We start from the raw sequence: 72,089 nt of genomic DNA on the forward strand, positions 1-72,089 counted from the left end.
CTCTTAATGAGTGAATGATTTTTTTAACAAAAAATTAGAACAAACGTAGCGGCATTATCATAAGGGTATTGCTTCCCATAAGGAATGTGTAATGATTTCCAAAATTGCTGTTACAAATTTTATGACCCAGATAAGGCTGAAACTTTTTGTGGTCGTATTTTAAATAGGTAGACGCAGAATTTTGGGAAAACGATATTTAATGCATTTATTTTTTTCAAATCCTAAGAAAAATAATAAGTATTTTTGAAAAAATTTCACCACAGAATGAAAGATTATATTATTACCGAGAACCAAGCGTCCCTGAAGTCTTCTAGAAAGCTTATTTTAATAAGTTACAGGGGCGAAAAAAACGAGAAAATTTAGTGCGAATTTTAATGTAAAATATATCATTAAAAAGAAACACTTTTTATTCTAAGGGACTTTCGACCCTCGGTAATAATGTAGTCTTTTATTCTGTGTTTAAACTTTTCAAAAATATTTATTAGTTTTCACAGGAATCGAAAAAAAATGAATGCATCTAAAAAGCAATGGTCCAAAGTTTTGCGCGTATGCTCTTAAGTGATATGCAAATTTTGTTGTCCTATTTTCAGTGCTTACACAGTAATAAGTAATTTACCACAAATGACAAATCCTTACAAATCTTACTTATCCAATGTAAATTAAAAAAATTAAATTATACTTTGAAAAGAAGGAACAAATGTAACAGAAAAATAGTTCGTAGATTTTACCGCACTATTATCGAAACTGTTAAACCTAAAAAAACAAATATCTTCCGAGTCGTAAACTAGAGAAGCGGGCAATTTGGAGACGAGGTTTTTATCAGAACGCTAATCAATAGCAGCAGCTATATATCACCCATCTCTTGATATGCTGCTTTCTAATTTATGGTTAAAAAAGGAAAACTATAGTTCCGCAAAGAGGTTTACAGCAATTTTATTAGTTTCGTGTTGTAAAAAACTGAATTTTATATAAACTTTCTCGGCGAAACATAAATTTTTATGAGGAGTCGAAGATCGTTTCAAACTCTATTGACGCCAAATCGTTGCTTTTTTCTTATATAGTATGAATTAAGTAGGAAAACTGATTTAGTTATATTAACCCAAATTTGTCTAAAACTTTTTATATCTCTAAATACTTTTGTCTATACAGAGTGGGCCGAACAAAAGAGTCCACCTCGATATTTTGCAGTATTTATTAGATATTAAGGAAATATTAAATTAGCTCAATTTTTGATCTAAGGGGGACACATTTCTACGGTACACACATCTGTCATTTGTCAACCCCTTCCCTTCCACTTCTCCCACCCTTTATTCTTAAATAGGGAATATAGGTCGTGTGCTAGCTCATTTGAAAGGTTATTCAATTATCTATTCAGTGATATCAACATTAACATAATTATTTATATAGGGTGTCCAAGAAAAAATATTTTAATTACATTACTTGACACAAAAAGAAGAATATGTGTAATTTAATAGACATTGCTTTTCACTTAATTCCAAAATTCAAGCTGCTACCCATCTTCCACTCATAAAAATTGACCTGTTTTTATTTCCTTAAAATCTGATCAATACTGACAAATATCGAGGTGGACTCTTTTCTTTGGCCCACTGTATATTTACGTTAAATATATATTTTTTTTATTTAATAAACACCAATAAGATGCTTTAATGACATTACAGTCTGATCAAATAATAAATATGATCAATTACCTTTTTTCTTACCAAAATTACTACATACTAAAATCGTAATACCAAAGAAATAAGGACAAACTCAATATATTTATATTACTTATACAAAATTTACAACCAAGATGCAGTAGAAATAAACAAACCAAGACACGTTAAATACTACTACGTGGAGCAATACTAATAAATACCACTAGGAGCACTCCCGAATTATAATTTACAATGTACATATACATTGTAAATCCCAAATCATGATTTTCAAAGTTTATACATTGTAAATTATGATACGGGAGTGCTCCTAGTAGCATTTAACGTGTCTTGTTTTATTTATTTCTACTGCATCTTGAATGTAAATTTAGTATAGGTTCTGTTAATTTATGTATATCACAAATATTAACATGTTCCATCAATTAATACTGTGATTTTCAGCTAACTAACTCGAAGCATTTTTTCCTCTTGTGTTCTAGCCAGATACTTATTGACGAGGAGCTGGATGCCCTTAATATTGACGTGTTAAAAAAGTGGTTTTTCGTGACTCTTGGCAGATTTTTCAATGGTCTTGTTAACTATATCCATTTCTAGGTCCCTATCAAGGTCACTGTTCCCCTAGTACCAAGGCGAGTTGCTAAGGCTTATTAAAAGCATCTTTTCTAGGGAGTTGTTTGAAGATTTCACCAGCAATTAAATCAAACCCAGGTGCTTTCCTGAGATCGGTGTTTACTTTAATTTTGTTGATTACTTCTTTTTGGAGTGACCTATTTAATTTCACCTTTATGTGTAACGTTTTCCCATTAAAGTGTGTTATCACCTTCATTTGGTTGAAATTTTTCCTAGAGATATTCTCAATTGAAAATTGTTTATTTGAAGAGGAAGAGTGAAACAACCAATCAAAGGAAGACCGAAAATTGGTTACTTTAACAACTTATGAGACATTAAATTTGACCTTAAGGATGAAAGGAAAGAATAGAGGATTATTCTTATGAAAGGTGTAGGTCATAATGAACTGTAAGTATATTGATAAAGTTGATTAGTTATAGATATAAGACTGTTAGTACTCGAATACGTTACATAGATAATACTTTACATACGATATACAGACAATAGCCAATATTGCTACATTTACTTTTTTACTTTGAATTTTTCATTATTTTTAAATGTTTATTAAAAATAAATCCGAAAATATTAATCGATTGCTGACATTGCTCTGTTTTTGCCACAAGTTTAGGTTATTAATAATATAGCATAGATAAAATACTGAACGATCGTCGTTGTCTTAGATACTCAAATAATTTTTTTCTGTTTTCATGATATTTAATTTTTATAAAAATCTTAATTAATCTAAGCTAAAAAAAATTAAAGCTATCGATTTATCTGCCGTGTTCATCGCGAGTTTCACCCACACACAAAATACAAATATTTGTTATTTCATGAACCGTTAATAAAACTTTTTGACAAAAAATATACATTTCAAAGAGAATTTCTCTTTTACGTTTAACACTTTTTCTTTCCAAACATTTCATCAAAGCTTCTAATATTTGCTTGATTGGCTGTGACTACAGTTAAAGTAAATTAGCAAATACGAAGGAGGCCAATAATATTCTGGCCAAATCTCTAATTGGTCAATACTAATATTAACTCAATTTGTTTATATTGGCATACAGGTCATAGGTTTGACAGTATAATTATGCCAGTTGTTAGGTAAAAATGATAATGGTTTAATAAAATTCGGGAACTAACTGTACTACAATCACAATAAAGATGCACTAGAAATCAACAGATTAAGACACGTTGAATTTTACGAGGAGCACTCAGGAATGTATATATTGTAAATTCCAAATAATGATTTACAAAGCTTATACATTGTAAAACATGATTCGGGAGTGCTCCTCGGAACATTCAAGGTGTCTTTGTTTGTTTATTTCTAGTGCATCTTTATTGCGATTTTAGGATAGTGCTAATTTCAGGAACAGATAAAAAACATAAAAAAATGGTGTTTATCCAGAATGTAAACATGACATTATAATGCGGACATTATAATAAGAAATCCTCGAAATTCCAGATGACGTTGGAATATGATATTTTAAGTTTAATTCTAATAAGATGTTATTAACATTTAACCTTTAACTACCCGCGCATCAAGTTATAACATAATTACACGCGTGGCATACTTTGTACGCCACAAGAAAATACACTTAAAAACAGCGGATTTGTTTAATTTTTTTTTTGAAAAAATACACTTAGTTGTTTGTTATAAACCTTATTCGGCATCAGTGAATACTTGGAGTTCCTTTTCAGTAAGCCAATTGGGATTTATAACTGGAATCATGGAATAACTGGATTCCATGATAAATAAAATTACTAATAAAAAATTTTTTTAAATGTGATTTTTTACAGGAGAAAAAGTATTGTTTTCAAAGAAAAATATATTTTTTGCCATAATGACTAAAAAACAATTAAAATGTACTTATATTACGACTTACAGTAATATAATCCTGGGGTATATTGTCCACCACCGGAAACAACAAATAATAAAATGTTAATTATGATCTTTCCAGAACGCCGATTATAACGAAAATAAAACCAAATTGTAAAGCACATTCCAGTAATAGGTTAGAAAAATAAGCAAGGTCAAAAATTAAATTTTAAAATATATTTCCAGTAGAATTCTTATATCTTGGCGTACAAAGTACGCCAGCGCGTGTAGTTAAAGGTTAAGGCATTGAACAGAAAATCTAACGATATAAAAACAATATCAGTTTATAGTTTTGCATCACATGTTTAATATGCGTTGAACTTGAACTCCAGTTGTTATTATTTAGATTGGTATAAAATATGCCGAGGAATCAGTATTATGATATAGATAGATAGTAACTATGTATGTATAGGTTGATGCATTATGAATCATTGTTGTTATTATTTACATTTGTCCGTTAGCCCTTCAATAAATTATAATGTATTGAAGACGTATTAATTTTATTTAATTGATTTGGACCAAAAAGGCAATAAAACACAGTCATTTATCTCAATGTGCCGTGGCAGTAACTTCAATTATTTATGTTCAGGGACTCCAAAAATTCCCGAGTAACAAAATCTGGCCTTTAATATACTGATTTTGACGTGTTTATGTACTTTTAGATGCACTTTATGCACGGTAAATATATATATCCGGGGTGTCATATCGGCTGACGCCGCATCCCCACACCTAACCGCCATCTATTTCTATCCTGGGCATCTTCCTCTTCCAAATCTCGGTGTTCCATGGCCTTCCTTATCGTGTCATTCCAGGATAGTCTTGGTCTTCCCCTTTTCTTCCTACATGGGGGTTTCCATTTCAGGAGTTTCTTTGGCCATCGTTGGTCGTCCATTCTAAGTAAGTGACCGACACGGTAAATGCAATTACGTATTTGCACCCATTTTTCTATTATAGACTTTTTTCCTCACGTCGCGCGTCGTACTGTGTTTCCAAATGCCGAAACGGTGGTCATGAACCTTTAAAAGCGTATATTGTTCATACACTTCGGAATTACTTTCGTCCTTGAGAGTTTTTGGCATAACTGATTACGAATCTGACATTGTTTTGAGAAACAAAATGGCGGATCCAACAGGGCGGAAAGAAATTGAAAATTTCAATCAATACTAAAAATTTTTTGTCAAATTTAGTATTTTAAAGTCGCTGATTAAAAATCTAACATTAAATTTTTGAAATACAAAATGGCGGATCCAATTTGGCCGAAATAAATAAGAAAATTTTAACGCATATTTGTTTGAAAATTTATAGTATAAGGGGCTTTTAAAATTGATGACTACCAATACATTTTCTTTTTCAAGTACAATATTCAGAATCTATTATTTATGTACAACCGGCCATACATTGTAACGGGTAGTTCTTTTAAGGACGACAGACTCAGTAAAACACAAGTTAAAAATGAAGCAAATATATTAAAGATAATTATATACAGTTTAAAACAAATAAAATAAAATATAATTCCATCTTATGCAAAGGAAAAACAATATTAAACTTTATTACAGCCATCCGATCATATCAGCAACATTAAAATAATACGATAAACCATATATACAATAACAATATTGCTACGTTAAATCAACATAGCCTGAAGACCGAATTTCACTACAATGCAGTCACTCGCTCCTTGCTACTACCGCCTACTGCGATAACAATTGCGACAAGACTCCACGTCACTACGGTGGCGTCTACCTAGGCATAGTCCCATCTCACAAACGGTGCATCTTTGCCAAGCCAGCCAAAGCTCGTTCAATACGCGAGCATCAGCTGTTGAGCCATAGTTAGTTGAATACGCTAACCATGACTGATTTTCTCATTCTCCTAGCTCGTCTTAAATATGCTCTCGATGCCCTCTCCTTCAGTTTCCCCCAGCGGTGCTATGAAGAAGGAATGCGCAAACACGGACACTCCATCGATCGTCTCTGGTAATAGCAGCTCATCGCTTGCCGAGGTATCATATCGTTACAACATGCGCAAAAATCGCCAGAATCATATAATAGGCATAATTTTACATTTTTTATTCAAACAACTGCCAGCAATGCAAAGGCAGTTCAAGGCAGTTAAACCAATGTGATTCTGTATCTTCTGACTGTACAATTTACGTATTATATAGGAAGATTCTGCATCTTCTGACTGTACATTTTGAGATTAGTAAACATATTCGCAGAATTATGTACATTTTGGATTTGTTTTTACGAAATTTTGATTATTTTAAGTATATTTTTATTGTTTATTCATTAACAAATATTAGAGTTAACTTTCATCATACATTAATACGCACTTAAAAAAGAAGAATCTCCTTTACAGCAATAAAATTGCTGAAGTACAAAACGTTTTACAGCATTTTGAATATACGCGATCTTTTTTACTTTCACTGCCGACCAAAATAAGGTCGTACATGGCTTATATCACTTGTCCCGGAGTTATGAATAAGAATGGATCAGGTCTGAACACAAAGCAAAAAGTTGTAAGTTGATAGGTGCAATACTTGATTTATTCCAGTGTTTTTTGTTCTAAATATCCTGGTCTAATAGATAAACACAGAACATGTTTTAGTTACAGAATTTCAATTGACTTCAATAATCTAAGCAATTCAGTTCAATTAAATAGCAGTAATAGCTTATTATATTGATTCCAAATCCAGTCTTATGTAGACTTACAAGAAAATATCCCAACACTTATGTTTCCGTAAAATCCAACAGGTATAACACTTGATGTGGAAAGTTTCGAACAGTATTCTAAACACGCTCTAGAGCCACTTACGATTATAAAACAATTATAACTCAAATTTGATACAGTTTCACGAACCGAACGACGCCGTTAGAGCCGAGCATGGCTACAGAAGTTTAAGTGTTTAGTCCTAAATTAAATAGTTAAGTAGTGTTTAGTTTCCTTTTGACTTGTTTACTACTATAAGTCTAACAACATACGAAATTTAGTCCACTAAAATTAAAAGAAAAAATTAAAAATAAGGAATTAAAATTATTGTCGTGTAATATTGTGTTGGTAGAGAGTAGAAGTTTATATGGATAGTCTTTTTCGTCGTTAACGATATAAGCTTGTTCAATTAAATAACGCAAGGAAATCATAACGTTATACAATTAGTAGCGTAGTCATCATGCTGAATGACGGGATATTTGAACCGATGAAAATGAAAGTCAACTTAATGCATATCTGAGGAATACAGTGGTTTATTATAGAAATTGTTTAAAAACATTTAATAAAACCATATGTCAATGAAAATAACCAAGAAATGTCAACAGTTAAGTTGCCAATCTACTCTAGCAATATAAATTCTAAATTTTTCATATAAAATACAAATAACTGGACTAGAGTAACATAACCTACTTTCACTTAAACATAATATTGCATATTATGCAAGGTAAACGCAACAACAAGGACTTGAATCTGGAAAATAAATGAAATTCTATTGAACATTTAATGTAAATAGAAATATAACGAGAGATCCACAATTATTGGGATCAAAGCTAGCCGTGCAATAAATTACGTATGTTTTGTTTTAATCTGAATTTGTAATATCATTGGTTTATCAATTAATATTGATTAACATTATAAAACGTAAAAATCAGTCAAAACCTTTAACACAGAACTTTAATCAAAAATAAAAAGAATTTACAAAATTATAAGTAACAATAATAAATAAAATCACCAACATCTCTACATAACCTAACTTTTTTTGTTAAGTTGACGTACACTGCAAAGTTTACGTAAACTGGAAAGTATATCTGAATAATTAAGAATAGACATGCACTGTATAGGTATCTCTGTCGTTCAGAGCCACCTATCGTAACGATAATTTTGGATCACACGTTATTATTATGAACCCGTTGAGTACCTTACATTCATTTTTTGTCTTCTAAAAGTTTTCTGCTAATGGCTTGGTACACTTACGTAGTTCTTTATTGTCTTCGTTTACTCCTTCATTATTTTAATCAATCATTTTCTATCCATGGTATGGCAATGGTCCAGTTTTATCTTAATCATCATCTGCAGTATTTAGATCCAAGTAAAAAGTATGATTGTACGGAAAGGATAAACGGTAGCAGAGCAGATCGATCATGTCTTGTTTTTTTAGGTCCTCAAGAGATCTCTTTGATGGATAACGTATTTTAGCACATTTTTTAATGCTGCTGAAATTATTTTTCTTTCAGTCAGATTTAAATTTAGAACACGATTTCACCATAGTCTGCAATATAGTCTGATCTGTTCAATTATCAAGCAGTTCACAGGATTGTTCTCAGTGATTTTCTTCAATCTTGCTCATATACCTCTATAAATTATTAATTGAAAAAACTCTTCATTTTTCATTTTATTTACAATGAGATTCTTTTTATTTTTACAACTTACCACGCCAGTCTTCAGGAACTAGACGCATCTGTAAAAATATTAGTACATTTGGACGTTAAGAGGTGACTCAAATTTTTTTGCAGAAATTGCTAGAAAATAATTCAAATAATAATATTTGAGTTATCCTCCCTCTCAAAAAGGTCCGGAACATTGTTTAAATAATCAAAATATCAAAAAATAAAGGAAAAATTCGATTTTTTTCTTCGTTTTTTGATTATAACTTTAAAAGTATTTATTTTCGAGGAAAGTTGTACTGACATAAAAGTTGCGTAAATAAATTTTCTATAATACAGAATTGGTTAAAAATTTACAAAACAGTCACCCTTGTTGCAAAATAACAATAATTGCGAAAAAACCATACAAAAACAAGTATTCGTATTTTACGTTTTTCAACCATTTATGCTACACTTAGGACCTTCATATTTCACCCAGGAAAACACTATGATACAGTAAAATAATACTGTAAATTTCATTAAGATCGTTTCAATAGATTTTGCAAACTAAATTTTGCAATCCAGTTTTCTCAAAAAAAAATCATTTTTTCAAAATGTTACAGGACTGGAAATAAAGCAGATAGCAAGTTAATTTTTTTTTTGCTTATAGAAGTGTACTGTACCTTTTATTTGAAATTGGTCAAATTAAAATCGATTAACTACTACGGCGTTAGGAAGTTTTTTAAATAAACATTCATTTTTGGTGTTACGCGCAGGACAGCGGATAGTTTGCTCTGATTGGGCATTCCAATGACCTTTGATAATGATTGATACATTTTAATTTTTATTACATTTCGATATAAATAAATAAATTTGTTTATTCCAAAATAAAAACACATACTATATCCTTTGAAATAACACTTTTTTTAGCAAAAACTTTCTTTGTTCATATATTTTAACTTAGAGAATAAAAGTTTATTATTTTTAAACATATGCAATTGTTTAAACAATATTTCACAAACAATAATAAAATTAGTTTGATTATTGTGGAATTAAAATATTAAAATACAACAAAATATAGAGTAAGAAAATAATATATTAGATAAAGATTGGAAGAAATTTTTGTGGAAATTAACTTGTGTGAATCGAACACCGCTGTCCTGCGCGTAGCACCAAAAATTAATGTTTTTAAAAAATTTCCTGACGCCGTTGTAATTAATCGATTTTAATTTTGAAAATTACAAATGAAAGGTACAGTACACTTCGATAAGCAAAAAAAAATAACTTGCTATCTGCTTTATTTTCAGTCCTGCAACATTTAAAAAAAAAATGAATTTTTTTTGCGAAAGATAGATTGCAAAAATTTATTTTGCAAAATCTATTAAACCGATCTCATTGAAATTTACAGTGTTATTTTAATATATTATAAAGCTTTTTTGTGTAAAATATGAAGGTCCTAAGTGTAGTATAAATGGTTGAAAAACGTTAAATGCGAATACTTGTTTTTGTATGGTTTTTTTCGCAATTATTGCTATTTTGCAACAAGTGTAGGAAATTTAATTACGCAACTTTTATGTTGGTACAACTTTTCTCAGAAATGAAAAGTTTTAAAGTTATAATCAAAAAACCAATAAAAAAATCGAATTTTTCCTTCATTTTTTTACATTTTGATTATTTAAACAATGTTCCTGACCATTTTGAGTGGGAGGATAACTCAAATATTATTATTTGAGTTATTTTCAAGCAATTTCTGCAAAAAAATTTGAGTCACCTCTCAACGTCCATCTCAAAACAGATGCGCCCTGGACAAAACAGATGCGCTCGTTGTTATGCTGCTGATTTTATATTACCAAAATCAGTGTCGCTTGGTAAATATGAATTGCCTGGAACTAAAAACTTGTAATCTGTGGTATTAATGTTAGTCACATTACTCCAAACAAACCTCATTCTAATGACAAACACATCCGTTTGTGGAGGTCGCGATTTCGACCTCCACAAGTATCCCTTTTAATAATTACATGCTTTTTTAATTTGCTTTTACTTTATTAAACATGAAAAAATTTCCTTTGGCCTCTTTCGGCTGTGTTTTCATTCCATACAAGAAAATATCCAGAATCTTTCTCAAAATCATTTACTTCAAAGTTGAAGCAGTGGAGGTTTCGTTTGTAGTAGTTAACTGTTAACACTGGGTAGGGTAATGATTTTGTAATTTTATTCATCATATCTCATGCAATCTCTACCTAATTAAGTCTTCCTTAGGTAAACATCATGATCAAGTAGTATCTTATGTTGCTGGCTCAAATCAGGTTAGATATTTTAATTTTGTATTTATCGCACACTTGCATTTGTCTTTCTTAGGAATGTAAGATATGCAAGCTTGAATTTCTTTGTTGCAATATTTTACCTTTATTTGGCATATAGCGCTGTCCAGAATTTCAGGCTGCTTCGCTATGACTTGCTTATGTTTTAAAGGGAGTCAAAATGGCTACTACATAATTTTATACTTGTTAGAGGGTCCCATTTCTGTTGGTTTATTATTAGAAAATGAATTCAGATTTCCATCTTCATTTGATAAACTATAAGAATGCGTTAAAAGCCTACTTACTGCATAAAGTATTTCTTTTTCTAGTGCCGACTCCACTAATAAAGGTTGGCTATAACCACTGCAAATTCGTCTCTATCTCCTGTTTTTATAAAAAGCGTCTGTGTATTTTACCCAGTCCAGTCGCGAATGTTCTTCTTCTTCTTCTTCTTTTTTATAGGCAGTACTACCTGTTTTTCTTCAACGGTGCGTTTCATTCTGCCCCTAAGTTGTCTTTCCATCTTTTCCTTGGGCGTCCTATACTTCTCCTGTCTAAGGGTGACTTGTCCCTGGCTATTCTTACTATCCTTGATTCAGACATCCTGCTCATGTGCTCATTCCACTCTTCTTTTCTGTTCTTTACTCAGGTATTTATATTGTCTACCCCACATATGCGTCTGATTTCCTCACTTCTTACCCTATCCTGTAGTCCTTTTCCAGCAATCCTTCTTAAGATCTTCATTTCGTTGGTTTCCAGATGTCTTCGTGTTTTGCTTGTATCTGGTCTTGTTTCGGCCGTGTAAATCATAACTGACCTAATAACTGACATATATTCGGGCCTTTGTTTCCAATGTTAGGTGTTTGTTTTTCCAAATTGTGTCGTTTTAGGCATCCGGCCGTTCTACTGGCTTTAATTATTTGGTCTTTTACCTCTTCGATATTGTTGTCGGCTGCTAGATTAGTTCCCAGATATTTGAAAGCTATTACTTGTTGTATAATTTGATTGTCTAACTCCAATTTGCATCTTATTGGTTCTTTGGCAATTACTAAGCTTTTTGTTTTTTGGGCTGATATTTTCATATTTATTTCTGTTGCGTTAATGTTGAACTCGTGCAGTAATCTTTGTAGGTCGTCTTCGCACTCTGCTACTAACACGGTGTCATCAGCGTAACAGGGTATTTTTACCTCTCTATTGCTCATTTTGTACACTCTTTTTTTCTTCACTTGTTTTATTATTGCATCCAATATTATGTTAAACAGTAGAGGGCTCAGTGAATCTCCTTGCCTGATTCCTGTGTTTGTTTCTATGGGTTCTGTTATTATTCCATTGACTTTCATTTCTATTTTATTTCCTACATATAATAATATGTTTTCCATCAGTTTTATGATATCCAGTGGTAAATTTTTCTCATATAGTAGGTGTATCACATCTTTTAACTGGATTTTATCAAACGCTTTCTCTAGGTCTATGAAACAAAAAAAGGCTGGTTTGTTATATTCTAATGATTTCTCCGCTATTTGCATTATCACAAAACTGCATCGTTACATGATCTTCCACTTCTAAATCCTTGTTGTTCATCCGATTTATTTATGCACGCCATTATCTTCCCATAATTATTTTTGTTGTGAGTTTCAGTATAGTGCTCAGTAAATTTATCCCTCTATAGTTATTGGGGTCGGCCCTATCACCTTTATTAAATAACGCTGTCATTTGAGTGGTTCTCCATTCTTCTGGAATTCGAATGTTCTTCAGCCAGAATATTAGTCGTCTACCAGGACTCCATTTTTATTCGATTTTAACCTTCGATTTTAACCTTTGGCCTAGGCCAAACTAGTTTATCCCAATATTAATACGGACACTGTAGGAGCTACTACTAGTACGGCCTAGTATAAACATTATAGTGTATCTCTAAAGCCAAAATGAATAGATAAACTGAATAAAATATTCTTTAATTGGAAAATACCTAATCATTTTTATTAAAAAGGTTCGTCGTTAACACTAGTGAACAATTATTGGTAGGTAATACAAACAATCATATTATTATAAAAAAATTTCAGTGTTTTTTATAAACGCAATATACCTGAATTATAAAAATTAAAATTAATTTTTCCATGGGGTGCCTTGGTGACATTTAGAATTGCGGAGTATCATTTCCTTTGTGCACTTGCCTCTGTTTGTGCAACAGCTCTTGTTCCAGCTGCATTTGACAAAACCTTGTCCGATCCAACTGAATCTCTCTCAGCTAAAATCCTTAGCGATATTTTAGAGATAATTTATCTAACTTTTTGGGGTATTAGTGTCTCTAAAAGATTTTTAGATTTTTTTTACAGATCAGAATTCGACATTTGCCGTCAAACTTTTTTAGAGATAGTAAATATCAAGTAAGGCTCTGAAATATCGTTAAGGATTTCAGCTGCAAGAGGTTCAGTTGGATCAGGACAAGATTTTGTCAAATGTAACGACAACAAAAACTGTTCCACAAACAGATGCAAGAGCAAGAAGCCAATGAAAATCTGCAATTCTAAGTGTCACCATAACACTCCATGGACAAATAAATAACTTTTATAATTGAGGTAAAATTATTGCTCTTATAAAAAACCCTAATTAGTTTTTATAATATAATTGTTTGTATCACCAATTTCCATATTTTTTAATGACGAGCCATTATATTTTAATGAAAATGATATTTTCCAATTATTACACAGTATTTTGTTTAGTTTATCTATTTATTTTGGTTTTGTAGGTATATTATAAAGGCATTACTAGTTTATCCTGAACTGTCCGTATCAATATCAGGATAAACTAGTTTGGCCTAGGACAAACTAGTTTATATTTGAAAAAGAGTATACCTAAAAGAGTGTATATTTGAAAAATCTGACGGTTTGAGCGGGGCGTAAGGAAATGGGTGCAGAGATTTTAGATCGCAAAACTAAAAAATACTTGTTCCATGTTTTTGAAAAATGTATCGAATGATACCAAATATGACCCCCACGGAGGGGGTTGGGGATTACTTTAATCCTAAATAGGAGCCCCATTTTTGTATTGCAGGTTCGGATTCTGGGTGTTAATGGGTTAAAATCTTAGACAAGAGCCCCCATTTTTTAATGCAGATTTGGATTCCTTACGTAAAAATAAGTAACTAGTATTCGAGACATTTTTTCGAATTATGGGTAGATGGCGGAGTAATCGAAAAAAAAACATTATTGGAAATGGAAACTTATGTTAAAAAATGGAAAGTCCCCACGTAAATGAGTAGTTAAGGGTCACTTCACAGCAGTTTGAAAACACTCTTGGGACGCTCGGTGTGGTATGATGCGGGGGTGGTACGTGTGGTATGATGCGGGGGTTGTTTGTGATAGGGGGGGGGGTGGTATGATACGGGGTTGGTTGTGATACGGGGTGGTATGGGGGTTGATAGGGGGGTTGTGGTACGTGTGGTACGGGGTTGATACGGGTTGTGATACGGGTGTTGTATGATACGGGAGGGTAGCATGATTTGTGTGAGAAGGGTGTGGTTGATAAGGGGATTGTAGTGACGGATCGATGGGGCCAGGTGTATTAAATAAATATATTGAGGCTGGGGGGGGGGTACTTTTGTGTGGGTGGAAGGGAATGGTTGTGCGTTAAGAGTCGTGTATGTATGTAGGGTTTTGTAGGAGTTGGGTTAATGGAACAAGAACTGGCCATGCTACAACGGTAGTAAAATAGTGGCTGGGTAAGAAATGTTATGTATTATTAGCACAAAAATCAAGACAAAGGAAATACAATGAACAACTCTAAAGCACATCAAAAATTATGAGGTTCTAGTGTCAAACAAACAAAAAATACATGCATAGAATAATAAAATAATCATAATAATAATAAAATATAACTAAAATGGACCGGAAAATAACACACCTTTAAAAAAAAAAAGAATACAGCAAGCGTTATGTATAAATCATCAATTGTGTAAAACAGTAAGTGTCGAATACAACAAAAAATTGAACAAGAACTCTCCATGCTACAACGGTAGTAAAATAGTGGCTGGGTAAGAAATGTTATGTATTATTAGCACAAAAATCAAGACAAAATGAAATACAATGAACAACTTTAAGCACATCAAAAATTATGAGGTTCTAGTGTCAAACAAACAAAAAATACATGCATAGAATAATAAAATAATCATAATAATAATAAAATATAACTAAAATGGACCGAAAAATAACACACCTTTAAAAAAAAAGAATACAGCAAGCGTTATGTATAAATCATCAATTGTGTAAAACAGTAAGTGTCGAATACAACAAAAAATTGAACAAGAACTGTCCATGCTACAACGGTAGTAAAATAGTGGCTGGGTAAGAAATGTTATGTATTATTAGCACAAAAATCAAGACAAAATGAAATACAATGAACAACTTTAAGCACATCAAAATTATGAGGTTCTAGTGTCAAACAAACAAAAAATACATGCATAGAATAATAAAATAATCATAATAATAATAAAATATAACTAAAATGGACCGAAAAATAACACACCTTTAAAAAAAAAAGAATACAGCAAGCGTTATGTATAAATCATCAATTGTGTAAAACACTAAGTGTCGAATACAACAAAAAATTGAACAAGAACTGTCCATGCTACAACGGTAGTAAAATAGTGGCTGGGTAAGAAATGTTATGTAATATTAGCACAAAAATCAAGACAAAGGAAATACAATGAACAACTTTAATCACATCAAAATTATGAGGTTCTAGTGTCAAACAAACAAAAAATACATGCATAGAATAATAAAATAATCATAATAATAATAAAATATATCTAAAATGTACCGAAAAATAACACACCTTTAAAAAAAAACAGAATACAGCAAGCGTTATGTATAAATCATCAATTGTGTAAAACAGTAAGTGTCGAATACAGCAAAAAATGTGGGCAAAAACAAACGACACATCAATGTGATAACCATAGACTAATAAAATAGCCATAATAAAAAATATGCGTAAATATAACTAAAAACATACCTTAAAAAGCAGAATGCAGCAAAAAACGTTTGATGATAAAAACAAGTAACAACAAAAAACATATTGGAAGTGAACGGAGTAAAAAACGAGCAAACTACCGATATGTGTTAAGCATTTACTTGTAATTGTAAAAACAGTTGTCGAAAAAACATTATGCACTACAAACGCGGACCGGAATGTGTGGACGTCTAACTCTACGCTCTACGACGACGACGGTACGAATGTACGATAGAAAAATGTTTTTGTAAAAATCGGTACAGAAAAACAGGACACATAAGAAAAACAAGTGATAAACAACGAAACACTGATAACCCTTCAACGAAAGTTCTTGGCGAGAAAATACAAAAACTGTCGAGCACACGGTTGTTATCAGCAGTAGCGGTTTTCGCCAAAACCACTAAAAGAAAGAATCGAGAATAATAAGATTGAAAAATATTACACTTAATTTTGATTAAAAATATTGGATAAAAATATCTAGGAATGTATATGAATATTTTTTACAATAAAAAGTCCCGCTAGATTTACCCCCTCAAAAATAGTAGCAAAAAAAAAGGTAATTAATTGCTGAGCAATAGGTCTGCCAATAGATCGAATAATATGTTTGTGACTGATAAAATCAATCGACTCGATGGTTTTGACAAACACAAATATGTTTTGCATATGGCCCCTGATATTCTTATTATTATTGACTAGCAAAAACCAATATTGACCAATAGGTCCTTTGACAAAACAAAAATATGTTTACGACAAACAACCCAAAAAGACCCTGAAAACCTGTATAAAAGGGGTGTGCTTGTACGAAATGCTTCACATCACAAGTTCTAGTGTCGTAGTGACTATTTGGTAAGTACTCTCTTTTATTATTGTGAATTGTACAATGTATTTATTTGTGTTACCCGTATATTCAATTGTCCATAAAAATAACCATGCTAATAGTGTGTAGACTTATGAAGTAGTAGGCTAAAACAAACGTTATTACAGGTACAGCCCTATATCATAGAACACGCCGCAAGTACCCGCATCTCTCTCCTAGTTCTCGTGAAAAAGACAGAAGGACCAGGCAAAAACAACCCAGGCAGCCATCTCCATTCCTAGTTTCTCTCTTGGCCCAGCGGCTGCTGTGAGTGTTACAGAACGTCAAACATTCCTCCACTTGTGTGAAAGGCTGCAAATCACAAGTTCTAGTGACTATTTGGTAAGTACTCTCATTTATTATAGTGTATTGTACCATGTATTTATTAGTGCTACCCATATATTCAATTGTCCATAAAAAATAAACATGCTAATAGTGTGTAGACTTATGAATTAGTAGGCTAACACAAGCGTTATTACAGATACACTCCTACGTACGACAAAACTGCATCGCGCCTAGTTCTCGTGACAACATCAGAAGGACCAGGCAAAAGCAACCCAGGCAGCCATCTCCATTCCTAGTTTCTCTCTTGGACCAGCGGCTGTGTACTTCAGAACACAAACAAGCAAAACCCACAGTATCTTCAAAAGGAAACAAAGGACAGATACAGTAAGTACTCAAGAGTATGTTTTTAAACTATTTTTTATTAAAATATTAACGTAACAGCCACATAAGTACAACATCTTTATTCCGATCTATATAAAGATATACATTTACACCCTTAACAGTTCCTAAAGCCGTTGAGTGTCTGGGCTTTGAGCAGCCCCCGAAGCCGTACTGAACAACAATAGGTAGCGTCTACAATAAAAAAAAATACGTCAAAAACACTCTCTTAACCAAAAGTCTAGGTGTTAGCTGTTTTATAAAAAATCTCATGCTCTGTGTATTATCTTAGATATGTTTTCTTTGTAGTTTTATTAAAAAAAAAACGTCCAGACATTTTTCGTTCGTCTTCTTCTTCTTTGATGCCCTCACTTCTTCATCCGTGACTCTCGCACTTCTTCGTTCTTCTTCTTCTTCTTCTACTTCCTCGTCATCTTCTTCTTCTTCTTCTTCTTCTTCTTCTTCTTTGACTTCTTCTTCTTTGATGCTCTCACTTCTTCATCCGTGACTCTCGCACTTCTTCGTTCTTCTTCTTCTTCTACTTCCTCGTCATCTTCTTCTTCTTCTTCTTCTTTGACTCTCGCACTTCTTCGTACTTCTTCGTCTTCTTCTTCTTCTTCTTCTTCTTCTTCGGAGGCTCCGTAGCCTGTCGGTGGTGGTATCTGAATGTTTCAGAGTCATCTGTTAGCGTGTCTCTGATGGCGTCTGTTACCCTGTGCTAGCCTCAGTTAGCGTGTCTCTGATGGAGTCTGTTACCCTGTGCGTGTCTCTGATGGCGTCTGTTACCCTGTGCTAGCCTCTGTTAGCGTGTCTCTGATGGCGTCTGTTACCCTGTGCTAGCCTCTGTTAGCATGTCTCTGATGGCGTCTGTTACCCTGTGCGTGTCTCTGATGGTGTCTGTTACCCTGTGCTAGCCTCTGTTAGCGTGTCTCTGATGGCGTCTGTTACCCTGTGCTAGCCTCTGTTAGCGTGTCTCTGATTGCTTCTGTTACCCTGTGCTAGCCTCTGTTAGCGTGTCTCTGATTGCTTCTGTTACCCTGTGCTAGCCTCTGTTAGCGTGCCTCTGATTGCTTCTGTTACCCTGTGCTAGCCTCTGTTAGCGTGTCTCTGATGGCGTCTGTTACTCTGTGCTAGCCTCTGTTAGCGTGTCTCTGATGGCATCTGTTACCCTGTGCTAGCCTCTGTTAGCATGTCTCTGATGGCATCTGTGTAAACTGAAATATTTGTACAACTTTGCTTTCAACGTTCTAATAACTCTTTCACAAATGGCAGCCTTTTTAATCGTGTAGGTGCTGTAATGATTAATTTCGTGTTTTTTCATTAAATTTTGAAATTTTTTGTTGTAAAATTCGGTTCCCTGATCGGATTGTAGGTTCTTCGGCACTCGTCGAGTATGGGCGAGAATATCCGAAAATGTCCGAGTAATTTCCTCACCGGTTTTAGTCTTTAGAGGGTGTGTCCAAACAAACTTTGAAAAAACCAGTTTTCCGTATGCTTCTTGCACCAAGATCGAAACTTCTCTTCATTTCATGAGTCTGACTATTCCCTGCTAATCGTAATGTCATGTCCCAGGGAGTTATGTTAGCTAACTTCTTTTTGTTTTCATGCTGCTATATTTTTGCAACGTATCTCTTTTCTTGTTTATGTTTATTTTTTACGCTGCTTATTATGACAGAAGCATCTATCGAAAAGGCATCATGCTATTTAGCACCTGCTACCCCAGTTTCTCTGCAAGTTGGTGTGTAAGCCTAAATTTATGCATTCTCTTTACAAAGATGTTCATGGTTGGTGCTTAACAATGTTTCGAATTCTTTTACATGATATTCAGAATTCTTCGTCTTCTTCTTCGTCTTTATGTACTACACTCGCTACATCAGTATATTATAGTTAAGTGTTTCTTACCTGTTCCCAGGGAGACAACCAACTCCTAGCTCGAGCTACCGCGTCTTTCTCAATATGTTCTACAAAAAAACATATTTAAAACATTGTTTATTTATTGCGGTTTTCGTGTTTCTTACCCATTTTTTGCACAAACACTTTAGTCGTAGTATAGAATACAAATAAAAAACCTATAATGTTACAAATGCTTATCAATATATGATACGACGTATCCCTTTTTATAGATGGATCAGCTATGCACACTGCGCAAAGTTGTTTATGTGAAGGTGTGCTTATTCTGTGGTAAACCCTTTGTCAAAGTGGAGCAGCATCTCAAACAATACCTCACATGCCATAGATGCAAAAAAACATATAAGACTGTTAAAGGGAGATTGAATCATGTATGTAAACATGTAAACATTAACCAGCCTTTAGCAACAGTAAGCAAGTGCAAGGCCCCGGCTAAAAGACGAGATCAAGCTATGTAAAAGGGTGATAAAAGGTAGAAATGTGTGCAATGAACCCTCTCAGGTACCATTTCTTAACAACAATGTATCATCTACATATACTGTTGTATTAACGCTACAGCCTTATTGTATTACCTAGTGTTTTTCGTTATTTTAGAAAAATGGTCACAACACATCTGTTATACCCAGTACTCATCGAGCGTTTGAAGTCTTTTGATGAGTGGATACCAATCCACCCTATAAAACCAATAGTACTAGCTGTATGTGGCTATTCTTATACGGGGGTAAACGATAAAGTCTTGTGTGTTGCGTGTGGTGTAGTTGTTAATAATTGGCTGGCAGGTGACATACCTTTAGATAAACATAAAGACGATTGTTGTTTTCTTGCAGCATATAAACAAGCTCAAAGATTACGGGATGTCCAAACACGGTTAGACACTTTTCCGTATCGGTGTACCTCAGTTGAACAACACGCTGAGTTTGGTTATTTTTATGAAGATGAGGAAGTATACTTTTTAACGAATAAGGATATTTCTTTAAATAGTGTTAGAATAGCCACTTTTAAGAACAAACCAGGCGAACGTGATCCTCTGCGTGTTCAAAACGATATCAGATCTGCCGAAAACGGCATTATATACACAGGGCCTCTTTATCGAACGATAAGCAGCAAATACTGTGTAATAGTTGATGTATACATGAACGAGGAACAAGAAACAAATGTTGTAGCAGACACAAGCGTACTACATGCAACAGTTGCAAACAAGATGATAGATCAGCGTCTTATTTGTAAAATCTGTTTACTTAAGGAAATTAACACGGTTACTCTGCCATGTCGACACGCGACATTTTGTCGAGAATGTTCTCACTTACCCAGAACCACATGTTGTCTATGCAGAACTCCCATAGAATATATAGCAATGCTGTAGGATCAGTGTTATATGCTTCTTCTTTTCGTTTATCAATTCGTCTTTTCGTCTGTCAACTCTTCTTGTCATTAAACGTCACAGGTCATCCGTCATTTCTTCTTTTACGCAACGTGAAGATAGCGTCAATTCTTCTCCTTCTTCATCTCTCTCTCTCTCTCTCTCTCTCTCTCTCTCTCTCTCTCTCTCTCTCTCTCCATCTCTCTATCTATCTCTCTATCTATCTATCTATCTATCTATCTATCTATCTATCTATCTATCTATCTATCTATCTATCTATCTATCTATCTATCTCTCTCTCTCTCTCTCTCTCTCTCTCTCTCTCTCTCTCTTCTCTAAGGGGTTTCTCATACATCACAGTTTCTGAGTTTTGCTAAAAACTATAAGCCTTTGTTGTTTCAGATGGGTCGTGCAGCCGTGACGGTTCTCCACACTATGAAACAGCTGTTATGCGTAAATTGTAGAACATATCAAATATGTATGGGTCAGCCCTGTACAAATAATCTTGCAAATTTTCGGTGCCATTTTTGTCGAACGGGTGAGGAAGGTTTGAATCATTTTAAAAAATACACAGCACGGGGTAATAAACGTTCCACAACGTCAGCTAAAAAACCTCCAATGCTTTAGCATACATCTCTCGCTCTCTCTCTCTCTCTCTCTATCTCTCTATCTATCTATCTATCTCTCTATCTCTCTATCTATCTATCTATCTATCTATCTATCTATCTATCTATCTATCTATCTATCTATCTATCTATCTATCTATCTCTCTCTCTCTCTCTCTCTCTCTCTCTCTTCTCTTCTCTAAGGGGTTTCGCATATATCACAGTTTCTGTGTTTTGTTAAAAACTATAAGCCTTTGTTGTTTCAGATGGGTCGGTCTGCCATGAAAATGCTCCACCGTACGAAAGTGTTATTGTGTAGAAATTGCGGAAAATATAAAGTATGTGTAAGTCAGCCCTGTACAAATAATCTTGCAAATTTTCGGTGCCATTTTTGTCGAACGGGTGAGGAAGGTTTGAATCATTTTAAAAAATACACAGACCGTGGTAATAAGTACACCACTGCAATGCAAAGACAAAAACCGTGTAACTGCTAGTAACGTCAAACGAGCTTTTTCTCTTTTCCTCTCTTTCGCTTCTTCTTCTTCTTCGTCTTCTTCTTCTTTGATGCTCTCACTTCTTCATCCGTGACTCTCGCACTTCTTCGTTCTTCTTCTTCTTCTACTTCCTCGTCATCTTCTTCTTCTTCTTCTTCTTCTTCTTTGACTCTCGCACTTCTTCGTACTTCTTAGGCTCTCTCTCTATGTAAAAATGTTTAACGTCCTACGTTGCCTGTCATATAAATGCCACGTCATTTCACGTCGAATGTCACGTCATTTCACGTAGAATGTCACGTCATTTCACGTCGAATGTCACGTCATTTCACGTCGAATGTCGCGTTCTGTTAGGCACTGTCATTCACGTCGAATGTCACGTCATTTCACGTCGAATGTCACGTCATACGTTGAATGTCACGTCATTTCACGTCGAATGTCACATCATTTCACGTCGAATGTCACGTCATTTCACGTCGAATGTCACGTCATTTCACGTCGAATGTCACGTCATTTCACGTCGAATGTCACGTCATTTCACGTCATTTTCAAGGCATTTCGCAGTCTGTGTCGACAGAAGCCTCGTTCACGGCTCATAGTCAGGTCTTAGGCAGTTAGTGTGTGACTCATTCTCTATTCTAGCCCTCTGTCTCTCGCTCCCCCTTTTCTCACAAACCACACACACACGCCTGCTTTTAAACTTTTTATTTAATTCTAGCACAATACTCGCCACAATGAGTTCTCAGGATCTTGGGCATGTTTGTAAACCATTTAAGCAGCAGAGTATGGGTCGGGTGGGCGTGGCTTTGTGGTGGGCGTGGCTTTGTTCCCATTGGCCGGTGGGCGTGGCTTTGGTCGGTGGGCGTGGCTTTGTGGTGGGCGGGGATTTGTCCCCATTGTCCGGTGGGCGTGGCTTTGTGGTGGGCGTGGCTTTGCTCACATTGGCCGGTGGGCGTGGCTTTGTGGTGGGCGGGTCTTTGTCCCCATTGGCCGGTGGGCGTGGCATTGGTCGATGGGCGTGGCTTTGTGGAGGGCGGGGCTTGGAGTGCTATTGAGATACGAAATTTTCCCACGACCAACCGACCCATACTCTGCTGCTTAAATGGTTTACAAACATGCCCAAGATCCTGAGAACTCATTGTGGTGAGTATTGTGCTAGAATTAAATAAAAAGTTTAAAAGCAGGCGTGTGTGTGTGGTTTGTGAGAAAAGGGGGAGCGAGAGACAGAGGGCTAGAATAGAGAATGAGTCACACACTAACTGCCTAAGACCTGACTATGAGCCGTGAACGAGGCTTCTGTCGACACAGACTGCGAAATGCCTTGAAAATGACGTGAAATGACGTGACATTCGACGTGAAATGACGTGACATTCGACGTGAAATGACGTGACATTCGACGTGAAATGATGTGACATTCGACGTGAAATGACGTGACATTCAACGTATGACGTGACATTCGACGGGAAATGACGTGACATTCGACGTGAATGACAGTGCCTAACAGAACGCGACATTCGACGTGAAATGACGTGACATTCGACGTGAAATGACGTGACATTCTACGTGAAATGACGTGACATTCGACGTGAAATGACGTGGCATTTATGTGACAGGCAACGTAGGACGTTAAACATTTTGACATAGAGAGAGAGCCTAAGAAGTACGAAGAAGTGCGAGAGTCAAAAAAGAAGAAGAAGAAGAAGAAGATGACGAGGAAGTAGAAGAAGAAGAAGAACGAAGAAGTGCGAGAGTCACGGATGAAGAAGTGAGAGCATCAAAGAAGAAGAAGACGAAGAAGAAGAAGAAGGGAAAGAGAGGAAAAAAGAAAAAGCTCGTTTGACGTTACTAGCAGTTACACGGTTTTTGTCTTTGCATTGCAGTGGTGTACTTATTACCACGGTCTGTGTATTTTTTAAAATGATTCAAACCTTCCTCACCCGTTCGACAAAAATGGCACCGAAAATTTGCAAGATTATTTGTACAGGGCTGACTTACACATACTTTATATTTTCCGCAATTTCTACACAATAACACTTTCGTACGGTGGAACATTTTCATGGCAGACCGAACCATCTGAAACAACAAAGGCTTATAGTTTTTAACAAAACACAGAAACTGTGATATATGCGAAACCCCTTAGAGAAGAGAAGAGAGAGAGAGAGAGAGAGAGAGAGAGAGAGAGAGAGAGAGAGATAGATAGATAGATAGATAGATAGATAGATAGATAGATAGATAGATAGATAGATAGATAGATAGATAGATAGATAGATAGATAGATAGATAGATAGATAGATAGATAGATAGAGAGATAGATAGATAGATAGATAGAGAGATAGAGAGAGAGAGAGAGATGTATGCTAAAGCATTGGAGGTTTTTTAGCTGACGTTGTGGAACGTTTATTACCCCGTGCTGTGTATTTTTTAAAATGATTCAAACCTTCCTCACCCGTTCGACAAAAATGGCACCGAAAATTTGCAAGATTATTTGTACAGGGCTGACCCATACATATTTTATATGTTCTACAATTTACGCATAACAGCTGTTTCATAGTGTGGAGAACCGTCACGGCTGCACGACCCATCTGAAACAACAAAGGCTTATAGTTTTTAGCAAAACTCAGAAACTGTGATGTATGAGAAACCCCTTAGAGAAGAGAGAGAGAGAGAGAGAGAGATAGATAGATAGATAGATAGATAGATAGATAGATAGATAGATAGATAGATAGATAGATAGAGAGATAGATAGAGAGATGGAGAGATAGAGAGAGAGAGAGAGAGAGAGATGAAGAAGGAGAAGAATTGACGCTATCTTCACGTTGCGTAAAAGAAGAAATGACGGATGACCTGTGACGTTTAATGACAAGAAGAGTTGACAGACGAAAAGACGAATTGATAAACGAAAAGAAGAAGCATATAACACTGATCCTACAGCATTGCTATATATTCTATGGGAGTTCTGCATAGACAACATGTGGTTCTGGGTAAGTGAGAACATTCTCGACAAAATGTCGCGTGTCGACATGGCAGAGTAACCGTGTTAATTTCCTTAAGTAAACAGATTTTACAAATAAGACGCTGATCTATCATCTTGTTTGCAACTGTTGCATGTAGTACGCTTGTGTCTGCTACAACATTTGTTTCTTGTTCCTCGTTCATGTATACATCAACTATTACACAATATTTGCTGCTTATCGTTCGATAAAGAGGCCCTGTGTATATAATGCCGTTCTCGGCAGATCTGATATCGTTTTGAACACGCAGAGGATCACGTTCGCCTGGTTTGTTCTTAAAAGTGGCTATTCTAACACTATTTAAAGAAATATCCTTATTCGTTAAAAAGTATACTTCCTCATCTTCATAAAAATAACCAAACTCAGCGTGTTGTTCAACTGAGGTACACCGATACGGAAAAGTGTCTAACCGTGTTTGGACATCCCGTAATCTTTGAGCTTGTTTATATGCTGCAAGAAAACAACAATCGTCTTTATGTTTATCTAAAGGTATGTCACCTGCCAGCCAATTATTAACAACTACACCACACGCAACACACAAGACTTTATCGTTTACCCCCGTATAAGAATAGCCACATACAGCTAGTACTATTAGTTTTATAGGGTGGATTGGTATCCACTCATCAAAAGACTTCAAACGCTCGATGAGTACTGGATATAACAGATGTGTTGTGACCATTTTTCTAAAATAACGAAAAACACTAGGTAATACAATAAGGCTGTAGCGTTAATACAACAGTATATGTAGATGATACATTGTTGTTAAGAAATGGTACCTGAGAGGGTTCATTGCACGCATTTCTACCTTTTATCACCCTTTTACATAGCTTGATCTCGTTTTTTAGCCGGGGCCTTGCACTTGCTTACTGTTGCTAAAGGCTGGTTAATGTTTACATGTTTACATACATGATTCAATCTCCCTTTAACAGTCTTATATGTTTTTTTGCATCTAGGGCATGTGAGGTGTTGTTTGAGATGCTGCTCCACTTTGACAAAGGGTTTACCACAGAATAAGCACACCTTCACATAAACAACTTTGCGCAGTGTGCATAGCTGATCCATCTATAAAAAGGGATACGTCGTATCATATATTGATAAGCATTTGTAACATTATAGGTTTTTTATTTGTATTCTATACTACGACTAAAGTGTTTGTGCAAAAAATGGGTAAGAAACACGAAAACCGCAATAAATTGTAGCAGATGGATTTCTACTACAATATTTTATAAAAAAAAATATCCATTAATTTTAATCCTATCCCAAGAAAAATATTAATTTTTCTAATATATTTTGCGAGTTTATATATCTTTAAAATTTCCTAAGCCGCTCCTGTTCGCATTGTAAAGGTTAGGAAATTTCCTATTTATTTGTGTAGAATTTACCAACTACGTAGATAGTTATTGTGAAATCATTCATTATTCGAGAATGAATCCTCTAAAAGGTTTGGTGTTTTTCCTTTAAGTTTTGAGCGATAAAAATCCCATGTTATTATTGGTCTGCATTTTGAAAGATCCTTGAGTTGTAGTTGAGGATTGGTCAATAGTTTTGGCCGAACGATCGAGAAGAAATGCATCGTTTGGACGCGAGAGAGACGTGACGATGTAAAGCCAGTTCTAAAAGTACATCACTTCAGTAAACATCTTTTTGTTAGAACTCAACCAACAGACTCGTAGAAAGTCGCACTTTGCCGGCAAAATGGTTTTATTTTTATGGTAAAAGAAGTGAAAGACTGGCAGTTTGCCCAGTAAATGTCAACGAATATAATGACAATAGTTTCACGGCATTTTAATGGATATATTATTGTGAAATAGTTCTATTGTTATGCAGTTTGATTTGCCGGTAAAAAAGAAGTGCGTGGTTTCCTGGTTCCTGTCCTTTGTATAGCTGTTGCTATTTTTTTGATGATGTTTTGGATTTGTTCATGTTCCAGTAAGAATTCCCGTAAGTTCCTGTTTCCAGTTTAGTAATGATTTGAATGCCTTCCCCCCAATCTCGAATGGAAAATTTTGAAGTTCCAAGTGTGACATGTGACAAGGATTTTGTTTTAGCGAGGTATGGATAATGTTTATTTTAAATAATTCACAAGTGGATATTATTGGTAAAGATTTTACATAATTAAATATGTTGTTTTCAACATGGATTCTCTAAAAATTATTATTTAAAGTAAATATTAGATGGCAGTGACATTTGACAGCCATGTCAAATTTTTGTTTTGGTACACTGCTAAAAATAAGGTTAAAAATTGTAAAATCATGTATTTTGTTATTATTATTCATTTCTGGTTTGAGAATGTGTTTATTCTATAAAAAGGTATAAAGGTTTAAATAAACATTATGAAATGTACACAATTTTTTTTGTAACCTCTTTAATTTAAAAAAATTATTAACAGATAACTAATACAAGCGAATTAAGTTTTAGAACAGAAGAAAATATAATGGCATAGAAGCCATATGATAATAATTTGTAGCCCAGTATAACCCCAACGAGGAATCTACGATGAATGTCTCCCATTTGGTTTCCAGTAAGTACTCGATATGAGAGTTTGAGGATTTTTCGAACGGCGTCCCAATTTGTTTAAATAGTAGGAAAGTCCTCAAGTCTGTGTAAGTATCCTTTGCTTATTTGGTTATGTAGTTAGTCATCTTTAAACCCTCCTACCCCTCCCAACGAATCTACGACCCGCCACCGCACAAAAAAAATGAGCTGCCGTTCGCATGAAGGTTTATGTGTCTGTTCCTTCTACTAGCCCCATTTCGGCCCCCCAGTATCTTAGTAGATAGTCTTTCCTTGTCCCCATAGAGCAGACATGTAAAACGCTTCAACTGGCGCCCAACGTGGGGCCGACTCATTTTTAGCCTCCTTCTGGCTCCAGTTGTTCGCAAAACGCTTCAAATGTCGCCCAACGTGTGAGGCCGATTCATTTTTCTGCCTCCTTCAGTATCCAGTTGTTGTCTTGTCCAGTTGAATGCTTCAAATGGCCCCGACAACGTGGGTCGTGTTATTTCTAGCCCCCTGACCCCATTAGCATGTGCCCACTACCATGTCCTTTTAGCCTCCTTTCGGTCTCATTTGTACTACAACTGTTAGGCAGTGCCCGTCTTAGGCAGCCAATCTCAGTTTGTGGTGCAGGTGTTTCCGACAACATGGAAGCTCGACTCTTGTCATGTTTTATACGCCCACTGTTACAAGTCTAGCTTGTAGACATGTTCAACTAGTAGTTAGCCTATCTACTAGTCCCCAATGTATTTAGCCACCCCCTCACTTAGTGTTACACTTGTAATACTTGTATCGTACACCCTGAAGTTTGACCCGAGTAAATATCGCCCCAGTCTTCCCTGTAGTTTAGCCCAGATTCCTCTTGTCTTGCCCCCAGAAACTGTTTCATGTCTTCTAGTGCCCCCGAAACTGTTTCAGTCTGTTAGTCCCCATGAAAGAGCCCATTTTTGTTATTTTTGTTTACGCATGTTAATAATTTTTCCAAAAGAGGTGTAAGTATGTACACATGGTATTGTGGTGTTGATTTGGTCATGCTGCTGATTGTATAGGCATGTACCATTTCATACATCATAGTGTATTTAACTTGTAACCCCATTTTAGGTAAACCGTAGTATACTGGTATTGTATTTTATGTATCGTACAACAGAATAGTATGTTAAATATTGTAGCGTACTTACTATATTGTATTGATATTGTACCCATGATGAAAGCATTGGTTAAATTTTTTGGAAAATATTGAGGAATTATATAGACAAACAATTGAGTAAAAAATAAAGTAAAAATTTTTTTTGAAAATTTTGGTAAAAAAGTAACGTTAAAAATTTTTTTTGAAGATTTTGCTAAAAGTTACGTTTAAAAAGTTTTGAATATTGAATCCACTTATAGAGTATAACAATATGTTGCATTTTTTTGCATGTATTCTTATAGATCAACAGTTTTTTACAGAATAAACGTTTTTTGTGATTATTGATTTGGTCGTTTGAGTAGATGTGTGATAATAGTTGGTATGGTCCGTGTATGAGCTAATTCGGTATGGTCTGTGTGAGTAAGTCCCGTGATTTTCCAGCGAAGCCTATCTATATTGGGTATATTATTGCCACAGGTTAGTTGGAGAAGTCATCCTTGAAGAAGTAACCCCATGAAGAAGTGAAGAGGGAAACCGTGGCGAGGCCCCTCCACTTGTTCATGAAGAAGTGAAGAGGGAAACTGAGGCGAGGCCCCTCCACTTATTAATGAAGAAGTAGACCCCTTGTTTTTTCAAGCAGCCAGGAGAAAACTATCACTTTTTGATTTGAAGATAGCGTACTCTGTCGACACTGTTTTGAAAAGAACCCTTGATATATGGATTTGTTCATGTTAGAAGTGAAGAAAAAGTAACCCCATGAAGAAGTGAAGAGGGAAACCGTGGCGAGGCCCCTCCACTTGTTCATAAAGAAGTGAAGAGGGAAACCGTGGCGAGGCCCCTCCACTTGTTAATAAAATGATGTATGTTTTCTTGTATCTGGCATATCACAAGTGTAATACTCGTGATGAGGAAGTGTTGTTCAGTTGTTTGGGAACACTCCCATTAGTAGTCAGAGCAAGAACGGTTTTATTTTGTGTAAGCTCATATAAGAACCAAGTTTCAATATTATTTGTGTTTGTAAGCCCATGTATATGGAGTATGACTAAGAACCAAGTTTCAATATTTATTTGTGTTTGTAAGCCCATGTATATGGAGTATGACTAGAAGTCTTTGAGTCTTTTGTTCCCTGCTTGTTTGTCTATCCCTGTTTAGTCTGGAAATTTTAGAGTCTGTTATCCCGTAATGTCTGTTAGCCCATGTCCCTGATGGAGTTTGATTTTTTTTGGCGAATAGTTCGTTGACCTCTCTTGTGTTTGTTTATTGAAAGTAGGCCAAGAGCAGAAGCTGTGACAAGGCTGGTGAGCTTAGGATCTGGCCGCGTTGAGTACAGGTGAAGCTTGCTTTCGATGGATAAATGAAAGTGGTCGTTCGTCAGAACTGTCATTCTTTCCAATATTCCTTTGGTCTTTCCCTTGTGTGTTGCTTTCATCCCTGTTTTGAAAAAGTAGTCTAACCCCAGTTTGGAAAAATAAAGTCTACCCATTGTTTTGGAAAAATATGGTCTACTTATGTTTTGGAAAAGTAAAATCTACCCATGTTTTGGAAAAGTAAGGTCATATCCCCGGTTTTGAAAAATAAAGCATATCCCAGTTAGTGATTTGAAAATGTGAAAGTTGTCTTGTGAACTTTCATGAAAGGTTCTTATGTCCTAAATAGGACTTTTGATTGAAAACGTAATGATGTAGTATTCCCTATGTCGTGTGTTACGTTTATTTTTTTTTGGTCTTGATTAAATGGTTTGATATCTCGTTTGAATCCAGTATACTAGTTTTTTTGGTCTTTTTATGTTGTCACACGCGTCCACCCCCCTTTGTTGGTTTTGTTTGAATGAGTTGTTGAGATAAGTTATTTGTGACATTTTATCTCAACGAGGTATTTAGACTGGATTGTCTAAATCCTCCTTTTGCCGAACCGTTGCCGATAAAAATTCCGTGAAACTCGCTAGGTGTTTAGAGTTTAAGCAGATGCCTATCTGCTGAGCCAAGAGCTCAGAAAGATTTTTTTAGTTTTTGAAAACCAATCTTGGTTAGGCAACGAGGTGATGAGGCTGTGTCTGCCCTGCTATATGGTATATATTATATGGTATATATAATATATATATCACTTGTGTTACTGCAGTGGATGTCAGCGAGGTCCACACAGGGCACAAGATTATTTCTTTCCCAAGACACAGAAACTCTTGTCACCTACAGTTCTCAGTAGAGTCTTTAAACATTTAAGTCTACTCGACTTTAAAGAGTCTGGCGATTGATGGCACGCTAGCCCACTCCCTAATGATGTTTTGTTTTTGTTTAATCCCCACTAGCCATTATTTAAATATTTTAGTATTGTTTATCCTGTCATACCCAAGAAGTCAATGTTTTTTTTTGTTGTTATCGAAAACTGAATAGGTAATCCAGTTTCCTCTCTTCCGAGGAGGCTATTGTAGCAGATGGATTTCTACTACAATGTTTTATAAAAAAATATCCATTAATTTTAATCCTATCCCAAGAAAAATATTTATTTTTCTAATATATTTTGCGAGTTTATATATCTTTAAAATTTCCTAAGCCGCTCCTGTTCGCATTGTAAAGGTTAGGAAATTTCCTGTTTACTTGTATCAACATTTATTGTTCTGGAAGGATTCGTTAGGTCCCAGTATTTTTCCCTCAAGTTTTGAGCGCTAAAAACCCTATGATATTATTGGTCAGAATTTTGAAAGATCGTTGAGTTCTCTCCGCCGATTGATCAAATGTCAAACCGAAAGAATGATCGGCTTGAAGCGTACGAGAATTTTCGGAAGGTTAGGTACGCGGTACATATGCCACTGAAAATAAAATAGTTCCAAAAACATGTCTGAAGAGTAAACATCTTTTTGTGTGGACCTCAACCAACAGACTCATAGAAAGTCGCACTTAGCTGGCAAAATGGTTTTCTTATTATAGTAGAAGTACAGATGGATTTTTAACTTGTCTGGAATATTATTACAATAGTTCACAACATTTTCAATGGATATATTATTGTGAAACAGTTTTATTGTTATGCAGTTTGGTTTGCCGGTGGTAAAAAAAGAAGTGCGTGGTTTCCTGGTTCCTGTTTTATGATGTTTTGGATTTGTTTATGTTCCAGTTTTGGATTTGTTCATGTTCCAGTAAGAAATGCCCGGATGATATTATTTGGTATCGATTTTATCCAGTTTAGTAATGATTTGAATGCCTTCCCCCCAATCTCGAATGGAAAATTTTGAAGTTCCAAGTGTGATGTCGTGACATGTGACAAGGATTTTGTTTTAGCGAGGTATGGATAATGTTTATTTTAAATAATTCACAAGTGGATATTATTGGTAAAGATTTTACATAATTAAATATGTTGTTTTCAACATGGATTCTCTAAAAATTATTATGTAAAGTAAATTTAAAGGCAGTGACATTTGACAGCCATGTCAAATTTTTGTTTTGGTACACTGCTAAAAATAAGGTTAAAAATTGTAAAATCATGTATTTTGTTATTATTATTCATTTCTGGTTTGAGAATGTGTCTATTCTCAATAAAAATAAAAAGGTATAAAGGTTTAAATAAACATTATAAAATGTACACATTTTTATTTCTGTAACCTCTTTAATTTAAAAAAATTATTAACAGATAACTAATACAAGCGAAATAAGTTTTAGAACAGAAGAAAATGATATGGCATAGAAGCCATATGATGATAATTTGTAGCCCAGTATAACCCCAACGAGGAATCTACGATGAATGTCCCCCAGTTGCTTTCCAGTAAGTACTCGATATGAGAATTTGAGGATTTTTCGAACGGCGTCCCAATTAGTTTAAATAGTAGGAAAGTCCTCAAGTCTGTGTAAGTATCCTTTGCTTATTTGGTTATGTAGTTAGTCTTCTTTAAACCCTCCTACCCCTCCCAATGAATCTACGACCTGCCACCGCACAAAAAATGAGCTGCCGTTCGCATGAAGGTTTATGTGTCTGTTCCTTCTACTAGCCCCATTCTGACCCCCTCAGTATCTCTATAGTTAGTTCTTTCCTTGTCCCCATAGAGCAGACATGTAAAACGCTTCAACTTTTTTTTTTTTTTTTTTTTTACATTTCATAATGTTTATTTAAACCTTTATACCTTTTTATTTTTATTGAGAATAGACACATTCTCAAACCAGAAATGAATAATAATAACAAAATACATGATTTTACAATTTTTAACCTTATTTTTAGCAGTGTACCAAAACAAAAATTTGACATGGCTGTCAAATGTCACTGCCTTTAAATTTACTTTACATAATAATTTTTAGAGAATCCATGTTGAAAACAACATATTTAATTATGTAAAATCTTTACCAATAATATCCACTTGTGAATTATTTAAAATAAACATTATCCATACCTCGCTAAAACAAAATCCTTGTCACATGTCACGACATCACACTTGGAACTTTAAAATTTTCCATTCGAGATTGGGGGGAAGGCATTCAAATCATTACTAAACTGGATAAAATCGATACCAAATAATATCATCCGGGCATTTCTTACTGGAACATGAACAAATCCAAAACTGGAACATAAACAAATCCAAAACATCATAAAACAGGAACCAGGAAACCACGCACTTCTTTTTTTACCACCGGCAAACCAAACTGCATAACAATAAAACTGTTTCACAATAATATATCCATTGAAAATGTTGTGAACTATTGTAATAATATTCCAGACAAGTTAAAAATCCATCTGTACTTCTACTATAATAAGAAAACCATTTTGCCGGCTAAGTGCGACTTTCTATGAGTCTGTTGGTTGAGTTCCACACAAAAAGATGTTTACTCTTCAGACATGTTTTTGGAACTATTTTATTTTCAGTGGCATATGTACCGCGTACCTAACCTTCCGAAAATTCTCGTACGCTTCAAGCCGATCATTCGTTCGGTTTGACATTTGATCAATCGGCGGAGAGAACTCAACGATCTTTCAAAATTCTGACCAATAATATCATAGGGTTTTTAGCGCTCAAAACTTGAGGGAAAAATACTGGGACCTAACGAATCCTTCCAGAACAATAAATGTTGATACAAGTAAACAGGAAATTTCCTAACCTTTACAATGCGAACAGGAGCGGCTTAGGAAATTTTAAAGATATATAAACTCGCAAAATATATTAGAAAAATAAATATTTTTCTTGGGATAGGATTAAAATTAATGGATATTTTTTTATAAAACATTGTAGTAGAAATCCATCTGCTACAAAATAAACAATGTTTTAAATATGTTTTTTTGTAGAACATATTGAGAAAGACGCGGTAGCTCGAGCTAGGAGTTGGTTGTCTCCCTGGGAACAGGTAAGAAACACTTAACTATAATATACTGATGTAGCGAGTGTAGTACATAAAGACGAAGAAGAAGACGAAGAATTCTGAATATCATGTAAAAGAATTCGAAACATTGTTAAGCACCAACCATGAACATATTTGTAAAGAGAATGCATAAATTTAGGCTTACACACCAACCTGCAGAGAAACTGGGGTAGCAGGTGCTAAATAGCATGATGCCTTTTCGATAGATGCTTCTGTCATAATAAGCAGCGTAAAAAATAAACATAAACAAGAAAAGAGATACGTTGCAAAAATATAGCAGCATGAAAACAAAAAGAAGTTAGCTAACATAACTCCCTGGGACATGACATTACGATTAGCAGGGAATAGTCAGACTCATGAAATGAAGAGAAGTTTCGATCTTGGTGCAAGAAGCATACGGAAAACTGGTTTTTTCAAAGTTTGTTTGGACACACCCTCTAAAGACTAAAACCGTTGAGGAAATTACTCGGACATTTTCGGATATTCTCGCCCATACTCGACGAGTGCCGAAGAACCTACAATCCGATCAGGGAACCGAATTTTACAACAAAAAATTTCAAAATTTAATGAAAAAACACGAAATTAATCATTACAGCACCTACACGATTAAAAAGGCTGCCATTTGTGAAAAAGTTATTAGAACGTTGAAAGCAAAGTTGTACAAATATTTCAGTTTGCACAGATGCCATCAGAGACATGCTAACAGAGGCTAGCACAGGGTAACAGATGCCATCAGAGACACGCTAACAGAGGCTAGCACAGGGTAACAGACGCCATCAGAGACACGCTAACAGAGGCTAGCACAGGGTAACAGAAGCAATCAGAGGCACGCTAACAGAGGCTAGCACAGGGTAACAGAAGCAATCAGAGACACGCTAACAGAGGCTAGCACAGGGTAACAGAAGCAATCAGAGACACGCTAACAGAGGCTAGCACAGGGTAACAGACGCCATCAGAGACACGCTAACAGAGGCTAGCACAGGGTAACAGACACCATCAGAGACACGCACAGGGTAACAGACGCCATCAGAGACATGCTAACAGAGGTTAGCACAGGGTAACAGACGCCATCAGAGACACGCTAACAGAGGCTAGCACAGGGTAACAGACGCCATCAGAGACACGCACAGGGTAACAGACTCCATCAGAGACACGCTAACTGAGGCTAGCATAGGGTAACAGACGCCATCAGAGACACGCTAACAGATGACTCTGAAACATTCAGATACCACCACCGACAGGCTACGGAGCCTCCGAAGAAGAAGAAGAAGAAGAAGAAGAAGAAGACGAAGAAGTACGAAGAAGTGCGAGAGTCAAAGAAGAAGAAGAAGAAGAAGATGACGAGGAAGTAGAAGAAGAAGAAGAACGAAGAAGTGCGAGAGTCACGGATGAAGAAGTGAGAGCATCAAAGAAGAAGAAGTCAAAGAAGAAGAAGAAGAAGAAGAAGATGACGAGGAAGTAGAAGAAGAAGAAGAAGAACGAAGAAGTGCGAGAGTCACGGATGAAGAAGTGAGAGCATCAAAGAAGAAGAAGACGAACGAAAAATGTCTGGACGTTTTTTTTTTAATAAAACTACAAAGAAAACATATCTAAGATAATACACAGAGCATGAGATTTTTTATAAAACAGCTAACACCTAGACTTTTGGTTAAGAGAGTGTTTTTGACGTATTTTTTTTTATTGTAGACGCTACCTATTGTTGTTCAGTACGGCTTCGGGGGCTGCTCAAAGCCCAGACACTCAACGGCTTTAGGAACTGTTAAGGGTGTAAATGTATATCTTTATATAGATCGGAATAAAGATGTTGTACTTATGTGGCTGTTACGTTAATATTTTAATAAAAAATAGTTTAAAAACATACTCTTGAGTACTTACTGTATCTGTCCTTTGTTTCCTTTTGAAGATACTGTGGGTTTTGCTTGTTTGTGTTCTGCAGTACACAGCCGCTGGTCCAAGAGAGAAACTAGGAATGGAGATGGCTGCCTGGGTTGCTTTTGCCTGGTCCTTCTGATGTTGTCACGAGAACTAGGCGCGATGCAGTTTTGTCGTACGTAGGAGTGTATCTGTAATAACGCTTGTGTTAGCCTACAAATTCATAAGTCTACACACTATTAGCATGTTTATTTTTTATGGACAATTGAATATATGGGTAGCACTAATAAATACATGGTACAATACACTATAATAAATGAGAGTACTTACCAAATAGTCACTAGAACTTGTGATTTGCAGCCTTTCACACAAGTGGAGGAATGTTTGACGTTCTGTAACACTCACAGCAGCCGCTGGGCCAAGAGAGAAACTAGGAATGGAGATGGCTGCCTGGGTTGTTTTTGCCTGCTCCTTCTGTCTTTTTCACGAGAACTAGGAGAGAGATGCGGGTACTTGCGGCGTGTTCTATGATATAGGGCTGTACCTGTAATAACGTTTGTTTTAGCCTACTACTTCATAAGTCTACACACTATTAGCATGGTTATTTTTATGGACAATTGAATATACGGGTAACACAAATAAATACATTGTACAATTCACAATAATAAAAGAGAGTACTTACCAAATAGTCACTACGACACTAGAACTTGTGATGTGAAGCATTTCGTACAAGCACACCCCTTTTATACAGGTTTTCAGGGTCTTTTTGGGTTGTTTGTCGTAAACATATTTTTGTTTTGTCAAAGGACCTATTGGTCAATATTGGTTTTTGCTAGTCAATAATAATAAGAATATCAGGGGCCATATGCAAAACATATTTGTGTTTGTCAAAACCATCGAGTCGATTGATTTTATCAGTCACAAACATATTATTCGATCTATTGGCAGACCTATTGCTCAGCAATTAATTACCTTTTTTTTTTTGCTACTATTTTTGAGGGGGTAAATCTAGCGGGACTTTTTATTGTAAAAAATATTCATATACATTCCTAGATATTTTTATCCAATATTTTTAATCAAAATTAAGTGTAATATTTTTCAATCTTATTATTCTCGATTCTTTCTTTTAGTGGTTTTGGCGAAAACCGCTACTGCTGATAACAACCGTGTGCTCGACAGTTTTTGTATTTTCTCGCCAAGAACTTTCGTTGAAGGGTTATCAGTGTTTCGTTGTTTATCACTTGTTTTTCTTATGGGTCCTGGTTTTCTGTACCGATTTTTACAAAAACATTTTTCTATCGTACATTCGTACCGTCGTCGTCGTAGAGCGTAGAGTTAGACGTCCACACATTCCGGTCCGCGTCTGTAGTGCATAATGTTTTTTCGACAACTGTTTTTACAATTACAAGTAAATGCTTAACACATATCGGTAGTTTGCTCGTTTTTTACTCCGTTCACTTCCAATATGTTTTTTGTTGTTACTTGTTTTTATCATCAAACGTTTTTTGCTGCATTCTGCTTTTTAAGGTATGTTTTTAGTTATATTTACGCATATTTTTTATTATGGCTATTTTATTAGTCTATGGTTATCACATTGATGTGTCGTTTGTTTTTGCCCACATTTTTTGCTGTATTCGACACTTACTGTTTTACACAATTGATGATTTATACATAACGCTTGCTGTATTCTGTTTTTTTTTAAAGGTGTGTTATTTTTCGGTACATTTTAGATATATTTTATTATTATTATGATTATTTTATTATTCTATGCATGTATTTTTTGTTTGTTTGACACTAGAACCTCATAATTTTGATGTGATTAAAGTTGTTCATTGTATTTCCTTTGTCTTGATTTTTGTGCTAATATTACATAACATTTCTTACCCAGCCACTATTTTACTACCGTTGTAGCATGGACAGTTCTTGTTCAATTTTTTGTTGTATTCGACACTTAGTGTTTTACACAATTGATGTTTTATACATAACGCTTGCTGTATTCTTTTTTTTTTTAAGGTGTGTTATTTTTCGGTCCATTTTAGTTATATTTTATTATTATTATGATTATTTTATTATTCTATGCATGTATTTTTTGTTTGTTTGACACTAGAACCTCATAATTTTGATGTGCTTAAAGTTGTTCATTGTATTTCATTTTGTCTTGATTTTTGTGCTAATAATACATAACATTTCTTACCCAGCCACTATTTTACTACCGTTGTAGCATGGACAGTTCTTGTTCAATTTTTTGTTGTATTCGACACTTAGTGTTTTACACAATTGATGATTTATACATAACGCTTGCTCTATTCTTTTTTTTTTTAAAGGTGTGTTATTTTTCGGTCCATTTTAGTTATATTTTATTATTATTATGATTATTTTATTATTCTATGCATGTATTTTTTGTTTGTTTGACACTAGAACCTCATAATTTTTGATGTGCTTTTAAGTTGTTCATTGTATTTCCTTTGTCTTGATTTTTGTGCTAATAATACATAACATTTCTTACCCAGCCACTATTTTACTACCGTTGTAGCATGGCCAGTTCTTTTTCCATTAACCCAACTCCTACAAAACCCTACATACATACACGACTCTTAACGCACAACCATTCCCTTCCACCCACACAAAAGTATCCCCCCCCCCCAGCCTCAACATATTTATTTAATACACCTGGCCCCATCGATCCGTCACTACAACCCCCTTATCAACCACACCCTTCTCACACAAATCATGCTACCCTCCCGTATCATACAACACCCGTATCACAACCCCTATCAACCCCGTACCACACGTACCACAACCCCCCTATCAACCCCCATACCACCCCGTATCACAACCAACCCCGTATCATACCACCCCCCCCTATCACAAACAACCCCCGCATCATACCACACGTACCACCCCCGCATCGTACCACACCGAGCGTCCCAAGAGTGTTTTCAAACTGCTGTGAAGTGACCCTTAACTACTTAAATGAAAAAATGTTACCCAACTTTTTTTGGTTTTAGGACCTAGTCTTCACAACCCAATAGGTCCCTGTAGAGCTCGAATGACTGCCAATTTAACATAATTTCCTCCCCTACGACAATGAGATTAGCCCCTTTTTTTTTAAATATGCCATATGATTCGTTATAAATATATACTATACCGCAGAACTAATTCACGTTTCTCGTTTTGTTGTAAGATAATAGAAATTTGGTGCATTTAACGCCCCTTGCAGACACAAAAGCAACGACAGCTATATAGAATTCTTTGAAAGCTACGGCCCATTTGTCTTTTTATAAATAACGACATAGTTATATCGTAGTTAATTATTTATGTGACCTAACATCTATTTCTATAAATATACGCTTTCATACATGAAGTAGTATATTGAGTTATATATTATATCTAGCGCAGCTTAGTAGGAGGACAGTGCAGATTTAATGGATATAACAGATACAAAAGTAAAATATATCGGCTCCTAATACAAAATCAATAACTTCCTGGGTCACTAGATTTTCCTGATTTTTTTCTACTGAGGGTGAAAAATTTTGGGTAAGAATTCAGCGGGAAACGAAAAATACTGTCCTAGCTTATTTGAGGGGTCTTACTGTAAAACTCACATTCTCGACTTTTTTAAAAAGTTACTTTTTAATTGATTCAAGCTGTAAATGTTGAACTACATAATTGCTAATATAGAATTATAAGTTATAACTGTAACTGCACTGCATTATATAATATAGTAACTGCACGCCGGGGTTTGTCCTGGTCGGGTCAGAAAGAGCAGCATATGTGCCTCCTGATGAGAGACAAATAAGTTTCGAAACCGGTAGGGGTGCTTGCTGAACTCTCTGATTGGACTAGGTTATGGTGCGGCTGTAGTTTCGTGTTGCAATGAAATTGAAAATGGTTATTCATTTTTAATTCACATTTTGCTCTGTGGTTTACTTTGATTGGAGTACGAAGGGAACCATTCTCGTTGGAAATTGACCGCGCTGAGCAGATTGGACTTGAATTATAAAATTCCCTTATCTAATTTAGTCTTAGCATCCATGTGGCTTGCAAATTGTAGAAGCCTCGGAGGTGTAACCAGAGAAGATTCCCATTGTTTTCAGTCTGGTGGGATGTAGAGTAATATTTTTAGTTGCCATTAGTTGTCGAGGCATTGGCTAAATAAATACATAAATAAAAATTAATTATAGATGCTCATAATGTTTCAAATTATCCAAAAAAAATTGTTCGAAATGAAAAAACTGTTTTTCTGAATTAGTTTAAAAAAAATATTTAAACAACTTTTCGACCACGGCACCCCCTGCCACCCTCTGGATTTGTTATAAGGACCTCTTTTTGAGTAAGTTTGTGCGAAACAATCGAATCAAAATAATTTCGCTAACGGGGGCGACGGGCCCCTCTCTTGCATGCAGTAAATCTTAATCAAATATAAGGTGTGTTTTAAATCATTTGCTTGTTAATATCTGACGATTATTTTGAGATAATTAGTTTTATAAGTTTTATAATATAACTGACTATAGAATACTACTTACGAAGTAAGACAACATTTGTTACAAGTTACAATTGAGGCCATGAGAGCCAGAGTGGCCTAACTGATTTTAACATTACTTTACATAATCCAATAAAATGATCAGAAGCTATTATCAATGTCCGATTGTTTTAGTAATTGTATGTTGACTAATAATGATTTTCGGTCAACATAAAACTACTAAAACAATCGGATATTGTTAGCTTCTGATCATTTTCTTTGAATATGTGAAGTAATACTAAAATCAGTCAGGCCACTCTGGCTCTCATGGCCTCAATTTATCCCCTACAACATTTTGTAGTTATCGGTAGAACACAAATGAAAATTTTGATTTATATTTATAAACTAGTTTATTATTATTCTTTCATTGGTGTCAGTTTTTTTTTTATTTTAGTGTACAAAATATTATACGTCAGGAGAATGAATGCCACACTATTTATTTCTAGGGGCTTTTCAGTAGACGATGCGCTAATTATGCTGGAGTATGATGAAAATTTATTAGCAAATGTCGACAGTATTACTTTAGTGCCTCTAGTAAATGGATGAGCTGTTTTAACAGACGAAGAGTCTGGTGATGAAGATGGATAATTTACCTGGGTCGCAATTAGGAGCTGCGGCAAAATGGTTATCCGAATGGTAAGATATCATTACACTAACAGAGTTTAGGGAAAACAGTACAGGTGAAGAAAAATACTCTACCACTGTGTAAAAGAAATTCGTAATAATTTTATATTATTGTTATATTGTGTTTTTTTTTTCTTTCGATTTTGATTCTTAAACTTATATTTAATCATTATTTTATGATATAGCATTTAATTGTAGTATTTATTTCAAACAAAATATGAAATTTTTTTTAGTCTATGTTTTAATTTTATTACAATAAACGAACCTCCAAGTGATTTGGGTAGTAGCAATAATATGCCTCGTCATAAATTAAATCAAGATAAAGTTAACTTTAAGCTTTGGAGATGCTCAACATGGTGCCCTACAAGTTGAAGCTGCCAATATGTTTAATATTTAACAGAGTTCTACACTTCTAAATGTTCTAAATTTTTTAACACTGGAAATATTGCTAAACGACAAAGAAAAGGTCAGCCGAACCTGGTAAATAGCACGGCTACAAAAATTGACGGATATGTTAGCTAACTGCCTGAAGAGAGCCTTTTTCACTGCACGAACATTGTGACGGCGCCTTTAGAATACCATTGGTTCCCTTGTTTTTACTTGAAGTATTCGAAAGCGTTTAAAAAAATTTGGTTTCGTGTCTAGGCTTCCTTTGAGGCGTGTACTATTCTCCTTGCGATGTAGTCATCAAAGAATAGATTGCGCTAGAGCACACTCAAATTGAGGAGATGAGTGGCAATCAGTGTTGGTCACAAACAAGTTCCGATTTTGCCGATTTTCATATAGCCGTCGCGTATGTGAATGAACAAGACCTATGGTACTAACAAATGAAAGACCGTGTCAGTTGGTTCATTCGCTTGGAGGTGGTGGTGGTGATATTATGATTTGGAATGAAATCTGATTCGGTGGAGCAACAGATCTCTATCTTTGACAGGATAAAATGAATGGTGAGATGCACAGACAGGATATTACTGAGCATAATATTACGTGATATTATTGTTAATTTTCATGAAGTTTTATTTTCTCGAAGCTCGACCACATAGATCTGCCGTCTTCGGAAAAATAAAAGATTTGCATGAAATTCTTCATTTGGTATTATCCCCCAGCTCTCCAGACCTCACTCCCATTGAACACGCTTGGGACATTACAAAGAAGCTTCGCACCCCTTCGCAGACCCTTCAGCAACTTCGAGAACTGTTACCAGGGTTATCGGGGAGAAATTTCTCCTCTTGATAATTTAATAGATGGTATTCCACGTAGAAGTCAAGCAATGAATGATTTCGTATATCCAACGGTAGATATAAGACTGACCGGTGTATATACTTAGAGTCAGGGCAAATCATCGTCATTTTACTTTAGCGTTCAGGTCGATCAAAATATTTAAGAGAAAAACACTCTAAAACACTAAGAAAAAATAACACTAATTTGGGAGAACATGAGAAAAAGTGAGACCTCGCCGAGAGTAATTTTACGATTATTATTTTATTATTTTTTAGTTAGTCTTTTCGCAATTTCCTGCCTTGTTTTTAATTTTCACTGAGAATCAGAGTACAATGGATGCAAAAAATCATAGTTATTTTTCTTCACGAATACATTCAATTAATTTTTCGTCTTTTATTGCTAACAAAAGCGACGAAGCCAGTGATTAAAATATGGTATAAAAAATGAAAACGGGTGACTGACTGACTGTGTCATATTCACACCAGTCCGGTCCAATCAAGATCAAGTCACACTCTTGATAGCTAACGGAGTGACTGGACGGACAGTGACTGGACGGGCAGTGACTGTACCACGACTGTGACAGTACCCGTGCCCGTGTGTGGGACCTCATTGGAGAACCACAGACATAATTTTGATTGTACTGTCTCTGACTGTGACGTTACTTTTGGTCTGAATCAACCTTTTCTAGGGCACAGTGTCTATTAATGCAAAAATTTATGGATGCAAAATAAAGATGCACTAAAAATAAATAAACCAACACAGTTTGAATGTTAAGCCGACCACTTATAGTACTGCGGCAACGTTCAGTTTTGTCGAATTCGACCAAGTGGCAAAAATTTTGATTGTGTATGACCGAGCATCCAACAAATTCGTACAATTTGACCACAGAGATACTTGCCTGTCTGCTGCTGTACTGCAGAATTGACATAGTCGGTTCGCTAAACTCAGACACAACAATTTTGCCAAAATTGCCAAAATTATTAATTAGTTAGTAATTATTTTTTCTCCAATTTTACCAAATTGGCAAAATTACTTACTAAAATTACTAGCCAGTTGTGTCTAAATTAACGAACCGACTATGTATATCATCGACGATCTTGTCGACACTGAAGTACCGATAGTGGCCGGCTTTACGAGAAGCACTCCCAAATCATAATTTAACGCCACCTGCAAGAAAATTGAGACTTTTGAAATTTGGATTTATTACTAATTACATAAATATGAGACTTAAAGTATGAACGAATATTAGGAGAATACCAAAACGGGTTCAGACCGGGAAGATCGACAATTAACTTTATACATAAAGTGGAGCAAATAATCCAAGAATCGAGAGAATACAACAGAGAAATACACCTAATATTCATAGATTTCAAAAGCGCTTTTGACTCAATTAATCGAACGAAAATGATGGAGGAGCTAGAAAATCTTGGAATCCCAGAAACATTAAGACATATGCTAACAGTCAACAGTGAGCCTAAAGAACACCACAGTAAACATCAGCTTCAACGGAACAACTTCTAACGAAATCAATATAAACAAAGGCGTGAAACAAGGCGACTATATCTCACCGACACTATTTAACCTGATGTTGGAAGTAATAATAAGGAGGACAAACTTTACAAACAAAAACATTATTACAGATCAACTTCAGCTAGTAGCATATGCAGACGATATAGTCATAATAGCGAAGACGAAGATGACACTTATAAAAGCCGTTGAAAAATTTAATAAGGAAGCGAAGAAAATAAGGCTTCAGATAAACCAGCACAAAACAAAATACATTACGCTAGGGAAGGACGACACAACAAATCAGAAATATCTAATAACACAGAACCATAAATTAAAAACTGCATCCACATTTAGCTACCTGGGAGCAACAACAGGGAAAACTGGAACAGAGAGAACAGAGGAGAGTATTCTGAAAGGCAAAAAAGCGTATGGAATGAATAGAAATCTGCTGAGAAGCAAGACCCTGAGCAAGAGAATCAAGATGAACCTATACAAGACCTTAATAAGACCTGTTGTTACATATGGGATGGAAACAACAACGATGAACAAGAAAGAAGAAGATAGTCTTCTGAAATTTGAAAGAAAAATAATAAGAACAATACTGGGCCACAATGTAACAAGACAGGGAGAAATACGAATAAAAACAAATGCCGAAATTGAAGAAGAATTAAGGAGAGAAAATATAGTCAGATACATAAAATCACTTCACTTAGAATGGATGGGACATATACAGAGACGCCCAGAGTCAGATATGTTGAGAAGGATAACTAACTGGACACCACTATGGCCCAGGCGTAGAGGAAGACCCAGAAGAAGATGGCTGGATGATGTAGAAGAAGACATGAGAGCACTGAATGGGAAAGACTGGAAAGTTCAGTGCAAGGACAGAAAGAAATGAAAAAAAGTCACGAGAACAGCAAAGACACACAGCAAGCTATAAAATGACAGAGGACTAATCCACCTCACCCAAGAATAGGATTTTAAACGCCATGACGTTAGCTATAATCCCTGGGGATTGTGATGCTTAATGAATGAATGAACTAATCACATGGTGCTTTGCTGAGAATTCAAAAAGAAAAAGAGCTGTTAGTCACAGTAAAACAGCCAAAATGGAATACCTCGGTCACATCATGAGGAACAGTGAAAAATATGGACTGCTGCAACTAATCTTGCAAGGAAAAGTAGAAGGAAAGCGAGGACCAGGATGATGAAGGATTTCCTGGCTGAAAAATGTATGTACGCGGTTCAACACAACAACCACAAATCTTTTTAGAACAGCAGTGTGTAAACTACAGATTGTCATGATGGTCTCCAACTACAAGCTACATGATAGGCAAGAAGAAAATATATATTTTGGAGTGAATAACATTTTGTTGTAAGTAACAATATTATTAACCCTCCGTTACTCGCACACGGTGTGGGAGACCGGGCCTGTAAATAAATTCCTGTAACTCTGCTTGTAGTGGGGATTTTGAATGGCTACTTCGTATTCCTCTTCAGTGGTCAATCAACTGTGGTTAAAGTCAGTTCGCAGTGTAAAAAATAGTACTGTTCTTTTGTTATTACGCAACACGGTCCCGTACACCGTGTGCGAGTATTTGTGTACCAATTTTTGTGTTTGGATCACACATCGATATTTTTAATTAGTAAGGTAATTTAAGATCTTTTCCTTATTTTCAATGTTTATAGATTAGTTTATTTATATTTATATATATAAATATAAATATATAACTTACCCAGAACCATCAGAATGAGGTTTAGGGAGATATGTGGTTTACCAACAGAACAAGTACCAGTCGTAACACCAGGAACTTCAGATCGCTGTGCTGTTTGTGATTGGAAGAAAAATAGAAAAACAAAGTTTTACTGCCAAATATGCTCAAAATATCTGTGTTTGGAATACCATTGTTCCAATGAATGTGACACCATTGTGTATTTCATGTTTTAAAAACGTTAATTAATTTTTATAACTTTTTTTGTTACTACAATTACTCTTTATTTTTAATTTTTTTGTGTATTGAATTAAGATCTAAAGTTCTTAGTAAACAAATTTAACCATATTCAATTTTTTTTCACTTCCAAAGTTTTTGTATATACATATAAATGGATAACAATGAAAATTATTAAATTTTTGATTAAAGTAATATAATGTGAACACAAACGCATATCTACAAAATTATATGATCATATATTCATTACATAATTTAATCGTACACAATTTTGCAAAAAAAAAATAATTTTAAAACACTGCTGACCCATATTTTTGGACCCGGTCTCCTGCACCGTGCGCGAGTATCCGATCACAAAAAGTTGGCGCGAGTAACGAAAGGTTATGTTGTATTTAGTAAATTATCATAATTACATTTTTATAATTTGTTTATAGTTTATTGAAAATATCCGTAATTTATGCCGCACATTTATAAGAATCACATATCTCTCTGTGTCCACGAATCGATATTTAATGTGACTTTTATGTACCAATATTATTCACTGTTTTATGCAGACAGCTTTATCCGCAACGAAAATTTATTATTTTATATTTCCTGTAATGACTTAGCAGCTTCCCATTTTATTATATTCAGGATATACTTACTCATGTTATTCATTTAAAATATGGCTTTTAGCAATGTGTTGAATATACAAATAAAAGGACCTTCTACGATTAATCTTTTGGATTGGGATAATCCTGTATTAAAAATGAAAGCAATTTTATACTTATCAATAAAGAATTTGAATAAAAGGTTATTTTTATCAGATCGCGTCAAACTTGAAAAAAAAAATAAATAAATAACAAGTATGATCTAATAAATTATCAATATTTTCTATAAAAAAATTTTTGTTATTATAGTTTTGGTCGTTATGAATGATCTTTAAATACCATAATTTTTTTTAGCTTTATGCCTCGAGAACTCATGGCTATTGGCATGGTACAGTGGATTTTTCCAATCAGGTACCTACACTAAATTCACAATCAAGATACAGTAGAAATAAACAAACCAAGACACGTTACATGCTACTGGGAGCACCCCCGAATCATAATTTACAATGTATATACATTGTAAATCCCAAATCATGATTTCCAAAGTTTATACATTGTAAATTATGATTCGGGAGTGCTCCTAGTAGCATTTAACGTGTCTTGGTTTGTTTATTTCTACTGTATCTTGAATGTAAATTTAGTATAGTGTAATTTGTAGTGTGTGTGCTAAGTAAATGTCTTGTTACTTAGCAAAGTTGACGTCATTGTCATTGAAAGACACTGTGTGTGTCAGGAACGCCTGCCGTCCCTCCGGTGAGTACCGATCCCGCAAGGATAGAAACTATTTTCATTTATTAGATCCAAAGTAGGCGCTCTTACCACTGAGCCACAGAGGGTGTATACCATAATATTATTTTCACCCATTTGATAATATGTATTAAAAAAATGGTGAAAACCTTGTCTGTCTATCCGTCCATCTGTTAGTCCGCATTATTCGTCTGTCAGTGAACACATGTCCTCCGTTATTTGAACAGATATAATGACAAATGTATCGAATTAGAGCTTATAACCCAAAAAAGGTATTGAAGATGATAAATTTGAACTAAAATTTCTAAAAAAAAAATACAAGATCCTTTGTAAAAGGTATATTTAAAAGACCCTAATAAGGGTTACATCACAAAACAAAACGTTTTCGAATTAACAAGTAATCCATCATCAGTGTTAAGCCCTACAATGATAAGTACAACCTAATTAATAACAGCCAATGTTGTAAAAGTTGACTAAGGTTAAGAATTGACTAAGGTCATACTTACAATAACATGCATGCGTAAGCCGCCAAAAAGTTATGGGTAAAAACCCTTTAAAAGGTATAAAATCTTATATTATACTACATATTATGTTTAAAATAGTTGGATGTTGCAAATATTCCTGGATACTACCCAGGTCATATTAGCCCTGTGTATTAGCCCTTGGGTAATATCCAGCAATATTTGCAACATCCCACTATTTTAAACATATGTAGTATAATATAAGATCTTATACCTTTTAAAGGGTTTTTAACCATAACTTTTTGGTGGCTCACACATGCATGTTATTGTAAGTATGACCTTAGTCAATTCTTAATCTTAACCAACTTTTACAACATTGTCTCTTATTAATTAGGTTATACTTATCATTTTAGGGCTTAACACCGATGATGCATTACTTGTTAATCTGAGAACGTTTTGTTTTGTGATGTAACCCTTAGTAGGGTCTTTTAAATATATCTTTTACAAAGGATCCGGTATTTTTTGTGATTTATGGTATACAGCCAGCTACAGGAATTTTATTTTCCTCGAGGATTTTCTAAAATTTCTGGTTACAGATAAACAACCAGATGTACTGCTTTCAAGATGCCGAAATAGTTCAAGCGGACTTCTTGGCCTTATGCACTAGAAACATTGGATAAATTCATGACTAAAATCAGTAATTAAGAAACATCAATCAAATTCATCATGGAGAAAGAGGAAAACAATTCAAGTTTGCCCTAGTTGGGTCAGAGAGACCAGCATATTGTGCCTCCTGATGAGAGACTAGAGACTAATAAGTTGCGAAACCAGTAGAGGTGCTTGCTGCACTCTATGATTAAACTGGAATAATGATGCGGCTGTGGTTTCGTGTTGCAACGAAATTGAAAATGGTTATTCATTTTTGATTTACATGTTTACTCTGATTGGAGTACCAAGGGAACCATTCTCGTTGGAACTTTACCGCACTGAGCAGATGGGACGTGAATTATAAATTATAAAATTCCCTCATCTTTCTTAGTCTCAGCATCCGTTATGGCTTTCAAATTGTAGAAGCCTCGGAGGTGTTACCAGAGAGAGTTCCCATTGTTTTCAGTCTGGTAGGATGTGGAACAACATTTTTTGGTGTTGTTTTATGTGCTATTCCTATTAGATTGAAAACTTAGTCTCTTGCAATTCACTTTCTTTCCTGGATGTACTGATCGCTAAAGTTACAGGATATGCAACCAAAGCATAGAGAAAGCCGACCCACACCAACAAGTATTTAAATTTCTACCGAAACCAAAATGTAAACATCAAAAAAGGAATCATTAAATCATACGACAGAGCCCAAAATACATGTTCCAATGGAAACATATTTCAAGAGGAAAAGAACCTGCTAACTAAGGTCTTAACAAAAAATGACTATCCAGTGATATACCATAGCTTATCAGAAAGAATAAAAATGATAGGGAATAAGTACAACATAAAAATAATAATATTTAAATCACCTAACAATCTCAGATCCATCCTGTCCAAAACCAAATCGAGCAACACACAGGAGACGTCAAAGAACTGCACCTACAAAATACCCTGAATTACATGCAACAATTTCTACGTGGAAGAAACTGGAAGACCATTAAGTGTCAAGATCAATGAACATAAACATACACAAAATATATGTATTTCAACAAATCACAGATATGCAATCATGACTGGGACAATGAATACAGATACGATGGAAACATGCAGCCATAGTCGTGAAAGAAACAGACATGAAAAAGAGAAAAATTAAAGCAGCAGCCCCCATGCTACTGAATTGAGAAATGGGGGTAGCGTATTTACATTGCCAGCAGAATGCAGCATACTTTGCTTGCCAATGCTTAAATAAGAAGTGAACAACAAAAACATACCAATAATAGATCACAAGAAAATGTATATAATCACCAAAACTACACATATAAAGGGCATAGAATCAAAACCAGATTTCTTCATCCATGGCCGAAATTCACTTGTTTTTATTTTCTAAATATGTTTGTTGAGCCCTACACAAATCCAGAAGTTTGACTAAAACTCAGCTTTATCTCATATAAATTCAATGTTAAAAGAAGGCTTTTGAATCAAACCTGTCTTTCTCCTGTGACGGTTCTGCGTGAAACACGTCTTTCTCCAACCGTCGTTAGGAGGCGTGTAAAGTGAGTGGAGGAAACTCACACATATTTAATCACTTTATTATTTGTCTAATGCAACGTCAGTGTTTGTTTACTACTTTTATCAGCTATCAACTTTTACTACTAACTTTTTGTATAATTTTTTTCTTTTAACCCTTAAACGCCCAAGGGTGGGTAAAAAATATCCACTTAATGCGTATTCCCTTGTTACATATTTATTACGTGTTTAAAATTTTTTTAAAAATTATTTATTGTTAAAAAGACAGCCCTTTATCGAATGTTAATTTGGTTCTACCGATATTTTTGAAAATAAAAGTAGCATCTTGAGTTAAATATGGGTGGGCATAAAAAATACACCCTTCTTAAAACTTATTACTAAAGGTTTCTATATAATTTTTCGTTGGTAGGAAGATCATCCATTTTATTATCGACGTATAATTATATAATCTACATAATTATCTGCCAATGAGGAGGTTTAAAGGAAGAATGTCAAGAAAATCGACAAATTTGAATTACTGGTTTTTACTGGTATGTTAATTTTGAAATACATTGTAATTTTGTTGTAAGGTTTGTAGATTATTTATATTAATATTTTAGAAGTTGCTGTGTTTATTAAGCATAAGAGTCTTAAGTTTAATCCATTTCCAACAACTCTCAATAAATATATTAGCTATTTTCGAGGTGGACATTTCTACCCACCCTTGGGCGTACATGGAACCTAAAATAGGTTGGGCGTTTAAGGGTTAACATAAGTAGTATGGGCCGGCGTAGCTAAGCGGTAGTGTGCTTGGTTCGTGTGCTGGTAGGTCGGAGTTCAAATCCTACCGCCGGCAAGAACAACTAGACATTTTTAAAATGTTTATAGGCCCCAGGTCGACTCAGCCTGAATAAAATGAGTACCTTGGGTAAAACCAGGGGTAATAATAGGCGGTTGAGGCGTAGTACTGGCCCTGTTACCTTCCTTGTATACCGTAAGCCCTACACATAGTATAGCTGACTACCCTGCTATACTCCGAAAGCCACGTGAGCGGTATAAAACTGGAGACTATTATTATACATAAGTAGTATTACAGGAATATTTTCTGTAGGACCTGGTAAAAAGGCAAGGAAAAGAACACCGACGCAAAATGAATGGGCAAAACCTAAGAAGAAAAAGGATTAAAAGAAGATTATAGGCATGATTTTCCAAGAACTATACCGTCATTGGAACCGACAAGATCTGTTGTACCACTATTAATTACTTTTATTCTATTAAAATCAGCAAGAAAACAGTTGTAAAATTCCATCTCCAAAAACTGGAATTGTTTCAAAACTTGCTTTCTCCCCAAGAGTTTGTTTTAAAACTTGCTTTCTCAAACAGTTTGCATCAAATCTCGCTTTCTCCAAACAAAAATTATTTAATTATTTACGATAGTTGGCTTTTACTCATTATGTAATATCAATTTCTATGGTTAAATTCTATAATATGAAACTTAAATCCGTGTGATGATTCTAATGGCTTGTTTTTTACAAGTTTTTAGCGATTTGTGACAAACGAAAATTTTGGAGAAAGCTAGTTTTGATTATATACCCCTCATATGCAACACACAATACATAAAACTAACTTATCCCAAAAACTCATTACTACGAACACATGCGTACGGGTCATTCCATTTCAAATCACTCAATTTTGGAGCAAAAAAAATTTTGGACCTCCGATTTATCTGAAAATTGGTATATAGCTTCTGCGGGACTTACAAATAGGATATTTAAGGTCAAAAAATCTTCTTCTTTTTTTCTCAAAATGTTATTTTATGCGATTTTACAGTGATTTGGTGTTTATTTATACAAATTTGCATTTTCTATCGTAAAGTATCAATGAAAAACATAAAATTTTAATAGAAAGGACTCAAAAATGTCATTATATGGCATTATAACAAGTTACTTTGATTCAAAACAAGCTTTTGATCAAATTTTATAGTGTAGAAAACGTTAAAATACCGTTTTTTACATTTTTCTCCATTTCCAAAATACATCATAATCGATTTGGCTGAAAATTGTCCCACAGATAGACAAAACGTAGGACTTTAAGTGGTGAGAAGGATTTGAATTATATTACAATACCAAAAAAGTTACATGCAATATTATAGTCAAAAATATAGGCGTCTACTGTAAGTAAAATTAACTCGAAAATATCGACCTCACGACAAAAATTTTTAAAAAGAAATTGTAATAATTGTAAATACGATTTATTTGGAACAATTTCAGTTCCTACCATTTTTGTCGAAAAGTTAAAAATGGCGGAGATATTGAGCCAAAGAGGTTCTCCTTTAAAAAGCAAGATGGCGGCTAACGTAACGGAGGAATTCATTCGTGATTTTAAATTTAGGCTACTATTGACTCCCTTAAAGATCAGAAAAATAAAATTTTGGGCAGCTCGGCATTCAAGGTCAAATGCTATCCCGACTGGACTAATATATACTTTTGAGTCTGATATTACTGCATGTAACCTTTTTGGTATTGTAATATAATTCAAATCCTTCTAACCACTTAAAGTTCTATCTTTTGGATATCTGTGGGCAAATTTTCAGCTAAATCGATGATGATGTATTTTGGGAATGGAGGAAAAGGTAAAAAACGGTATTTTAACGTTTTTTACACTATAAAATTTAATCATAAACTTGTTTTGACTCAAAATAAATTGTTATAATGCCATATAATGACATTTTTGAGTCCTTCCTATTAAAATATTATGTTTTTCATTGATACTTTACGACAGAAAATGTAAATTTGTTTAAATAAACACCAAATCACTGTAAAATCGCATAAAATCACATTTTGAGAAAAAAAGAAGAAGAAGATTTTTTAACCTTAAATATCTTATTTTTACGTCCCGCAGAAGCTATATACCAATTTTCAGACAAATCGGATATCCAAAATTTTTTGCCTGAGTGATTTGACATGGAATGTACCGTACAAATAATCACACAACACATAGAACTATTGCACAAATACATAAAATAATCAGAATTTGATGTACTAAAGAGCATAAAAACATTAACCCTCATACTTTCTAGTTATAGCTGACTGTTGCCTACAACCAACAAAGACAAAGTAAAATCTTTTGTTGACAGGAGTGTCACGCAGAATCAACAATAACAATAATTTGGCGGTTATAGTCGCATACAACTTATTAACGAATTATTGTTTTTTCTTAACCTTTGACAAAGATTGCCGGAGTGGAAATCGAAACCGTTAGTGTTTTAGGTAAAAATATGTAATTTTCATTACAGCCTAACCGTGCCTCATCCCATACAAACAAAGTTTTAACTTTAATAACTTTCTTTATTACCTACTGATTTACAAATATTCTATTCGTCGTAAAAGAATGTTTAAATGACTGTTTGGTAGTATGCGGAAATGTACCATATTTTACTTCCACGTTGATTACGATTGAGATCCGTAAACAATACACAATTTTCGTTCTACCATTTTTAACACTCGTTGCCTGTTTAGTATGCCCTTTGGTGTAAATTTCAAGTACGTTATTTACACAAAAGGCAAAACTTCGCGGGCCGTCAGCAAGGAAATTAACTTAAAGAACAATGTGTTTGCTAAATGCACAAAACTACAGTTTGCAGTCTAATTTAATCTCTAGTGACTGCGCCATGCTGACAACGCTAATGCAAGTAATCGTCGAGGACATTGACGGGGTCGCGACTAACTCTTTATTTTTTGCGCAGTTGACGTGCTTTTGAAGCAAACTGCAGAAAGAGAATTCTAATAAAATAATTTTTACTTGAAAGCATATCCGGCTATCCAGAAATGTCCGCCATATTTCATTTGTCAGAAACTTCAGAAGCTTTTTAAATTTAAAACTTTATTTTAAATGTATAAAATAAAAATGATTTTGGCAAATAAAATTAAGTGTAAGAAATACCGTAAAATTAAATACGTCAACGTCAATGAAGCCACAAAAGTTCACCAAAGATATATGATAAAAAACAGGATGTGATTTTGTTATTCGGTTTTCTATAATTATCTTTGAACTATATTGTAATCTGTTGAAGATAAGCTAATCAAATATAATGTATTGTCTTCCCTACTCTATTTGGAATTAAAATAAAATTAGTTTATCGAAATTTCCCTTTAAGGGTCTTTGACTTAAACGTCGAAATATATAGTCCGTCTAGAAAGTATCAAAAAAAAAGAAAACATAATTATAATTTTACGGTATTTATTTCTATCACTTGAAATATAAAATTTTAACAAATAATTCGTCTCATTTACTTGTGCAACCTCCATTTAAATCTAAACACTTAACTAAATCTCCAGGTACACCCGAAACTAGGTCAAGGCCATAATTTTCGGTAATGGTGATCCAGGCCTGTAAAACTGACCGAATCAAACCTTCTTTATCTCGTTGCGCTGCTCGTTCCACTTAAATCTTCATCAGTCCCCATATGTTTTCAATGGGGCTAAGATCTGGAGATGCTGCTGGCCACGGAATTGTTGCCAGTTCGTGTTCTTGCATCCAAGCTTGAGTATAAGCAGAAGTATGGCATCTTGCATTATCTTGCTGAAAACGCCACTCCTCTGGATATAAAACATGAGCCGTTTTAAGAAGAAAACCATTTAGGATGTCACAATATTTCGCACTATCAACAGTACCATTAACAACTATACAGAGAGGTGTAACACCACGCAGATATGTTGCTCCCCAAACCATTATTTTAGTGGGAAATTTGGAAATTTGAACGGTAACATTTTCTCTTGATAGGACTTTTAGATGATTTGGACCAATCTGGAAACAACTTTCATCAGATATAAAGTTATTATTAAAATTATCTTCTCGAAAACGTTGACAAAAATCTATTCTTCGTTGCCTTTGCAGAGGTGTTATTGTAGGGATTTTTTTTGGATTCCTTGATATGTAGCCTTGCTTTTTCAGTGACATGTGGACAGTTTCTGGGCACACTTTTATTCTTCGTTGATTTGAAAATCTCTTCGCTAATTTTCGGAACCCTAGGTGGGGATATTGTCGTCCTAAAGTCACTAAAGCATTTAAATTGTTTCCGCGAATCTTACGCGGTCTACCCAAAACTGGTCTACGTCTCATATCTATGCCATTTTTATCCTCTTTATTATCTCATACACTGCACTTTTTCCGAGTTCAGTCAATTTCACTCATTTTTTACCGTTTTGGACACCTTTTCTATACAAATATTTCCCTTTCTGCTTACAAACAACAGTATTCGACAGATGGTGTTGTCATGCGATTTTGTCCATAACCTACTATCGGCACAACCTACTTGATGCATTACTTTTGTCTTAAAATGTCAAAAAAAGGAATTCTATTAAAATTAGGAAAATATAAAATTCCGGGTATTTTCTAGACGCACTATATTATTAAGTATTTCCATAACCGGTCGAGTGTCATATATTCCGTAACCGTGAGAGTTTTCTACTGGCTCTCCATTGTTACCTTTAACTTTACCTGGGATAATCAAGCGGGAGTTGTAATATTTATTGCCGCTTATTATATGACGGAAGTAGCTAACCTTTCTTATTGTGATAATATTCTGGATATCTTCTTTTGGATTTAAAGTCTTCTTCTTATTTTCCATTATTATTTCACTTCTTCATTGGCGGGTATTTGCCTCTAGGAAAGATTGTCTCGCCATCTATTGCGTGCTCGACCGATACTTATTCTATCACTTGATGATTTGCCCCATATTATTTTAATGACTATCGAGTCCATTATTTTTATCTATTTAGTGTCAATTAATTGGTATCTGTAGATCGTAGTGTAAACTATGGTTCTTAAAACATTAACAACGTTGCAGATGTGCCGCAGTACTTTTGATTAAAATCATTTAACCCTTTCAGCCCCACTTTTTTTACTTAACCCGCCATTACACGCGCTATGGGGGAATCCCTCACCATATTTGTTTATAACCAATAAAATTGTGTAAACTAATACGATAACCTTAAGCACCCAGGAATGCCTTTAGCATGGTTCATGGGAGGGTATGAAAAAGTTATAGAATATTTCAGGCGGTCAGTGTGCTGTGTGATAGTTGAAAGAAGAGACATTCCCCTTCAAGTGAGGGAATTCCTCGCTGCGCGTGCAATCACGGTGAAATCACGTTTCTGTTATCTCAAAGAAACTTTTAGGTTTTTATTTAATATTTAGGTAGGTTTAATTAAAATATTTTTGTTTGGATTAGGTTAGGAACAGTGGCACACCGAGGGGGGGTTAGGGGGTTAAAATCCCACCCAGAGCATATAGAAATATATATAAAAGAAAGTAGGAAAATGTAACTTGTATTTCACAAACAGTACAAAAAACTTTCTGTGCCCAAGCAAACCCCCCTCCACCCAGAGGAAAATTCTAGGTGCGCCACTGGTTAAGAACCCATTTTTAAATTTACCTATTTTAATTGGGAAATAAGCCACAATTTAACTTGAAAAATTGATTTTATTGACGTTTCGAATTCCACCTCGGACGTCGTTATCAAAATACAAAATATTAATAGTTAATTACATAAATGCCACAAAGAAATAGCTTCAGAACAGTTGTTAATTTTAATTTGTATTTTTAGTAGAATAAATTCTCGTAAAGAACGTTAATTTCTTCAGTGGCTTGCTGAAATTGAAAATTAAGAAAACTTGCTTTTGATCTATATTATTTTTATTTTGTTTTGTTAAATTAATCAAAAAAATTGGTTTACGAGACTTTCTATAATATGTGAGTACAACCCATTTTATATTTATACATGTTGACATTCATTCTTCCTCGAAATAAGTCGAATTTATGTAGGTGAGGGCGACGCTCATACGCGTGCAACCACGTCACAATAGAAGACGCGTGTAACGGCGGGTTAAATAAACGGAGTTGAAATTGTAATTTCTGAGCTTTTTTGTATGTAATTAGGTTACCCAAATAGGTTTTCATAAGAATTTTTTCTTAGATTTGACATTGACAGTACCAATGTGTGCCACATTGGTATTGTTAACTGGGACATATCGTCGCCTCAAAGCAACAGTAGGATATGCAAAATAATGTAGTTTCGAGAACAACGCAATTGAAAATTTTACGAAACTTCAGTAATTAATAACTTTTTTATATCTGAATGAATTTACATGGAATTTTGTTTGAGTACCTAACTTTACATGCGTCACATAACAATTTATATCAATTCATAAAAAAGTGAAAAATAGTTGGAAAAAAAGTTAGTTGTCCTACTGTTCCCCTCAAAGATAATCTGTTTTTTAACGTTATCCGTAAATTTCTGTTAGATAAACTTATATTACACTAAAGTTATGTTTAAAATTTTACACATTTCAAAACAAAAACAAAAAATTCGTTTTTCAAATATGTTCTTACATAAATTATAACATGAACATACTTGTTTTCGAAAAATTTAAAAATTTGACAAGATAATAAACAAAATAAAATGAAAAAATCATCAGAATCAGTTTTGGTAATAGCGGATGCTGAAAGTTGCGAAAGTAAAAACTTATTGCATTTTCTTCAATCAGCCCGAAATTTCTAAAGGGGAATTTATCACGAATTTAACTTACCTTTCTCCTGTGCTTGATAAATTCCAGATAACAACTCCAAATCAGTATTATTTTTCTTCGCTAAATAAACTAAATACTGACTTCTTCTAGATACCCGTAATTTTAACAATTTAAATTGGCTAAATTATTCATTTTTACTCTTAACATACACCTTTTATTTAACATCAATGTAATAGAACTATTGTTTAAGATTACTGAAGGTAAAATTGTGACCTCAAACTGGATAATATAAACAAAGACATAAGCGCAACTCAGCAATAACTACCTACATGGCAACAGTAGGATATGTGCGTAAGAAAACTTAGTGTTGCATTAATATTAATGACCAAAATGGGTAAACGACAAAATATAATGGTATGATATTATGTATGTTGTCCTAGTGTTGCATTATAGAATTTGGGCTAAAAGGAATTAAGCTACAGAAGGATATTTAATATTATGAAAAAAGTATTTCACTTTTTATTTATCTTAGTGTTACACTCAACAGAGACATGAACATTGGAACAGATTTGGGAACAAGAGCACATACCAAAAGAATGGACTGAAGCTACACTGTGTCCAATTCACAAAAAAGGGCGACAAAAGTTTATACCATAATTACAGGGGAATCTACTAAACGTTGCATATAAAATACTTGCAGTACATATAAAAGACAAGATAACACAAAAGATAGATAATGGCATAAGAGAATATCAATGTGGATTCAGAAGAGGACTCAGCACGGTGGATCAATTTTTTCTGCTGCGTGAGATACAAGCGGAAAGCTACGAACACGGGAAATCTACAATGGCCCTATTCATCGACTTTAAACAAGCTTTTGACAGAGTTAAACGAAAAGAAATATACAAAGCACTATGTGAAATTGGAATTAGTGAAAAATTAATAAGGATGCTAAAAGTTACACTCAGAGAAACAGAGAACAGGGTTAAAATCAATGGAAAGGAAACAGATAAGTTTAAGGTCGGTGAAGGGGTAGGACAAGGAGACACACTGTCATCATAGTTGTTCAGTATCCTTCTTGAAATGGTCATCAGAGAAGCCTAAATTAACAGGACAGGACTTGTACATCAACGAAAACACCAATGCTTGGCATTCGCTGATGACATAGTACTGATAGCCAGAAGTAAACAAGAATTAAAAGAAATACTAAAAAGACTAGAGGCGATAGGAAGAAAGAAAGGGATATACATAAACGAAGAAAGACTAAATATATGAAATGGACAGAACGAGAATACACACAAGGACAATATCTGACAATAAACACAGAGGCAAAAATATACACATTCGAAGATGTAGAGAGATTCCAATATCTAGGAGCGACATTCACTAGGAGACCAAATATAAAAGTAGAAATCCAAGCGAGAATTATGGCTGGCAATCGTTGTATCTTTGCTCGAAACAACTTATTAAGAAATAAGAACATATCTAGAGGGGCTAAGATAAGAATATACAAGACACTGGTAAGATCTATAGTATTGTATGCCAGTGAAACATGGACGATGAACAAATCCGAGCAAGTCATGCTTAAAGTGTGGGAAAGAAAAGTCCCAAGAATAATATTTGGCGGAAAGATATGGAATGGAATATGGATAAGAAGACCAAATGTAGAACTGGAGAGGATGTATGGTGAACCAAACATAGTAGGAATCATAAAATCACGAGGACTGAGATGGTTGAGACATATCCAAAGGATGCCGAATACGAGACTTCCCAAAAGAATACTAACGAGAGGAATAGGAGGAAAGAAGAAGAAAGATATACCGAAAACCAGATGGAAGAACGATGTTTAAAAAGACATAGAAAAACTGGAAATCACAAATTGGAAAAAGAAAGCAGCAAATAGGAGAGATTGGAAAGGAATAGTAAACCAAGCCATTGGCCTTCTAGGCCTAGAGAACTAAACTATATATATGTTACAGTTCAAGTTGATTATCCAGTTGGAGTTGACTCCAATAATTTTTTCACTTCGAACAATTTTTTTTTTAGATCATTTGGGTTATTCTGAGCAAAAAAGGTATTTTGTGATTTTTCTCTAAAATTGATTGTTGTCGAGTTATACGCGATTTAAAATTTGAAAAATGCGAAAATAGCCATTTTCAAGGCTTAATAACTCGGTTAAAATCCATTATTATGAAAGTCAGAAAGTGACCAAATCAAAGTTTATAGCCCCCTCTACAAGATCCAGCAGAAATTTTTGTCACAATTTTATTACTAAGCTTTATCTTTAATTATTAACAATGAGCGCTAAGTGCGTATTAGGCGGCCGTCAATGGTGAGTGCTAAAGAGATGCACCTTTCCAGCCGTCCAATGGTGAATCTCACTCCCACTCACATTGACGGCCGCCTCAATACACGGTTAGTGCTCATTGTTGATAATTAAAAATAATATCTTATTAATGAAATAATGACAAAAATTTCTTCAGGATCTTATAGAGGTAGTTTTAATCTTTGATTTTTTTTGGTTTCTGACTTTCATAATATACAGTGATGAGCGCACTAATAACCGGCAAAATAGCGCAAAAGATGGAAAACATATTAAGTTGTGAGGTAAAACGAGATGAACCTAGTGGAGGTGTTAAATTTAGCGATAGTAACTTATAGATTGACATTATATTGATTGTTTCCCACCTTTAGACGTATCGGACGAGTTGAGAAATGCCACTGTCACAGTGACAATTTTAGTTGACATACTCCTCTAATACGTCTAAAGGTGGGAAACAATCAATATAATGTCAATCTATAAGTTACTATCGCTAAATTTAACACCTCTACTAGGTTCATCTCGTTTTAACTCACAATTTAATATGTTTCCCATCTTTTACGCTATTTTGCCGGTTATTAGCGCGCTCATCACTGTATAATATCGTATGGCATTTTTGCCTTTCGAACAGTTCCGGCGCCAATTACATCTTTAACCCTGTTTCAAGTAACTAGTGTCGGAAATAAAAATAGTGTATTGGAAATAAAAATGGTTTGTCTTTGGTAGGGCTCGAACCCACGTGCACTGGCGTATGAGGCCAGCGATTATGCCGTTACTCCACGGCCGCTCGCTCGACTTTCACAATAATTATCTTTAACCGAGTTATTAAACCTTAAAAATGGTTATTTTGGCGTTTTTCAAATTTTAAGTCCCTAATAACTCGACAACAGTCAATTTTAGAGAGAAAAAGGCCCAACAGATTTAAAAAAAAATGTACGAAGTGAAAAAATGATGTATTTTTGCGAATTTGTTTAAAATCATTGTTTATCGCCAAACTTCACTAAAATCATTCATTATTGTACTCATTTGCCCTCATTTTCGGCAGTAAAATAACACTTTGTTGTATTGAAAGAAGAATGTTACTTTACCTGCCGCGATAATTATTCAAATTAACCGAGATTGAATATAAGTGGTCAATGGCAGCAATCGATTATTTATTTGAGTGAAATTAAAATTTATTTACTTTAATTATTAAAAATATTGTACAAAATTTATCTTATTATTAATAACATTTATGTCAAAAAGTAAAATTCTGTAGTGTTTCGCAATTATATTCATACAAAATAAATCAAAACTTTACAGATTTAGTAATTAGGTAGGTATACAATATTGATAACTATCGATTAAACATCAAAACCGGCCCTCATGCAAAAGTCATCTGTCATTACTGTCATACGAATTTTTTATTTCGTCTAAAATTAAAAAAAATTCCTCAAAGTTGTAAGTGTTAATGTTTTTTATGATTGACGATACAATTTTGTACGCACCACCTCAATACTATTTATCGAACGCGTCTGTTCCTCTTCTCGTAATATCAGACTCGTTCGATAAAGAGTCACTTTACTGACTGACTTTACTGAAATTGGTTAAACAATTTTTCGACCGCGGTGCCGCGTGACACCCTGTGTATTTGTTATAAGGATTGTTATACGGATGTATTTCTTTGAGTAAGTTTGTGCAAAAAATCGAATCAGAATAATTTACCTAACGAGGGCGACGTTACAGACTATACTAATAAGTAGTTGAAACGGTCAAAACAAAGAAACGCACACTCATCAAAAATGCACTTGAGATTCTCGTATAATCAACATTTACTGAATCGATCCAGGAAGAGTCAACTCCAACTAGTAAAAGTTGATTTAAATTTTTAAAATCAACTTTTACTGCTCGTTTCAGTTGGAGTTGACTCCAACTAGTTGGAGTCAACTCTAACTGAGAATCAACTTGAACTGTAACATATATACACTCAACAGAAGGGTTTATTTTGAATCATTTGACACGGATATCACAAAAGTCATTTTTGTAACATATCCTACTGTTGCTTTGAAGCGACGATATAATTATCCCAGTGGTAGGCTATGAAAGAAAGGTCCAAGGGTTGTTGTCTCTGTTTCATAGTTTTTGTCGCTGTCGTCATCAGTCTCAAAACGGTCCAGTTCACTTTCAATATCTGAAAGCTTATCGGCTAAAAATTGAAGTTCCTTTTCACAAAAACCATCGTTTTGACATACTGCAAAAAACCCAATGGGTTAAATATGTCCCGCATAACAATACCACTGGCACATTATTGTTCCACTAGGGTTATTCCTAGAAAATCAGGAATATTTCTATCAAAATACTATACCATATTTAGAATATGGTGTATCACTGATATAAATGTTGAAAAATATTCACGTACTGTTAGAAAATCTCGATGAAAATGGTAAAAAGCGAATACAAACGCATTCAACCATCGAGAACTTGTGAAAATAAATTTGTAACTGACTCCGGAAATCACCCAGTATTGTAAATTCAGTTTTATTTTCTTGCTTTTGCACTAATAATACACTAACGCACCACCTGAAAAATGGGACATTTTCGATGTCTCGTGACATCGTTGTCCGATTATTGTCCGATTTTATTGATTTTTTAGTATATTATAGCTTTATTCTTCAGGAATATCGACGTAATATTATTAATGCTAAGCAGGTAAATGTCATCGTATACCGGGTGTAACAATGATAGTGTGTTTTTTCCTCAAAGTTTGGAACACCCCGTGGAAAATTCTAGCGAATACAAAATATTGAAATATAGTAAGTACGTGCTTTCCACACAAAAACATCCACAAAGCCACGTGTCAATCACCAGACGGCCAGACCAAGAATCAATGACCACGTACTTATAGATAGTTGACATTTCTCTGATGTGCTGGACGTAAGAGCATGTAGAGGTGCTAATATAGACTCCGACCACTACCTTATAAAATCAAAGCTCAGATCACGCATATCTAACGCAAAAAAGGTCACAGCACAAAATCCACAAAATATAATACTGAGGTGCTAAAATCTGAAATTGCTAGAGCTAATTACATAAAAATCTTAGACGAAACATTACCAAACATTGGTGAAAATTTAAGTATAGAAGAGCATTGGACTAAGTGTAAAGAAGCCATGCACACAGCGGCTGACACTGTATTAAAACCTATCAGGACCAAAAAAAAATGAGGATTGGTTCGACGAAGAGTGTAGGCATTAACCAACAAAAAAATGAAGCATATAAGGGACTCCAGCAGCGCAGAACGAGATTAACTCTCGAAGACTATGAAAATCTTAGAAGGGAAGAAAAGAGAATGTTCAGAAGAAAAAAGAAAGGACAATACGGACACGCTCTAAACGAAATTGTTAACTACCACAATGGAAAAGACATACGAAAATTCTACCAACAGATAAATAGCTGCAGAAAAGACTTCAAACCCAGAATAATAGCCTGTAAAGATAGGGACGGCTCTATAATTAATAACACGGAACAGATACTAAACAGATGGGCGCAACATTTTGAAGAACTGCTTAATGTCAATTATGAAGATGGCGAGATGGAGGATCCCATGCTTCAAATTAATGAAGATGAACGGCAGCCACTCCCCACCGAAGAAGAAATTAGAGAAGCCATCTTAACACTTAAAAATAACAAAACCCCCGGTTCAGATAATCTCCCTGATGAACTCTTCAAAAACGGCGGCGGCACCCTCTTGAAATACATGCATGAACTGATAACTGCAATTTGGCAACAGAAAGAAACACCCACAGACTGGAAGTTGGGTGTACTGTGTCCTCTACACAAAAAGGGAGACATGATGGTGTGTGATAATTATAGAGGCATCATTCTACTTAATATGACATATAAAGTGTTGTCCAACGTATTGTACAGAAGACTTCTCCCCTACGCTGAAGAAATAGTAGGAGGATACCAGTGCGGTTTCCGTCCTAATAAATCAACAACGGACCAGATATTCACAGTGAGGCAGATCCTTGAAAAAACCCTAAAGTTCGGCGTCGACACCCACCACATATTCGTTGACTTCAAAGCCGCATACGACACAGTTAATAGAGGTAAACTTCTACTTGCTATGGTAGAATTTAAAATACCTCTTCATCTTGTCCAATTAACTGAACTTACGCTCACAGGAGCAGAGAGCGTGGTAAAGATCCAGAACGATTTCTCAAGACCCTTCCATTGCAATAATGGACTAAGACAGGGTGATGGACTATCGTGTCTCTTATTTAACCTGGTGTTAGAAAAAATAATTCGAGAGTCCCAAATTAATGCGAAAGGTACTATCTTTAACAAATCAGTACAAATTGTCGGATACGCGGATGACATAGACATCATAAGTAGATCTAAAGAATCTCTGACTGAAGCATTTCGGTTGCTAAGAGCATCTGCACAGAGAATGGGGCTAAATATAAATGTTCAAAAGGCCAAATATCGATGGTCTAGTGCACAAATGTTATAAGTGCATTTTTAGTAAAATTGAGTTAAATGCACCAACATATAATTACAGACATGATTTTTCTTATGCACACAAGTTTTAAGTAAAATATCTAAATTTGTTGATACAAGCGGCATCTTCCAATAGTGTCAAGTACTTCTACACTACAGAATTCTACTCCACACGTTGTAAGAGCACTTAATACATGTGTGCGCTGAAATAAATATCATTCATGAAATTATCACATTTGTGTTCAGTAAAAATTAAGGTTAGTGTTGCTTTAGTTCGGGTGCAATCATGTCGTGTTCTAGAGGTAAACAATTGGTGAACCTAGTATTACCCGGCAATATAAACTCTAATAACGGTAAGTTTCCTTTTATTTTAGAAATAGCCCGAGTTTTTGACCCCAGGCGATTTTAACTTTAAAGTTTGAAAAGTTTATTTTACATACTATTTTTGTACCAATAAAATATTTTTTTCTAGAAGAAGTAATACAAACCATTGAACCTAAACGTTTAGATGTTACTGTTCCAAGTGAAAAACATAGCGAACTATCGGAAGGAAATACACAGCTCTTGTTTTCTCTTGAAGGTAAAGGTTAGCAATTGATTTAATTTAAACCATCTTTTAACAATACCTATCTTTTTAGAAACACCTGAACCAGAAAGTACTGAAGTTGCTATTCCAGAACCCTCTGTTTTTGAAGAGGTTGCAGAGTCTGAAGAATTGAGTGAACCTTATCCACAGTCTTCAAGTTCTTACACACCTTCTGTGTATGGTAATGACTCCTCGACTGAGTCTGATGAAAAGCGAATAGAATCAATTGGCACCGATCCGTTGTTAAGAAATTAAGATTAAGTGGGAAAAAGTATATTAATCGAAGTGGGAAAGAAGTACCGGATAAAAAACCTAAGAATGTGGATTGCAGCAAATGCAGATATAAATGTAGTGAAATTTTTTCGCAATGTGATAGAGAGGCAATGTGTCAAGAGTATTACAATCTGGCTGATGATGTTAATCAGAAAATTCATTTAACATCGTTAATACAAAAGGTACCAGTCGTTAGAAAATTAGATAACCCAATATCTAACAATTGACAAACATCCCGAGTTTATTATTTGAAAAATTCTGCAGGCGAAACCCACAGAGTATGTTTAAAATTTTTTTGTGGTACATTTGCGATTTCGCATAGAGTAGTCGAAAACTGTGCAAATGGTATGAGTGCAAACGGTCTTTATATCGGACGTGATAAGAGAATTGGTGTTAAACCACCAAATGTCACTCCTTCGGACACCATACAATTAGTGAAGGACCACATTGATTCGTTCCCAAGAATAGAATCACATTATTGTAGGCGTGATTCACAGAAGCAGTACCTATCACCTGATCTCAATATTTCTAAAATGTATCGATTGTACAAGAACGATTTTTGTATGCAAAAGAATGTTCAAGCTGTATCACTTTTTGTTTACCAAAAAACGTTTCACGAATATGATCCGAGATTGGATTTTTACAAACCTAAGAAAGATCAATGTTCGCTTTGCAATTCTTACAATATCGCCAAAGACAAAGGACCTCTACAAGAAGATTACAATAATCACAAGCAGCGCGAAAAGGACGCTATGCAGATGAAAGCGGATGATAAACAAAGATCGCGCGCAGATGAAGGCAAAACCTTTAGGTCAATATCTTTTGATATGCAAGCAATTTTGCCTATTCCTCACGCAGGTGACAATCAAATTTATTATAAACACAAGTTAAATGTTTATAATTTCACCATTTATGATACATCCAATTCTGATGGGCACTGTTTTGTTTGGGATGAAACACATGGAAATAAGGGCAGTGTTGAAATCGGCAGCTGCTTGTTGAAATATCTAATGAACTTACCGGAAACAGTGACACACGTGGCATCGTTCTCTGATACATGCAGTGGTCAGAATCGAAATAAATTTGTGACCGCAGCCATGTTATATGCTGTTAATAAAATCGATAATTTGAAGATTATTGACCTAAAATTTATGGAAACTGGACACTCATATCTAGAGGCAGACTCGATGCACTCCACGATAGAGAGGGCCAAACGTCATAAGAAAATTTACTCTACACGTGAATGGTGTTTATTAATTTCGACGGCCAGACTAAAACCTAGGGAATATTATGTCACTAATATGAAATTCACTGATTTTTTCGATTTACAAAAACTCGTTGAAGATAATGTATTTAACACCACACTAAATACAAATAACGAAAAAGTTAACTGGCTCAGAATCAAGTGGCTTCGTTTCCAGAAGGAAACTCCTAACATTGTACAATACAAGTATAACCTTACAGAAGAAAGCTTTTTTGAAATCGATAATTCTTCAAACAAACGCAAGTAGGGAAGAAAAAAGAAATGGGAACCGATCATTTTAAATAGAAAATACACATCGCGTTTACCAATTTCCCAAAAAAGAAAAAGTATCTAGTGTTTCTTTTAGAAAAGAAGGTTATCCCAGAGGACTACGAAAACTTTATAAAACAAATTCCACAAACAAAGGAACCCACTGTTCTAAATGCAAGTGACCTTGAAAATAGCGATTAATGTTATATAATACTTACTTTATCAAATGTCTCCTTTTAAATTTTGTTAATTAATTTACATAAAAGTATGAAAAATTGGTACCTGTTGTTATTTTTAGCAAATAATCGTGTTACGCGAAATGTGGTAAGTGCAATTAAAAAAAAATAAACAGAATTGTATTTCACCAAATGTGGTAAGTACAGGTATTTCAGATACTTTTTCAAAATTTTTAATACTGTATAATCAAATATCACAAATTAGCATTTTCATGGCTAAGCTAACACTACAGCCTAATTTAGGAAAGCATATTAGATGTCCTAGAACATTACTGTGAATTATGGGGAGCTAATAAACTTTAAATTTGCAATAACTCAAAACATGTATTTTTGCACTTAAAACATTTGTGTACTAGACCATCGATATATGTGTTGCACTAGGTCAAGCAACCCGACACCTACAAGAATAATAATTGACGACCTAGAACTAGAAGGTGTCGACACCTTCATATAATTAGGCTCGCTGCTAACTAAAGATAACAATGTCAGTGAAGAAATTAAAAGAAGAATAGTGCTCGCCAATAAGTGCTACTATGGCTTAAGAAGACAGATGGCCTCAAACATACCTAGAAAAATTAAATTGACTGTCTACAAAACACTAATAAGACCAGTGCTAACATATGGCTCAGAGACTTGGTCACTTACTCAGAATGACCAAGAACTGCTCAAATGTTTTGAGCGAAAAATTTTAAGACGAATATATGGTGGCATAAAAGAACAAGGTTTGTGGCGCAGGCGTTACAACTTTGAGTTGCATAGAAATTTTGGAGAACCTGACGTTGTACAATTCATTAAGGTAGCACTCCTTAGATGGATAGGTCATGTAATCAGGCGAGAGGAAGATGCCATAGTCAGAAGAGTTTTTGATCGAAGAGGACCGATAGGACAACGAGCAAGAGGAAGACCGAGACTTAGGTACCAAGAAAACATAGAAACTGATTTAAAATCTATTGGAATTAGAGCAGAGAAAAGAGTTGCCAGAGACAGGGGCGAATGGAGGATTGTTCTGAAGAAGGCTTTGGCTCATAAAGAGCTGTAATGCCACTGATGATGATGATGATAAAATATTGAAATTAAAACTCAACTGTAGCCTTAGACTTACTTAACATTTTGCTTTTTGATTTATTCGCTAATGTGGAATAATAAAAATTTAGGTACTTTAACAGCTAACCATGTTATTCATCATTACAGGGTGTTTCTAAATAAGTGCGACAAACTTTAAGGGGTAACTCTGCATGAAAAAATAATGACCGTTGGCTTTATAAACATATGTCCGCAAATACTTCCTTTCCGAGATGCAGGATGTTGAATTTTTTATTACAAACTGACGATTTATTTATTGCTCTAAAACTGGTTGAGATATGCAAATCAGATTTTTAGTAGGATTTAAGATGTAGTTATTGCGCATTTTTTGACATACAACTAAGAATTTTATATTCTCATTGGAGTGCATAAGGGATGTATGTAAAATGTTTATACCCGTATGCACGCCAATGGTGAATATAAAATTCTTAGTTTTATGTCAAAAAATGCGCAATAACTACCTCTTAAACCTACCAAATTTTATTTGCATATATCGACCAGTTTTAGAGCAATAAATAAATCGTGAGTTTGTAAGAAAAAATTCAACATACCGTATCTCGGAAATGAAGCATTTGTGGACGTATGTTTACATAGCAAACGGTCATTATTTTTTCATGCAGAATTACCCCTTAAACTTTGTCGCACTTATTTAGAAACACCCTGTATTGTTGAATAACATTTCTAGTTGTTAAAGTACCTAACTTTTTTTATTATCCAACGTAAGCGAATGAGTCAAAAAGCAAAATATTAAGAAAGCCTAACGCTACAGTTCAGTTTTAATCTTAATATTTTATATATAGACCAGGACGCATCTGTAAAAATATTAGTACATTTGGACGTTGAGAGGTGACTCAAATTTTTTTGCAGAAATTGCTTGAAAATAAATCAAATAAGAATATTTAAGTTATCCTCCCGCTCAAAAAGGTCCGGAACATTATTTAAATAATCAAAATGTTAAAAAATTAAGGAAAAATTCGATTTTTTTCTTGGTTTTTTGATTATATCTTTAAAAGTATTCATTTTCGAGAAAAGTTGTACTGACATAAAAGTTTCATAATTAAATTTCCTATAATATAAAATTGGTTAAAAATTTAAAAAATAGTCACCCTTGTTGCAAAATAGCAATAATTGTGAAAAAAACATACAAAAACAAGTATTTGCATTATACGTTTTTCAACCATTTATGCTACACTTAGGAGCTCCATATTTCACCCTGAAAAACTATGTGATACAGTAAAAGAATTTTGTATATTTCATTAAGATCGGTTCAATAGATTTTGGAAAATAAATTTTGCAATCCAGCTTTCGTAAAAAAAAATCATTTTTTCAAAATGTTACAGAACTGAAAATAAAGCAGATAGCAAATTGAAAATTTTTTTGCGAATAGAAGTGTACTGTACCTTTCATTTGCAATTTTGCAAAATTAAAATAGATTAACACCACGGCGTCAGGAATTTTTTTAAATAAACAATAATTATTGGTGCTACGCGCAGGACAGCGGATAGTTTGTTTTGATTGGGCATTCCAATGACCTTTGATAATGATTGATACATTTTAATTTTTATTACATTTCGATATAAATGAATAAATTGTTTATTGCAAAATAAAAACACATACTCTATCCTTTGAAATAACACTTTTATTAGCAAATACTTTCTTTGTTAATATATTTTAACTTAAATAATAAAAGTTTATTATTTTTAAACATATGCAATTGTTTAAATAATATTTCACAAACAATAATAAAATTAGTTTGATTTTTGTGGAATTAAAATATTAAAATACAACAAAATATAGAGTAAGAAAATAATATATTAGATAAAGATTGGAAGAAATTTTGGTGGAAATCAACTTGTGTGAATCGAACACCGCTGTCCTGCGCGTAGCACCAAAAATTATTGTTTATTTCAAAAATTTTCTGACGCCGTGGTAATGAATCGATTTTAATTTTGAAAATTTCAAATGAAAGATGCAGTACACTTCTATAAGCAAAAAAAAATTCAACTTGGTATCTGCGTTATTTTCAGTCCTGTGACATTTTTAAGAAATGATTTTTTTTTGCGAAAGCTGGATTGCAAAATTTATTTTGCAAAATCTATCGAACCGATCTTAATGAAATTTACAGTATTGTTTTACTGTATCATAAAGTTTTTCTACGTGAAATATGAAGGTCCTAAGTGTAGCATAAATGGTTGAAAAACGTAAAATGCGAATACTTGTTTTTGTATGGTTTTTTCGCAATTATTGCTATTTTGCAACTAGGGTGACTATTTTTTAAATTTTTAACCAATCCTGTATTGTAGGAAATTTAATTACGCAACTTTTATGTCAGTACAACTTCTCTCGGAAATGAATACTTTTGAAGTTATAATCAAAAAACGAAGAAAAAATTCGAATTTTTCCTTCAATTTTTGACATTTTGAATATTTAAACAATGTTCCGGACCTTTTTGAGAGGGAGGATAACTCAAATATTATTATTGGATTTATTTTCAAGCAATTTCTGCAAAAAAATTTGAGTCACCTTTGAGGAGAACTTTCCTCGTTAGCAATAATATTATTACATCTATATTTTTGAAGAAAAAATCTGTAATATACTAAATAGATAACTAAAATCGGACAATAGGTTTAGGAATTATGAGACATCAAAAATGTCCCATTTTTAAGGTGATGCGTTAATTTTGATGCTTAGTGTACCACTAAAGTAAAACTACGTTTAAATCGGGAGGTATTTGAGCCAGTAATAGTTATTTATGATATAAGTGTTAAAAGTACACGTTTAAGGCACGCATGTGAAAGTTTGCAGAATGAGCGAAAGGGAGTTCTGCAATTCACATGAGTGCCTTAAAAATGTACTTTTTAACACGCATATCATACAATATTTTTTCTACAAACGTAATTACATTACGATATCTACAAAAAATTTTACTTGAACTTGACTGACATTCCAATTTTATATTTTTTTGACATTACATCAAAATTGCATACACGGTCAATACGAACTGCAGTGCCTTAAAATTTTTTTAAAACACTAGTGCCTTAAAGTAGCATTTTTAACGCTCGTAGGGAGTGCTAAAAATTGCACTTTTAGCACGGTTGTAGAAAAATATTTTTAAACTTTAGTGGGACATATTATGTATAATGTTAAAGCTATTATGTATATTATATTGATGCGCATTATCTACTGTATTTCAGATACGTGTTGCATGTAACAACATCGGTTTAACATACAACATTTATAAATCAGAAGGTTTTTCTGCAGGCTAAGATTTGATTTTGCATTCATGTACTAAAATTCGTGACTGGGTCTCCACTCGAGAATACGTTTCGTATTCCCGACAGGACGCCTATCGAAGCAGAGGAAGAGGATATAAAATGGGAAACAAAGAAGTAAAAATACTCTGCTACGCAGACGACGCAATATTGATAGCTGAAGATGAAGGTTGTTTGCAAAGATTGTATTGGGTTGATTTTATGTTTCTGACTATATGTTCTCTCTTTAATTTTTCTTCAATTTCGGCATTTGTTTTCATTCCTATTTCTCCCTCTCGTGTTACATAATGGCTCACTATTGTTCTCATTATCTTTGTTCCAAATTTCAGAAGGCTATCTTACTCTTTGTTTCAAAATTGTTTTATTTTATGATTTTCTCTGTCTTTTTTAATATCCCCCAACGAAACCCGTCATTTTTCTTCTTTTTATGTGTTGAGTTGGCTTTGTTTGTCGCTATTTTGTATTCTTCCCTGTTTTGTTCTGACGGGTTGTTGATCCATGTCATTCTGGCGAAGTTTTTTGGTGTTGTCTGTTTCGCAGTCATGTTTGTACGTAAATTACATAAGGGTGTTTCATTTAAATTGTCCATATAGTAACTGGAGAAACCTTAGCACAAAATACGAAGATATAACCTAAAACACTTAAATAAAATGTGGTTCCTTACTAAGTTACAGGGTGTTTTATCTAAAAATTTAAAAATTATTTTTGCTCAGCATTTTAAAACTATTCAACGTACCCTTTTCATACTTGTCAGAAATTGCGACTACTAGACACCCTAATAAATTATGATAAACAAAAGTTTCTAGCTGCTACCAGAGGCGTACGACAGGGGATGGTGAATGGTTGACCCTTCTCAAATTCTACGCCACTGGAGTACTTACTATTCTAGTGCCATTTTTAGATTATCCAATACTAGACCAGTAAGGATCTGTTTTTAGGTGTATGTGAGAGGTGGCATTCAGATTTTTGCGGATAAAGTTACGTGATAACTTCGTTAATAATAATTGATTTATGCTCCTTTTTAAATATGCCCGGAACATTAATAAAAAAAATGAAATATTTAAAAATTTCAAAAAATTTCGTTTTTTTTTTCTAATTTTTTTGCTTATAACTTAAAAACTATCCATTTTAGAACAAAGTCCTATAGGAATAAACAAAGATAATTAAATTTTCTATCAGATGCGATTGGTTAAAAATATCTTAATTTATCACACTTGCTTCAAAATAGCAATAAATATAAAATAAGGGGACAAAACAAGCCTGACATTCAATGATTTTCCAACACTTAGGTTACACTTGGAACCTTCCTAATTCGCTTAGAAAATTTTTGTAACGTGCTAAAACCGTACACTAAATTTTATTAAAATTGACTTACTAGATTTTGCAGAACTTTTTTGCAATCTAAACTTTTTTAAAAAAATTCAAATTTTTTAAAATCTTGCACAACAGCAACTGGAGCATACAAGGATTTGTCAATTTTTTTACATATTAAGAA

At 34.4% G+C, this 72,089-nt stretch overlaps 2 protein-coding genes and 1 long non-coding RNA gene across 3 annotated transcripts; 2 read left to right on the forward strand and 1 right to left on the reverse strand.

Annotated features, from left to right (window-relative positions):
* The first annotated feature begins 19,839 nt into the window (after positions 1 to 19,839).
* Positions 19,840 to 20,604, forward strand: LOC126888666 (baculoviral IAP repeat-containing protein 2-like). Its single transcript, XM_050657028.1, has one exon. It carries the CDS (start codon positions 19,840 to 19,842, stop codon positions 20,602 to 20,604), a length of 765 nt encoding a protein of 254 aa, XP_050512985.1.
* A 4,018-nt stretch (positions 20,605 to 24,622) lies between these two features.
* LOC126888667 (baculoviral IAP repeat-containing protein 3-like) lies at positions 24,623 to 25,387 on the reverse strand. The gene has a single exon (XM_050657029.1). The coding sequence runs from the start codon at positions 25,385 to 25,387 to the stop codon at positions 24,623 to 24,625; it is 765 nt and encodes a 254-aa protein (XP_050512986.1).
* A 518-nt stretch (positions 25,388 to 25,905) lies between these two features.
* On the forward strand, positions 25,906 to 31,903 carry LOC126887614 (uncharacterized). Its single transcript, XR_007699114.1, has 2 exons — positions 25,906 to 26,760; positions 31,607 to 31,903. It is a non-coding gene; the product is annotated as an uncharacterized LOC126887614 (long non-coding RNA).
* The last annotated feature ends 40,186 nt before the right edge of the window (positions 31,904 to 72,089 follow it).

This window comes from Diabrotica virgifera, chromosome 7 (genome assembly GCF_917563875.1).
Source record: "Diabrotica virgifera virgifera chromosome 7, PGI_DIABVI_V3a".
Lineage (NCBI taxonomy): Eukaryota > Metazoa > Arthropoda > Insecta > Coleoptera > Chrysomelidae > Diabrotica > Diabrotica virgifera.

Coding starts and splice junctions, on each gene's coding strand:
- LOC126888666 (XM_050657028.1), top strand. CDS start 19,840: ATGGTCACAACACATCTGTTATACCCAGTACTCATCGAGCGTTTGAAG.
- LOC126888667 (XM_050657029.1), bottom strand. CDS start 25,387: ATGGTCACAACACATCTGTTATATCCAGTACTCATCGAGCGTTTGAAG.